General features: G+C 46.1%; 1 long non-coding RNA gene across 1 annotated transcript; it reads right to left on the bottom strand.

Annotated features, from left to right (window-relative positions):
- Window positions 1–30,791: 30,791 nt before the first annotated feature.
- LOC134902815 (uncharacterized) lies at window positions 30,792–48,169 on the bottom strand. The gene is made up of 3 exons (XR_010175741.1): window positions 48,110–48,169; window positions 47,197–47,323; window positions 30,792–31,774 (listed from the first exon to the last, which is right to left on the bottom strand). It is a non-coding gene; the product is annotated as an uncharacterized LOC134902815 (long non-coding RNA).
- Between the last annotated feature and the right edge of the window lie 23,920 nt (window positions 48,170–72,089).

Below are 72,089 nucleotides of genomic sequence, written 5' to 3'. Positions count from 1 at the left end.
GGTAAATTAGTGAGAGGTAATGAAGGGGGAGATAAAGTAGTGAGAGGTAAAGTAGTGAAAAGTGAAGGTAGGAAATGAATTACATTGAAACAAAACACACGATAGGGATGAAAGTAAATATGAAAATAAGTGTTAATATGTGTTGCTCCTGAGGCAAAATAGCCACAACAGTCCAGGGGGACCCACACCCCGGAAATGCACCCCCATCTGATAATCCAATATACATTTGTGCAGGACTCACCTTGCTCTGCATGCAGTCTAAGAAATGGATATGATGTATGCTGAAACGAATATGGCGTATGCTGAGACGAATAGGACGTATGCTGAAATGGATATGACGTATTCTGAGTAGAGATGAGCGCCTGAAATTTTTCGGGTTTTGTGTTTTGGTTTTGGGTTCGGTTCCGCGGCCGTGTTTTGGGTTCGAACGCGTTTTGGCAAAACCTCACCGAATTTTTTTTGTCGGATTCGGGTGTGTTTTGGATTCGGGTGTTTTTTTCCAAAAACACTAAAAAACAGCTTAAATCATAGAATTTGGGGGTCATTTTGATCCCAAAGTATTATTAACCTCAAAAACCATAATTTACACTCATTTTCAGTCTATTCTGAATACCTCACACCTCACAATATTATTTTTAGTCCTAAAATTTGCACCGAGGTCGCTGTGTGAGTAAGATAAGCGACCCTAGTGGCCGACACAAACACCGGGCCCATCTAGGAGTGGCACTGCAGTGTCACGCAGGATGTCCCTTCCAAAAAACCCTCCCCAAACAGCACATGACGCAAAGAAAAAAAGAGGCGCAATGAGGTAGCTGTGTGAGTAAGATTAGCGACCCTAGTGGCCGACACAAACACCGGGCCCATCTAGGAGTGGCACTGCAGTGTCACGCAGGATGGCCCTTCCAAAAAACCCTCCCCAAACAGCACATGACGCAAAGAAAAAAGAGGCGCAATGAGGTAGCTGTGTGAGTAAGATTAGCGACCCTAGTGGCCGACACAAACACCGGGCCCATCTAGGAGTGGCACTGCAGTGTCACGCAGGATGTCCCTTCCAAAAAACCCTCCCCAAACAGCACATGACGCAAAGAAAAAAAGAGGCGCAATGAGGTAGCTGTGTGAGTAAGATTAGCGACCCTAGTGGCCGACACAAACACCGGGCCCATCTAGGAGTGGCACTGCAGTGTCACGCAGGATGTCCCTTCCAAAAAACCCTCCCCAATCAGCACATGATGCAAAGAAAAAGAATAGAAAAAAGAGGTGCAAGATGGAATTGTCCTTGGGCCCTCCCACCCACCCTTATGTTGTATAAACAAAACAGGACATGCACACTTTAACCAACCCATCATTTCAGTGACAGGGTCTGCCACACGACTGTGACTGATATGACGGGTTGGTTTGGACCCCCCCCAAAAAAGAAGCAATTAATCTCTCCTTGCACAAACTGGCTCTACAGAGGCAAGATGTCCACCTCATCTTCACCCTCCGATATATCACCGTGTACATCCCCCTCCTCACAGATTATCAATTCGTCCCCACTGGAATCCACCATCTCAGCTCCCTGTGTACTTTGTGGAGGCAATTGCTGCTGGTCAATGTCTCCGCGGAGGAATTGATTATAATTCATTTTAATGAACATCATCTTCTCCACATTTTCTGGATGTAACCTCGTACGCCGATTGCTGACAAGGTGAGCGGCGGCACTAAACACTCTTTCGGAGTACACACTTGTGGGAGGGCAACTTAGGTAGAATAAAGCCAGTTTGTGCAAGGGCCTCCAAATTGCCTCTTTTTCCTGCCAGTATAAGTACGGACTGTGTGACGTGCCTACTTGGATGCGGTCACTCATATAATCCTCCACCATTCTATCAATGTTGAGAGAATCATATGCAGTGACAGTAGACGACATGTCCGTAATCGTTGTCAGGTCCTTCAGTCCGGACCAGATGTCAGCATCAGCAGTCGCTCCAGACTGCCCTGCATCACCGCCAGCGGGTGGGCTCGGAATTCTGAGCCTTTTCCTCGCACCCCCAGTTGCGGGAGAATGTGAAGGAGGAGATGTTGACAGGTCGCGTTCCGCTTGACTTGACAATTTTGTCACCAGCAGGTCTTTCAACCCCAGCAGACCTGTGTCTGCCGGAAAGAGAGATCCAAGGTAGGCTTTAAATCTAGGATCGAGCACGGTGGCCAAAATGTAGTGCTCTGATTTCAACAGATTGACCACCCGTGAATCCTTGTTAAGCGAATTAAGGGCTGCATCCACAAGTCCCACATGCCTAGCGGAATCGCTCCCTTTTAGCTCCTTCTTCAATGCCTCCAGCTTCTTCTGCAAAAGCCTGATGAGGGGAATGACCTGACTCAGGCTGGCAGTGTCTGAACTGACTTCACGTGTGGCAAGTTCAAAGGGCATCAGAACCTTGCACAACGTTGAAATCATTCTCCACTGCACTTGAGACAGGTGCATTCCACCTCCTATATCGTGCTCAATTGTATAGGCTTGAATGGCCTTTTGCTGCTCCTCCAACCTCTGAAGCATATAGAGGGTTGAATTCCACCTCGTTACCACTTCTTGCTTCAGATGATGGCAGGGCAGGTTCAGTAGTTTTTGGTGGTGCTCCAGTCTTCTGTACGTGGTGCCTGTACGCCGAAAGTGTCCCGCAATTTTTCTGGCCACCGACAGCATCTCTTGCACGCCCCTGTCGTTTTTTAAAAAATTCTGCACCACCAAATTCAAGGTATGTGCAAAACATGGGACGTGCTGGAATTTGCCCATATTTAATGCACACACAATATTGCTGGCGTTGTCCGATGCCACAAATCCACAGGAGAGTCCAATTGGGGTAAGCCATTCCGCGATGATCTTCCTCAGTTGCCGTAAGAGGTTTTCAGCTGTGTGCGTATTCTGGAAAGCGGTGATACAAAGCGTAGCCTGCCTAGGAAAGAGTTGGCGTTTGCGAGATGCTGCTACTGGTGCCGCCGCTGCTGTTCTTGCGGCGGGAGTCCATACATCTACCCAGTGGGCTGTCACAGTCATATAGTCCTGACCCTGCCCTGCTCCACTTGTCCACATGTCCGTGGTTAAGTGGACATTGGGTACAACTGCATTTTTTAGGACACTGGTGAGTCTTTTTCTGACGTCCGTGTACATTCTCGGTATCGCCTGCCTAGAGAAGTGGAACCTAGATGGTATTTGGTGACGGGGGCACACTGCCTCAATAAATTGTCTAGTTCCCTGTGAACTAACGGCGGATACCGGACGCACGTCTAACACCAACATAGTTGTCAAGGACTCAGTTATCCGCTTTGCAGTAGGATGACTGCTGTGATATTTCATCTTCCTCGCAAAGGACTGTTGAACAGTCAATTGCTTACTGGAAGTAGTACAAGTGGGCTTACGACTTCCCCTCTGGGATGACCATCGACTCCCAGCGGCAACAACAGCAGCGCCAGCAGCAGTAGGCGTTACACGCAAGGATGCATCGGAGGAATCCCAGGCAGGAGAGGACTCGTCAGAATTGCCAGTGACATGGCCTGCAGGACTATTGGCATTCCTGGGGAAGGAGGAAATTGACACTGAGGGAGTTGGTGGGGTGGTTTGCGTGAGCTTGGTTACAAGAGGAAGGGATTTACTGGTCAGTGGACTGCTTCTGCTGTCACCCAAAGTTTTTGAACTTGTCACTGACTTATTATGAATGCGCTGCAGGTGACGTATAAGGGAGGATGTTCCGAGGTGGTTAACGTCCTTACCCCTACTTATTACAGCTTGACAAAGGGAACACACGGCTTGACACCTGTTGTCCGCATTTCTGGTGAAATACCTCCACACCGAAGAGCTGATTTTTTTGGTATTTTCACCTGGCATGTCAACGGCCATATTCCTCCCACGGACAACAGGTGTCTCCCCGGGTGCCTGACTTAAACAAACCACCTCACCATCAGAATCCTCCTGGTCAATTTCCTCCCCAGCGCCAGCAACACCCATATCCTCCTCATCCTGGTGTACTTCAACACTGACATCTTCAATCTGACTATCAGGAACTGGACTGCGGGTGCTCCTTCCAGCACTTGCAGGGGGCGTGCAAATGGTGGAAGGCGCATGCTCTTCACGTCCAGTGTTGGGAAGGTCAGGCATCGCAACCGACACAATTGGACTCTCCTTGTGGATTTGGGATTTCGAAGAATGCACAGTTCTTTGCTGTGCTGCTTTTGCCAGCTTGAGTCTTTTCATTTTTCTAGCGAGAGGCTGAGTGCTTCCATCCTCATGTGAAGCTGAACCACTAGCCATGAACATAGGCCAGGGCCTCAGCCGTTCATTGCCACTCCGTGTGGTAAATGGCATATTGGCAAGTTTACGCTTCTCCTCCGACAATTTTATTTTAGGTTTTGGAGTCCTTTTTTTACTGATATTTGGTGTTTTGGATTTGACATGCTCTGTACTATGACATTGGGCATCGGCCTTGGCAGACGACGTTGCTGGCATTTCATCGTCTCGGCCATGACTAGTGGCAGCAGCTTCAGCACGAGGTGGAAGTGGATCTTGATCTTTCCCTAATTTTGGAACCTCAACATTTTTGTTCTCCATATTTTAATAGGCACAACTAAAAGGCACCTCAGGTAAACAATGGAGATGGATGGATTGGATACTAGTATACAATTATGGACGGGCTGCCGAGTGCCGACACAGAGGTAGCCACAGCCGTGAACTACCGCACTGTACTGTGTCTGCTGCTAATATATAGACTGGTTGATAAAGAGATAGTATACTCGTAACTAGTATGTATGTATAAAGAAAGAAAAAAAAAACACGGTTAGGTGGTATATACAATTATGGACGGGCTGCCGAGTGCCGACACAGAGGTAGCCACAGCCGTGAACTACCGCACTGTACTGTGTCTGCTGCTAATATAGACTGGTTGATAAAGAGATAGTATACTCGTAACTAGTATGTATGTATAAAGAAAGAAAGAAAAACCACGGTTAGGTGGTATATACAATTATGGACGGGCTGCCGAGTGCCGACACAGAGGTAGCCACCGCCGTGAACTACCGCACTGTACTGTGTCTGCTGCTAATATATAGACTGGTTGATAAAGAGATAGTATACTCGTAACTAGTATGTATGTATAAAGAAAGAAAAAAAAACCACGGTTAGGTGGTATATACAATTATGGACGGGCTGCCGAGTGCCGACACAGAGGTAGCCACAGCCGTGAACTACCGCACTGTACTGTGTCTGCTGCTAATATATAGACTGGTTGATAAAGAGCTAGTATACTCGTAACTAATATGTATGTATAAAGAAAGAAAGAAAAACCACGGTTAGGTGGTATATACAATTATGGACGGGCTGCCGAGTGCCGACACAGAGGTAGCCACAGCCGTGAACTACCGCACTGTACTGTGTCTGCTGCTAATATATAGACTGGTTGATAAAGAGATAGTATACTCGTAACTAGTATGTATGTATAAAGAAAGAAAAAAAAACCACGGTTAGGTGGTATATACAATTATGGACGGGCTGCCGAGTGCCGACACAGAGGTAGCCACAGCCGTGAACTACCGCACTGTACTGTGTCTGCTGCTAATATAGACTGGTTGATAAAGAGATAGTATACTACTAATATTATATATACTGGTGGTCAGGTCACTGGTCACTAGTCACACTGGCAGTGGCACTCCTGCAGCAAAAGTGTGCACTGTTTAATTTTAATATAATATTATGTACTCCTGGCTCCTGCTATAACCTATAACTGGCACTGCAGTAGTGCTCCCCAGTCTCCCCCTCAATTATAAGCTGTGTGAGCTGAGCAGTCAGACAGATATCTAATATATATAGATGATGCAGCACACTGGCCTGAGCCTGAGCAGTGCACACAGATATGGTATGTGACTGACTGAGTCACTGTGTGTATCGCTTTTTTCAGGCAGAGAACGGATATATTAAATAAACTGCACTGTGTGTCTGGTGGTCACTCACTATATAATATATTATGTACTCCTGGCTCCTGCTATAACCTATAACTGGCACTGCAGTAGTGCTCCCCAGTCTCCCCCACAATTATAAGCTGTGTGAGCTGAGCAGTCAGACAGATATATATAATATTATATATAGATAATAGATGATGCAGCACACTGGCCTGAGCCTGAGCAGTGCACACAGATATGGTATGTGACTGAGTCACTGTGTGCTGTGTATCGCTTTTTTCAGGCAGAGAACGGATTATAAAGTAAACTGCACTGTCCTCACTAGTAAACTCTCTCCACTCAGTCTCTACACTTCTACAGTAACAGTACTCCTCCTAGTCAGCTCCAGTAAATCTCTCTCAGTCTCTTATAATCTAAATGGAGAGGACGCCAGCCACGTCCTCTCCCTATCAATCTCAATGCACGTGTGAAAATGGCGGCGACGCGCGGCTCCTTATATAGAATCCGAGTCTCGCGATAGAATCCGAGCCTCGCGAGAATCCGACAGCGTCATGATGACGTTCGGGCGCGCTCGGGTTAACCGAGCAAGGCGGGAAGATCCGAGTCGCTCGGACCCGTGAAAAAAAACATGAAGTTCTGGCGGGTTCGGATTCAGAGAAACCGAACCCGCTCATCTCTAATTCTGAGATGGATATGACGTGTGCTGAGATGGATTTGACGTATGCTGAGACGGATATGACGTATGCTGAGATAGATATGACATATGCTGTGATAGATATGACATATGCTGAGATGGATATGACGTATGCTGAGACAAATATGGCGTATGTTGAGATGGATATGATGTATGCTGAGACGAATATGGCGTATGCTGAAATGGATATGACATATGCTGAGATGGATATGACGTATGCTGAGATGGATATGACGTATGCTGAGATGGATATGACATATGCTGAGATGGATATGATGTATGTTGAGACAAATATGACATATGCTGAGATGGATATGATGTATGCTAAGATGAATTCGACATATGCTGAGATGGATATGATGTATGCTGAGACGAATATGACGTATGCTGAGATGGATATGATGTATGCTGAGATGGATATGATGTATGCTGAGATGGATATGATGTATGCTGAGACGAATATGGCGTATGCTGAGATGGATATGACGTATGCTGAGATGAATATGACGTATGCTGAGATGGATATGACGTATGCTGAAATGGATATGATGTATGCTGAGACGAATATGGCGTATGCTGAGATGGATATGACGTATGCTGAGACGAATATGGCGTATGCTGAGATGGATATGACGTATGCTGAGACGAATATGACGTATGGTGAAATGGATATGACGTATGCTGAGATGGATATGACATATGCTGAGATGGATATGACGTATGCTGAGATGGATATCACGTTTGCTGAGACGGATATGACATATGCTGAGACGAATATGATGTATGCTAAGACCAATATGATGTTTGCTGGAATGGATATGGAGTATGCTGAGATGGATATGACGTATTGTATGCTGAGATGGATATGATGTGTGCTGAGAAGGATTAGACGTATGCTGAGATGAATATGACGTATGCTGAGTCGGATATGACGTATGCTGAGATGGATATGACGTAAGCTGGAATGGATATGGAGTATGCTGAGATGGATATGAATTATGCTGAGATGGGTATCCGGTCTCTCGGTCAACCACATTTAGGTCGACAGTTATTAGGTCGACCACTATTGGTTGACATGCATTAGGTCGACAGGGTTTGTAGATTGACATGGTCACTAGGTTAACATATTCTAGGTCGACATGACAAAAGGTCAACATGAGTTTTTCACATTTTTTTTTATTTTTTTAACTTTTTCATACTTAACGATCCACGTGGACTACAATTGGGAACGGTAACCTGTTCCGAGCGCAGAAGTAGTGGAGCGAGGCACCTTGACCAAAGCATGGTGAGCGGGGGATTAGGGTTAGGCACCACTGGGAGCGGTTAGGGTTAGGCTGCAGGGGGGGGGCATTAAGATTAGGCTGCGGGTAGGGTGTGTTAGGGGGTTAAAGATGAAGGTTAGCTTGGGGTTTAGGGCCCTATCAGGATTTAACCTCCGGGATGCCGTTGTTGGTATTTGACAGCCGGCATCCCAGGCTCTGGGATATCTTATGTATTCCTACCAAATAGCAGGAATAGACATGTAATAACTGTGTGTACCCAGATGACACAGAAGACAATAGAAAAACACACAATGGAGGAGAGAGGTGTGAATCCAGGATACAGGTGGCAAAAATAGCTGAAAATACAAAGTGAAAGTAAAGTCCTGGCACTTACCATGTGATGTCATGTACCTTCTCTTGTGAGTGTAGGGGAGTCTTTAGATATTGTTGTTAAATGGTCATCTGGCCATAAGCTTGTCAATTATACATGGAAAACCATATGAACTAGTGATGAGCGGGTTCGGTTCCTCGGAATCCGAACCCCCCCGAACTTCAGCCTTTTTACGCGGATCCGAGGCAGACTCGGATCTTCCCGCCTTGCTCGGATAACCCGAGCACGCCCGAACGTCATCATCCCGCTGTCGGATTCTCGCGAGGCTCGTATTCTATCGCGAGACTCGGATTCTATATAAGGAGCCGCGCGTCGCCGCCATTTTCACACGTGCATTGAGATTCATAGGGAGAGGACGTGGCTGGCGTCCTCTCCATTTAGATTAGAAGAGAGAGAGTGAGAGTGAGACACTTGATTTACTGGAGCTTAGGAGTACTCAGAGAGTGCAGAGTTTACTAGTGACTGACCAGTGACCACCAGTGCAGTTTTTTTATTATATTATTATTTAATATAATCCGTTCTCTGCCTGAAAAAAAAACGATACACAGTGACACAGTAACAGTATACCATATCTGTGCTCAGCCTCAGTGTGCTGCATCATCTATGTATATCTGACTGTGCTGAGTGCTCAGTGCTCACACAGCTTAATTGTGGGGGAGACTGGGGAGCAGTAGCAGGAGTACATATTACTTAACAGTGCACACTTTTGCTGCCAGAGTGCCACTGCCAGTGTGACTGACCAGTGACCACTGTCTGACCACCAGTATATTGTGATTGTCTGCCTGAAAAAGTTAAATACTCGTCGTGTGGTGTTTTTATTCTATAAACGCATTCTGCTGACAGTGTCCAGCAGGTCCGTCATTAATTATATAATATATACCTGTCCGGCTGCAGTAGTGATATATATATATTTTTTATATCATTATCATCCAGTCTATATTAGCAGCAGACGCAGTACGGTAGTCCACGGCTGTAGCTACCTCTGTGTCGGCAGTCGCTCGTCCATCCATAATTGTATACCACCTACCTGTGGTGTTTTTTTTTTTTCTATCTTCTTGATACTACTAGTAGCTTACTTTAGGAGTCTGCAGTGCTGCTGACAGTGTCCAGCAGGTCCGTCATTATATAATATATACCTGTCCGGCTGCAGTAGTGATATATATATATATTTTTTATATCATTATCATCCAGTCTATATTAGCAGCAGACGCAGTACGGTAGTCCACGGCTGTAGCTACCTCTGTGTCGGCAGTCGCTCGTCCATCCATAAGTATACTAGTATCCATCCATCTCCATTGTTTACCTGAGGTGCCTTTTAGTTGTGCCTATTAAAATATGGAGAACAAAAATGTTGAGGTTCCAAAAATAGGGAAAGATCAAGATCGACTTCCACCTCGTGCTGAAGCTGCTGCCACTAGTCATGGCCGAGACGATGAAATGCCAGCAATGTCGTCTGCCAAGGCCGATGCCCAATGTCATAGTACAGAACATGTAAAATCCAAAACACCAAATATCAGTAAAAAAAGGACTCAAAAATCTAAAATAAAATTGTCAGAGGAGAAGCGTAAACTTGCCAATATGCCATTTACCACACGGAGTGGCAAGGAACGGCTGAGGCCCTGGCCTATGTTCATGGCTAGTGGTTCAGCTTCACATGAGGATGGAAGCACTCAGCCTCTCGCTAGAAAAATGAAAAGACTCAAGCTGGCAAAAGCACAGCAAAGAACTGTGCGTTCTTCGAAATCCCAAATCCACAAGGAGAGTCCAATTGTGTCGTTTGCGATGCCTGACCTTCCCAACACTGGACGTGAAGAGCATGCGCCTTCCACCATTTGCACGCCCCCTGCAAGTGCTGGAAGGAGCACCCGCAGTCCAGTTCCTGATAGTCAGATTGAAGATGTCAGTGTTGAAGTACACCAGGATGAGGAGGATATGGGTGTTGCTGGCGCTGGGGAGGAAATTGACCAGGAGGATTCTGATGGTGAGGTGATTTGTTTAAGTCAGGCACCCGGGGAGACACCTGTTGTCCATGGGAGGAATAGGGCCATTGACATGCCTGGTGAAAATACCCAAAAAATCAGCTCTTCGGTGAGGAAGTATTTCAACAGAAATGCGGACAACATTTGTCAAGCCGTGTGTTGCCTTTGTCAAGCTGTAATAAGTAGGGGTAAGGACGTTAACCACCTCGGAACATCCTCCCTTATACGTCACCTGCAGCGCATTCATCATAAGTCAGTGACAAGTTCAAAAACTTTGGGCGACAGCGGAAGCAGTCCACTGACCAGTAAATCCCTTCCTCTTGTAACCAAGCTCACGCAAACCACCCCACCAACTCCCTCAGTGTCAATTTCCTCCTTCCCCAGGAATGCCAATAGTCCTGCAGGCCATGTCACTGCCACTGGCAATTCTGACGAGTCCTCTCCTGCCTGGGATTCCTCCGATGCATCCTTGCGTGTAACGCCTACTGCTGCTGGCGCGGCTGTTGTTGCTGCTGGGAGTCGATGGTCATCCCAGAGGGGAAGTCGTACTCGTAAGACCACTTTTACTACTTCCACCAAGCAATTGACTGTCCAACAGTCCTTTGCGAGGAAGATGAAATATCACAGCAGTCATCCTGCTGCAAAGCGGATAACTGAGGCCTTGGCATCCTGGGCGGTGAGAAACGTGGTTCCGGTATCCATCATTACTGCAGAGGCAACTAGAGACTTGTTGGAGGTACTGTGTCCCCGGTACCAAATACCATCTAGGTTCCATTTCTCTAGGCAGGCGATACCGAAAATGTACACAGACCTCAGAAAAAGACTCACCAGTGTCCTAAAAAATGCAGTTGTACCCAATGTCCACTTAACCACGGACATGTGGACAAGTGGAGCAGGGCAGGCTCAGGACTATATGACTGTGACAGCCCACTGGGTAGATGTATGGACTCCCGCCGCAAGAACAGCAGCGGCGGCACCAGTAGCAGCATCTCGCAAACGCCAACTCTTTCCTAGGCAGGCTACGCTTTGTATCACCGCTTTCCAGAATACGCACACAGCTAAAAACCTCTTACGGCAACTGAGGAAGATCATCGCAGAATGGCTTACCCCAATTGGACTCTCCTGTGGATTTGTGGCATCGGACAACGCCAGCAATATTGTGTGTGCATTAAATATGGGCAAATTCCAGCACGTCCCATGTTTTGCACATACCTTGAATTTGGTGGTGCAGAATTATTTAAAAAACGAGAGGGGCGTGCAAGAGATGCTGTCGGTGGCCAGAAGAATTGCGGGACACTTTCGGCGTACAGGCACCACGTACAGAAGACTGGAGCACCACCAAAAACGCCTGAACCTGCCCTGCCATCATCTGAAGCAAGAAGTGGTAACGAGGTGGAATTCAACCCTCTATATGCTTCAGAGGTTGGAGGAGCAGCAAAAGGCCATTCAAGCCTATACAACTGAGCACGATATAGGAGGTGGAATGCACCTGTCTCAAGCGCAGTGGAGAATGATTTCAACGTTGTGCAAGGTTCTGCAACCTTTTGAACTTGCCACACGTGAAGTCAGTTCAGACACTGCCAGCCTGAGTCAGGTCATTCCCCTCATCAGGCTTTTGCAGAAGAAGCTGGAGACATTGAAGGAGGAGCTAACACAGAGCGATTCCGCAAGGCATGTGGGACTTGTGGATGGAGCCCTTAATTCGCTTAACAAGGACTCACGGGTGGTCAATCTGTTGAAATCAGAGCACTACATTTTGGCCACCGTGCTCGATCCTAGATTTAAAACCTACCTTGGATCTCTCTTTCCGGCAGACACAAGTCTGCTGGGGTTCAAAGAACTGCTGGTGACAAAATTGTCAAGTCAAGCGGAACGCGACCTGTCAACATCTCCTCCTTCACATTCTCCCGCAACTGTGGGTGCGAGGAAAAGGCTCAGAATTCCAAGCCCACCCGCTGGCGGTGATGCAGGGCAGTCTGGAGCGACTGCTGATGCTGACATCTGGTCCGGACTGAAGGACCTGACAACGATTACGGACATGTCGTCTACTGTCACTGCATATGATTCTCTCCCCATTGAAAGAATGGTGGAGGATTATATGAGTGACCGCATCCAAGTAGGCACGTCCGACAGTCCGTACTTATACTGGCAGGAAAAAGAGGCAATTTGGAGGCCCTTGCACAAACTGGCTTTATTCTACCTAAGTTGCCCTCCCACAAGTGTGTACTCCGAAAGAGTGTTTAGTGCCGCCGCTCACCTTGTCAGCAATCGGCGTACGAGGTTACATCCAGAAAATGTGGAGAAGATGATGTTCATTAAAATGAATTATAATCAATTCCTCCGTGGAGACATAGACCAGCAGCAATTGCCTCCACAAAGTACACAGGGAGCTGAGATGGTGGATTCCAGTGGGGACGAATTGATAATCTGTGAGGAGGGGGATGTACACGGTGATATATCGGAGGATGATGATGAGGTGGACATCTTGCCTCTGTAGAGCCAGTTTGTGCAAGGAGAGATTAATTGCTTCTTTTTTGGTGGGGGTCCAAACCAACCCGTCATTTCAGTCACAGTCGTGTGGCAGACCCTGTCACTGAAATGATGGGTTGGTTAAAGTGTGCATGTCCTGTTTATACAACATAAGGGTGGGTGGGAGGGCCCAAGGACAATTCCATCTTGCACCTCTTTTTTCTTTCATTTTTCTTTGCGTCATGTGCTGTTTGGGGGGTGTTTTTTGGAAGGGCCATCCTGCGTGACACTGCAGTGCCACTCCTAGATGGGCCAGGTGTTTGTGTCGGCCACTAGGGTCGCTTAGCTTACTCACACAGCTACCTCATTGCGCCTCTTTTTTTCTTTGCGTCATGTGCTGTTTGGGGAGTGTTTTTTGGAAGGGCCATCCTGCGTGACACTGCAGTGCCACCCCTAGATGGGCCAGGTGTTTGTGTCGGCCACTAGGGTCGCTTAGCTTACTCACACAGCTACCTCATTGCGCCTCTTTTTTTCTTTGCGTCATGTGCTGTTTGGGGAGTGTTTTTTGGAAGGGCCATCCTGCGTGACACTGCAGTGCCACTCCTAGATGGGCCAGGTGTTTGTGTCGGCCACTAGGGTCGCTTAGCTTACTCACACAGCTACCTCATTGCGCCTCTTTTTTTCTTTGCGTCATGTGCTGTTTGGGGAGTGTTTTTTGGAAGGGCCATCCTGCGTGACACTGCAGTGCCACTCCTAGATGGGCCAGGTGTTTGTGTCGGCCACTAGGGTCGCTTAGCTTACTCACACAGCTACCTCATTGCGCCTCTTTTTTTCTTTGCGTCATGTGCTGTTTGGGGAGTGTTTTTTGGAAGGGCCATCCTGCGTGGCACTGCAGTGCCACTCCTAGATGGGCCAGGTGTTTGTGTCGGCCACTAGGGTCGCTTAGCTTACTCACACAGCTACCTCATTGCGCCTCTTTTTTTTCTTCTTTGCGTCATGTGCTGCTGTTTGGGGAGTGTTTTTTGGATGGGCCATCCTGCGTGACACTGCAGTGCCACTCCTAGATGGGCCAGGTGTTTGTGTCGGCCACTAGGGTCGCTTAGCTTACTCACACAGCTACCTCATTGCGCCTCTTTTTTTCTTTGCGTCATGTGCTGTTTGGGGAGTGTTTTTTGGAAGGGCCATCCTGCGTGACACTGCAGTGCCACTCCTAGATGGGCCAGGTGTTTGTGTCGGCCACTAGGGTCGCTTAGCTTACTCACACAGCTACCTCATTGCGCCTCTTTTTTTTATTCTTTGCGTCATGTGCTGCTGTTTGGGGAGTGTTTTTTGGAAGGGCCATCCTGCGTGACACTGCAGTGCCACTCCTAGATGGGCCAGGTGTTTGTGTCGGCCACTAGGGTCGCTTAGCTTACTCACACAGCTACCTCATTGCGCCTCTTTTTTTCTTTGCGTCATGTGCTGTTTGGGGAGTGTTTTTTGGAAGGGCCATCCTGCGTGACACTACAGTGCCACTCCTAGATGGGCCAGGTGTTTGTGTCGGCCACTAGGGTCGCTTAGCTTACTCACACAGCTACCTCATTGCGCCTCTTTTTTTTCTTCTTTGCGTCATGTGCTGCTGTTTGGGGAGTGTTTTTTGGAAGGGCCATCCTGCGTGACACTGCAGTGCCACTCCTAGATGGGCCAGGTGTTTGTGTCGGCCACTAGGGTCGCTTAGCTTACTCACACAGCTACGTCATTGCGCCTCTTTTTTTCTTTGCGTCATGTGCTGTTTGGGGAGTGTTTTTTGGAAGGGCCATCCTGCGTGACACTGCAGTGCCACTCCTAGATGGGCCAGGTGTTTGTGTCGGCCACTAGGGTCGCTTAGCTTACTCACACAGCTACCTCATTGCGCCTCTTTTTTTCTTTGCGTCATGTGCTGTTTGGGGAGTGTTTTTTGGAAGGGCCATCCTGCGTGACACTGCAGTGCCACTCCTAGATGGGCCAGGTGTTTGTGTCGGCCACTTGGGTCGCTTAGCTTAGCCATCCAGCGACCTCGGTGCAAATTTTAGGACTAAAAATAATATTGTGAGGTGTGAGGTGTTCAGAATAGACTGAAAATGAGTGGAAATTATGGTTATTGAGGTTAATAATACTTTGGGATCAAAATGAACCCCAAATTCTATGATTTAAGCTGTTTTTTAGGGTTTTCTGAAAAAAACACCCGAATCCAAAACACACCCGAATCCGACAAAAAAAAATTCGGTGAGGTTTTGCCAAAACGCGTTCGAACCCAAAACACGGCCGCGGAACCGAACCCAAAACCAAAACACAAAACCCGAAAAATTTCCGGTGCTCATCACTAATATGAACCGCACTGCTGCGCTTCCATCTGCACTCCCTGCTCTTTACCAGTGCCAGGACCAGCAGCTGAACTGTGTGACATGTGGCTAGGGTTTAGGAGGGCTTCCTGAACTCAGTGACTATACTGCAGCAGCGGCAGGTGATCTCCGCTCCACACACAGGTGCTGGCTGGATAGTTTCCCTGTATGTGGCCAGTTACACAGCAGGGGCACTATCACTACAGTGGTCATTGTAGAAGGGGCACTACTGCTGTGGGCATTATGTGTATTAGGGGCACTACTACTGTGGGCATTCTGTAAAAGGGGCACTACTGTGTGTCATAATATGAATAAGGGACACTAGTATATGGTACAAAATGAATAACATTTTGCTACTGTGTGGTGTAATTTGATTTGGGGATGCTATTGCATGACCAAAGCCCCTTTCTTTTTTAGACCATGTCCCCTTTTTGTGATGGGGTGTCCAGTCCCTTTATTACATAGGCACAGATCTGGGGTGGGGTGAGTTCGACTACTTCTCTGGGACCACTTTAAGCACTGATTATATATTCAGCACTTTCACCAATGAGTATCATTGAATGCCAGTTTTTGATGTGTTTTGCACACACCTATCTGTTTAGTGGTATACATTGCAGTGTCTTTCACCTAAGTGTGTGCTTAACTCTGCATATCTATAGTTAGATTGGGTATCTGCTACTCCTTTATTGTGTCCTTTAAAGTATTACAGGAATTCAGGGGTTGCTGGGGGAAGGAGATTCATTTTTAAATCTACAGTTGTAATTTAGGTACCAGCTCCAGCCATAAACGGCAATCCCATGGTCCATTGTTCTCCAGACTGCTTCCATTAAAAATCATCTTTTCCCTAAAGATTGTAAGTTTGCAAGCAGGGCCGCACTATTTATGACTATATGTTCTTAGTAGAGATGTTCGGCGGGCACTTTTCATGTTTTGTGTTTTGGTTTTGGTTCTGATTTCATGCTCGTGTTTTGGTTTTGGTTTTGGATCTGGATGATTTTTTTGGGGGGAAACATAAAAACAGCTAAAATCAGATAATTTTGGGGTAATTTTGATCCTATGGTATTATTGACCTCATTAACATTCACTTCCACTCATTTCCAGTCTATTTTGAATACCTCACACCTCACAATATTGTTTTAGACAAAAAGGTTGCACCGAGGTAACTGGATGACTTTGCTAAGCGACATAAGTGTGTGGCACAAACACCTGGCCTATCTAGGAGTGGCACTGCAGTGTCAGACAGGATGGCAGATTTAAAAAATAGGACCCAAACAGCACATGATGCAAAGAAGAAAAAGAGGTGCACCAAGGTTGCTGTATGACTAAGCTAAGCGACACAAGTGTGCGGCACAAACACCTGGCCCATCTAGGAGTGGCACTGCAATGGCAGACTGGGTGGCACTTAAAAAAACTAGGCCCAAACAGCACATCATGCAAAGAAGAAAAAAAGGCGCAATGAGGTAGCTGTTAGTGATGAGCACCGGAAATTTTTCGGGTTTTGTGTTTTGGTTTTGGGTTCGGTTCCGCGGCCATGTTTTGGGTTCGAACGCGTTTTGGCAAAACCTCACCGAATTTTTTTTGTAGGATTCGGGTGTGTTTTGGATTCGGGTGTTTTTTTCAAAAAACCCTAAAAAACAGCTTAAATCATAGAATTTGGGGTTCATTTTGATCCCAAAGTATTATTAACCTCAATAACCATAATTTCCTGTCATTTTCAGTCTATTCTGAACACCTCACACCTCACAATATTATTTTTAGTCCTAAAATTTGCACCGAGGTCGCTGGATGGCTAAGCTAAGCGACCCAAGTGGCCGACACAAACACCTGGCCCATCTAGGAGTGGCACTGCAGTGTCACGCAGGATGGCCCTTCCAAAAAACACTCCCCAAACAGCACATGACGCAAAGAAAAAAAGAGGCGCAATGAGGTAGCTGTGTGAGTAAGCTAAGCGACCCTAGTGGCCGACACAAACACCTGGCCCATCTAGGAGTGGCACTGCAGTGTCACGCAGGATGGCCCTTCCAAAAAACACTCCCCAAACAGCACATGACGCAAAGAAAAAAAGAGGCGCAATGAGGTAGCTGTGTGAGTAAGCTAAGCGACCCTAGTGGCCGACACAAACACCTGGCCCATCTAGGAGTGGCACTGCAGTGTCACGCAGGATGGCCCTTCCAAAAAACACTCCCCAAACAGCACATGACGCAAAGAAAAAAAGAGGCGCAATGAGGTAGCTGTGTGAGTAAGCTAAGCAACCCTAGTGGCCGACACAAACACCTGGCCCATCTAGGAGTGGCACTGCAGTGTCACGCAGGATGGCCCTTCCAAAAAACACTCCCCAAACAGCAGCACATGACGCAAAGAAGAAAAAAAAGAGGCGCAATGAGGTAGCTGTGTGAGTAAGCTAAGCGACCCTAGTGGCCGACACAAACACCTGGCCCATCTAGGAGTGGCACTGCAGTGTCACGCAGGATGGCCCTTCCAAAAAACACCCCCCAAACAGCACATGACGCAAAGAAAAATGAAAGAAAAAAGAGGTGCAAGATGGAATTGTCCTTGCGCCCTCCCACCCACCCTTATGTTGTATAAACAGGACATGCACACTTTAACCAACCCATCATTTCAGTGACAGGGTCTGCCACACGACTGTAACTGAAATGACGGGTTGGTTTGGACCCCCACCAAAAAAGAAGCAATTAATCTCTCCTTGCACAAACTGGCTCTACAGAGGCAAGATGTCCACCTCATCATCATCCTCTGATATATCACCGTGTACATCCCCCTCCTCACAGATTATCAATTCGTCCCCACTGGAATCCACCATCTCAGCTCCCTGTGTACTTTGTGGAGGCAATTGCTGCTGGTCAATGTCTCCACGGAGGAATTGATTATAATTCATTTTAATGAACATCATCTTCTCCACATTTTCTGGATGTAACCTCGTACGCCGATTGCTGAAAAGGTGAGCGGCGGCACTAAACACTCTTTCGGAGTACACACTTGTGGGAGGGCAACTTAGGTAGAATAAAGCCAGTTTGTGCAAGGGCCTCCAAATTGCCTCTTTTTCCTGCCAGTATAAGTACGGACTGTCTGACGTGCCTACTTGGATGCGGTCACTCATATAATCCTCCACCATTCTTTCAATGGGGAGAGAATCATATGCAGTGACAGTAGACGACATGTCCGTAATCGTTGTCAGGTCCTTCAGTCCGGACCAGATGTCAGCATCAGCAGTCGCTCCAGACTGCCCTGCATCACCACCAGCGGGTGGGCTCGGAATTCTGAGCCTTTTCCTCGCACCCACTGTTGCGGGAGAATATGAAGGAGGAGATGTTGACAGGTCGCGTTCCGCTTGACTTGACAATTTTGTCACCAGCAGTTCTTTGAACCCCAGCAGACTTGTGTCTGCCGGAAAGAGAGATCCAAGGTAGGTTTTAAATCTAGGATCGAGCACGGTGTCCAAAATGTAGTGCTCTGATTTCAACAGATTGACCACCCGTGAATCCTTGTTAAACAAATTAAGGGCTCCATCCACAAGTCCCACATGCCTAGCGGAATCGCTCTGTGTTAGCTCCTCCTTCAATGTCTCCAGCTTCTTCTGCAAAAGCCTGATGAGGGGTATGACCTGACTCAGGCTGGCAGTGTCTGAACTGACTTCACGTGTGGCAAGTTCAAAAGGTTGCAGAACCTTGCACAACATTGAAATCATTCTCCACTGCGCTTGAGACAGGTGCATTCCACCTCCTATATCGTGCTCAGTTGTATAGGCTTGAATGGGCTTTTGCTGCTCCTCCAACCTCTGAAGCATATAGAGGGTTGAATTTCACCTCGTTACCACTTCTTGCTTCAGATGATGGCAGGGCAGGTTCAGGCGTTTTTGGTGGTGCTCCAGTCTTCTGTACGTGGTGCCTGTACGCCGAAAGTGTCCCGCAATTCTTCTGGCCACCGACAGCATCTCTTGCACGCCCCTCTCGTTTTTTAAATAATTCTGCACCACCAAATTCAAGGTATGTGCAAAACATGGGACGTGCTGGAATTTGCCCATATTTAATGCACACACAATATTGCTGGCGTTGTCCGATGCCACAAATCCACAGGAGAGTCCAATTGGGGTAAGCCATTCTGCGATGATCTTCCTCAGTTGCCGTAAGAGGTTTTTAGCTGTGTGCGTATTCTGGAAAGCGGTGATACAAAGCGTAGCCTGCCTAGGAAAGAGTTGGCGTTTGCGAGATGCTGCTACTGGTGCCGCCGCTGCTGTTCTTGCGGCGGGAGTCCATACATCTACCCAGTGGGCTGTCACAGTCATATAGTCCTGAGCCTGCCCTGCTCCACTTGTCCACATGTCCGTGGTTAAGTGGACATTGGGTACAACTGCATTTTTTAGGACACTGGTGAGTCTTTTTCTGAGGTCTGTGTACATTTTCGGTATCGCCTGCCTAGAGAAATGGAACCTAGATGGTATTTGGTACCGGGGACACAGTACCTCCAACAAGTCTCTAGTTGCCTCTGCAGTAATGATGGATACCGGAACCACGTTTCTCACCGCCCAGGATGCCAAGGCCTCAGTTATCCGCTTTGCAGCAGGATGACTGCTGTGATATTTCATCTTCCTCGCAAAGGACTGTTGGACAGTCAATTGCTTGGTGGAAGTAGTAAAAGTGGTCTTACGAGTACGACTTCCCCTCTGGGATGACCATCGACTCCCAGCAGCAACAACAGCAGCGCCAGCAGCAGTAGGCGTTACACGCAAGGATGCATCGGAGGAATCCCAGGCAGGAGAGGACTCGTCAGAATTGCCAGTGACACTGGCCTGCAGGACTATTGGCATTCCTGGGGAAGGAGGAAATTGACACTGAGGGAGTTGGTGGGGTGGTTTGCGTGAGCTTGGTTACAAGAGGAAGGGATTTACTGGTCAGTGGACTGCTTCCGCTGTCGCCCAAAGTTTTTGAACTTGTCACTGACTTATGATGAATGCGCTGCAGGTGACGTATAAGGGAGGATGTTCCGAGGTGGTTAACGTCCTTACCCCTACTTATTACAGCTTGACAAAGGCAACACACGGCTTGACAAATGTTGTCCGCATTTCTGTTGAAATACTTCCACACCGAAGAGCTGATTTTTTTGGTATTTTCACCAGGCATGTCAATGGCCCTATTCCTCCCACGGACAACAGGTGTCTCCCCGGGTGCCTGATTTAAACAAACCACCTCACCATCAGAATCCTCCTAGTCAATTTCCTCCCCAGCGCCAGCAACACCCATATCCTCCTCATCCTGGTGTACTTCAACACTGACATCTTCAATCTGACTATCAGGAACTGGACTGCGGGTGCTCCTTCCAGCACTTGCAGGGGGCGTGCAAATGGTGGAAGGCGCATGCTCTTCACGTCCAGTGTTGGGAAGGTCAGGCATCGCAAACGACACAATTGGACTCTCCTTGTGGATTTGTGATTTTGAAGAACGCACAGTTCTTTGCTGTGCTTTTGCCAGCTTGAGTCTTTTCATTTTTCTAGCGAGAGGCTGAGTGCTTCCATCCTCATGTGAAGCTGAACCACTAGCCATGAACATAGGCCAGGGCCTCAGCCGTTCCTTGCCACTCCGTGTGGTAAATGGCATATTGGCAAGTTTACGCTTCTCCTCTGACAATTTTATTTTAGATTTTTGAGTCCTTTTTTTACTGATATTTGGTGTTTTGGATTTTACATGCTCTGTACTATGACATTGGGCATCGGCCTTGGCAGACGACGTTGCTGGCATTTCATCGTCTCGGCCATGACTAGTGGCAGCAGCTTCAGCACGAGGTGGAAGTCGATCTTGATCTTTCCCTATTTTTGGAACCTCAACATTTTTGTTCTCCATATTTTAATAGGCACAACTAAAAGGCACCTCAGGTAAACAATGGAGATGGATGGATACTAGTATACTTATGGATGGACGAGCCACTGCCGACACAGAGGTAGCTACAGCCGTGGACTACCGTACTGCGTCTGCTGCTAATATAGACTAGATGATAATGATATAAAAAATATATATATATATCACTACTGCAGCCGGACAGGTATATATTATATAATGACGGACCTGCTGGACACTGTCAGCAGCACTGCAGACTCCTAAAGTAAGCTACTAGTAGTATCAAGAAGATAGAAAAAAAAAACACCACAGGTAGGTGGTATACAATTATGGATGGACGAGCGACTGCCGACACAGAGGTAGCTACAGCCGTGGACTACCGTACTGCGTCTGCTGCTAATATAGACTGGATGATAATGATATAAAAAATATATATATATATCACTACTGCAGCCGGACAGGTATATATTATATAATGACGGACCTGCTGGACACTGTCAGCAGCACTGCAGACTCCTAAAGTAAGCTACTAGTAGTATCAAGAAGATAGAAAAAAAAAAAAACACCACAGGTAGGTGGTATACAATTATGGATGGACGAGCGACTGCCGACACAGAGGTAGCTACAGCCGTGGACTACCGTACTGCGTCTGCTGCTAATATAGACTGGATGATAATGATATAAAAAATATATATATATATCACTACTGCAGCCGGACAGGTATATATTATATAATGACGGACCTGCTGGACACTGTCAGCAGCACTGCAGACTCCTAAAGTAAGCTACTAGTAGTATCAAGAAGATAGAAAAAAAAAACACCACAGGTAGGTGGTATACAATTATGGATGGACGAGCGACTGCCGACACAGAGGTAGCTACAGCCGTGGACTACCGTACTGCGTCTGCTGCTAATATAGACTGGATGATAATGATATAAAAAATATATATATCACTACTGCAGCCGGACAGGTATATATTATATAATTAATGACGGACCTGCTGGACACTGTCAGCAGAATGCGTTTATAGAATAAAAACACCACACGACGAGTGTTTAACTTTTTCAGGCAGACAATCACAATATACTGGTGGTCAGACAGTGGTCACTGGTCAGTCACACTGGCAGTGGCACTCTGGCAGCAAAAGTGTGCACTGTTAAATAATATGTACTCCTGCTACTGCTCCCCAGTCTCCCCCACAATTAAGCTGTGTGAGCACTGAGCACTCAGCACAGTCAGATATACATAGATGATGCAGCACACTGAGGCTGAGCACAGATATGGTATACTGTTACTGTGTCACTGTGTATCGTTTTTTTTCAGGCAGAGAACGGATTATATTAAATAATAATATAATAAAAAAACTGCACTGGTGGTCACTGGTCAGTCACTAGTAAACTCTGCACTCTCTGAGTACTCCTAAGCTCCAGTAAATCAAGTGTCTCACTCTCACTCTCTCTCTTCTAATCTAAATGGAGAGGACGCCAGCCACGTCCTCTCCCTATGAATCTCAATGCACGTGTGAAAATGGCGGCAACGCGCGGCTCCTTATATAGAATCCGAGTCTCGCGATAGAATACGAGCCTCGCGAGAATCCGACAGCGGGATGATGACGTTCGGGCGCGCTCGGGTTAGCCGAGCAAGGCGGGAAGATCCGAGTCTGCCTCGGATCCGTGTAAAAAGGCTGAAGTTCGGGGGGGTTCGGATTCCGAGGAACCGAACCCGCTCATCACTAGTAGCTGTATGACTAAGCTAAGCGACACAAGTGTGCGGCACAAACACCTGGCCTATCTAGGAGTGGCACTGCAGTTGCAGACAGGATGGCACTTAAAAAAACTAGGCCCCAAACAGCACATCACGCAAAGAAGAAAAAGAGGTGCAATGAGGTAGATGTATGACTAAGCTAAGCGACAAAAGTGTGCGGCACAAACAACATGGGACGTGCTGGAATTTGCCCAGATGTAATACATGCACAATATTCGTGGCACAGGAGAGCGTACCCCTAAACCACACACACACGGCAAAGCCTGTAAAATTAATTTGGATAATAATAACCCTTTTAGTTGGAGCTATTATAATAATATGCAGCACAGGCGAGCATACCCCTACACCACACAGGGCAAACCCTGTAAAAAGTATATGGATAATAATATAAGTAATGTATATAACCCTTTTATTTGGAGTAAATAATATATAGCACAGGACACCACCATTGGACTTATGGCAGCACAAGACACCACTACTGGACTGATCCAGCACAAGACAGCATCACTGGACTGGACTTATACAGCAGTACCCCTGGACTTATACGGCAGTACCCCTGGACTTGTATGGCAGTGTCAGACAGGATGGAACTTTAAAAAACTAATCTCCAAACAGCACATGATGCAAAGAAGAAAAAGAGGTGCTAGATGAAATTGTCTTTCGCCCCTCCCACCCACCCTTATGTTGTATAAAGAGGACATGCACACTTTAACAAACCAATCATTTCAGCGACAGGGTCTGCCACACGACTGTGGCTGAAATGACTGGTTTGTTTGGGCCCCCACCAAAAAAGAAGCAATCAATCTCTCCTTGCACAAACTGGCTCTACAGAGGCAAGATGTCGACCTCATCCTCATCCTCCAATTCCTCACCCCTTTCACTGTGTACATCCTCCTCCTCACAGAGTATTAATTTGTCCCCACTGAAATCCACCATCACAGGTCCCTGTGTACTTTCTGGAGGCAATTGCTGGAAAAAGGTCTTCCCGGAGGAATTTATAATTCATTTTGATGAACATCATCTTCTCCACATTTTGTGGAAGTAACCTCCTACGCCGATCGCTGACAATGTTACCGGCTGCACTAAATACTCTTTCGGAGTACACACTGGAGGGGGGGGGGGGGGGGGCTACTTAGGTAAAATAAAGCCAGTTTGTGCAAGGGCATACTAATTGTCTCTTTTTCCTGCCAGTATACAAACGGACTGTCTGACATGCCTACTTGGATGCTGTCACTCATATAATCCTCCACCATTCTTTCAATGGTGACAGAATCATATGCAGTGAAAGTAGACATGTCAGTAAACATTGGCAAGTCCTTCAGTCCGGACCAGATGTCAGCACTCACTCCTGACTGCCCTGCATCACCGCCAGTTGGTGGGCCAGGAAATCTTATTATTTTCCCCGCAGCCCCACTTGCGGGAGAAAATAAAGGAGGAGCTGTTGACGGGTCATGTTCCACTAGAGTTGACAATTTCTCACCATCAGGTCTTTGAACCTCTGCAGACTTGTGTCTGCCAGAAACAGAGATACAATGTAGGCTTTAAACCTATGATCGAGCACGGTGGCCAAAATGTAGTGCTCTGATTTCAACAGATTGAGCACCCTTGAATCCTGGCAAAGTGAATGAAGGGCTCCATCCACAAGTTGCACATACTTAGCGGAATCGCTCCGTCTTAGCTTCTGCAAAAGCCTGATGAGCGGAATGACCTGAATCAGGCTGGCAGTGTCTGAACTGACTTCACGTGTGGAAAGTTCGAAGGGTTGGAGAACCTTGCTCAAGACGGAAATCATTCTTCACTGCGCTTGAGTCAGGTGCATTCTCCCTCCTTTGCCTATATCGTAGGCAGATGTATAGGCTTGAATGGCCTTTTGCTGTTCCTCCATCCTCTGAAGCATGTAGAGTGTTGAATTCCACCTTGTTACCACCTCTTGGTTCAGGTGATGGCAGGGCAGGTTCAGAAGTGTTTGCTGGCGCTCCAGTCTTCAGCACGCAGTGGCTGCATGTCGAAAGTGGCCCGCAATTTTTCGGGCCACCGACAACATATCCTGCACGTGCCTGTCATTTAAAAAAAAAATCTGCACCACCAAATTAATTGTATGTGCAATTGTATGTGCAAAACAAGGGATGTGCTGGAATTTGCCCAGGTGTAATGCACACACAATATGGGTGGCGTTGTCCGATATCACAAATCCCCAGGAGAGTCTAATTGGGGTAAATAATTGTGCAATGATGTCCCTCAGTTTCCGTAAGAGGTTGTCAGCTGTGTGCCTCTTACGGAAAGTGGTGATACATAGTGTAGCCTGCCTAGGAACGAGTTGGCGTTTGCGAGATGCTGATACTGGTGCCACTGCTGTTGTTCTTGCGGGAGGCAATACATCTACCCAGTGGGCTGTCACAGTCATATCGTCCTTAGTCTGCCCTGTTCCACTTGTCTACATGTCCGTGGTTAAGTCGACAGTGGGTACAACTGCATTTTTTAGGACACTGAGGACACTTTTTCTGACGTCTCTGTACAGTCTTGGTATCGCCTGTCTAGTGAAGTGAAACCTAGATGGGATTTGGTACCAGTGACACACTACCTCCATCAATTCTCTAAATCCCACTGAACTAATGGAGGATACCAGGTGCACGTCTAACACCAACATAGCTGTCAAGGCCTCAGTTATCCGCTTTGCAACAGGATGATTGCTGTCATATTTCATCTTTCTCACAAAGGACTGTTGGACAGTCAATTGCTTACTGGAAGTAGTACAAGTGGTCTTCCAACTTCCCCTCTGGGATGACAATCGATTCCCAGCATGCAATAACAGCAGCGGCAGCAACAGCAACAGTAGGCGTACCACTCAAGGATCCTTCCGAGGAATCCCGGTTAGGAGAGGACACCTCAGTCTTGCCAGTGACATGGCCTGCAGGACTACTGACGTTCCTGACTGAGGAGGAAGTTGACGTTGAGGGAGTTGGTGGTGTGGCTTGCATGAGCTTGGGTACAAGAGGAAGAAGGGATTTAGGTGTCAGTGGACTGCTTACACTCTTACCCAAAGTTTCACAACTTGAGACTGACTTCTGATGAATGCGCAGCAGGTGATGTATAAGGGAGGATGTTCCTAGGTGGTTAACGTCCTTACCCCTACTTATTACAGATTGACAGAGGCAACACACGGCTTGACACCTGTTGTCCGGATCTGTGGAGAAATAATTCCACACCGAAGAGGTGGCTTTTTTGGTATTTTGCCCAGGCATCACAATGGGCTTATTCATCCCACGGACAACAGGTGTCTCCCCCGGTGCCTGATTTAAACAAACCACATCACCATCAGAATCCTCATCATCAACTTCCTCCTCAGCACCAGCAACACCCATATATCCTCATCCTGGTGTACTTCTACAGTGACATCTTCAATTTGAATATCAGAAACTGGACTGTGGGTGCTACTTCCAGCACTTACAGAGGGCATGCAAATGGTGGAAGGAGCCACCTCTTCCCATCCAGTGTTGGGAAGGTCAGGCATCGCAACCGCCGACACACTTGGACTCTCCTTGGGGATTTGTGATACCATCTTAGAACGCACAGTTCTTTGCTGTACTTTTGCCAGCTTAGCTCTTTTCATTTTTATAGCGGAAGGATGAGGGCTTCCATCGTCATGTGAAGCTGAACCACTAGTCATGAACATAGGCCAGGACCTTAGCAGTTCCTTGCCACTCTGTGTCGTAAATGGCATATTGGCAAGTTTACATTTCTCCTCAGACCATTTAAATTTATTTTTTGGGGTCTTTTTACTGAACTTCGGCTTTTTGGAGTTTACATGCCCTCTACTATCACATTGGGCATCGGCCTTGGCAGACGACGTTGATGGCATTTTATCATCTATGTCATGACTAATGGCAGCAGCTTCAGCACTAGGAGGAAGTGGTTCTTGATCTTTCCCTATTTTATCCTCCAAATTTTTGTTCTCCATTATTTTTCTGGAGTTATATAACAATATGCAGTACAGGAGAGTGTACCTCTACACCACACAGGGCAAACCCTGTGAAAATTATTTGGATTAAATATTAATAACCCCTTTATTTGGAGTAAATAGCATACAGCACAGGACAGCACCACTGAACTTATACAGCAGCACCACTGGACTGGACTTATACAGCAGTACCACTGGACTTATACACCAATATCACTGGAATTATATGGCAGTATCACTGGATTTAATCAGCAGTATCACTGGATTTATACGGCAGTACCACTGGACATATACGGCAGTATTACTGGACATATACGGCAGTATCACTGGACATATATAGCAGCACAGGGACACCACCACTGGACTGATGCAGGACAACACAGCCCCACTGCAATGGACTGGACTTACACAGCAGCACTGGACATATGGCAGCAGAGGACTCCACCACTGTGACTGGACTGATGCAGCACAAGATACTACCACTGTACTGATACAGGACAACACAGCACTACTGCAATGGACTGGACTTATACAGCAGCACTGGACATATGGCAGTAGAGGACACCATCACTGTGACTGGACTGATGCAGCACAATACACCACCACTGAACTGATGCAGCACAACACAGCACCACTGGACTGGACTTAAACAGCAGCACCACCACTATGACTGGACTGATGCAGCACAAGACACTGCCACTGTACTGATGTAGGACACTGAGGACGGAGACACGTCCTCTCGCTACACTCTCCAGTGCTGGAGTGAAAATGTTGGCGACGCGCGCTCCTTATTTGGAATCCAAACCCCGCGAGAATCCGACACCGGGATGATGACACTTTGCCTCGTTCTGGTTTCCGATCCAGTCAGGAAAACCCGAGCCTGACTCGGATCCTGGCCCGGGTAGAGAAGTCCGGTAGAGTTCGGTTCTTAGGGAACCAAACCCGTTCATCTCTAGTTCTTAGCCATTTTCTATCCATTCTGTTTCCATTTGTAAAGTGCATCGTATTTTCTTGTGCTATATAATAATCTGTTCAGAGCCGGCCCTAACCAATATGATGCCCTAGGCAAGATTTTGGCTGGTGCCCCCTAGCACCACCGCTGGTTCTGCCTCTGACCTTGCACCTCTTTCCCAGCACCATCACCCCTCACCCATAGCAGTCCTTGTACCCCCTATATTTTAAATAGGAAAAGTTTGCACATTTGACGCACAGCCCAAAAAGGGGCATCTTCTTGCTGGGAAGGGGCATGGCCACACAATAGTAACCCCAATTCCAATTACGCCACACAGTACTGCAACTTTATTCACATTTTATCTTGCGATAGTGTCCATAATTCATATTACATCCCACAGTAGTATCACTTTACCTTATAAACGTTACTCCTCACAGTAGAGCCCCTTATTCACATTACATCACACTGAATTGCTCCTTATTCACATTATACCACACCTTATTGCTCTTTATTCACATTAGACGACACAGTAGTGCCCTTTCTATATGCAACGCCACATAGTAGAGCACCTTATACACATAATGCCACACATTAGTAATGCATTTATTCACAATTCCACACAGTAATGCCCCTTACACATATGAGACACATTAATGTCCTTATAAACATAATGCACCTTACACATTATGACAACCTTTATTAATGCCCTTTTACACATAATGTCCCTTACACATATGCCGCACATTATTAATGCCCTTATACACATAATGACACACATAGTGCCCCCTACACATTTGCTGCACATTATTAGTGCCCCTATACACGTAATGACACACATGCAGTAGTACCCTGTTACACATATGCCGCACATTATTAATGCCCTTATACACATAATGACACACATAATGCCCCCTACACATTTGCTGCACATTTTAGTGCCCCTATACACATAATGACACACATACAGTAGTACCCTGTTACACATATGCCGCACATTATTAATGCCCTTATACACATGATGACACACATAGTGGTCCTTTACACACATGTTGCACATTATTAATGCATTTTTACATGACACACATAATGCTCCTTACACATATTCTGAACACTACTGCACAACCAACCCACTCACATGCAGACAGCACTCACACTTCCACTAACACTGTGACCTCTGCCTCTGCTTGGATACAGATGTGTCCTCACAAATCTTGCATCATTGCTAACGTCGGGCACCTTTTTTTTTAATGAAAATGCATCTTATTTGCATTGCTATGTGGCTAGGATGCACAAGCAGCTTCTGCTGATTAAAATGATATGCAGCATGCTCATATACTGTGTGAGACTGTGGCTGTATCTGTATATGAAATGCTACACACAATATAGGCATGCCGCATATCATTTTAATCAGCAGAAGCTGATGATGCCCCTAGGCATATCAAATGCCCTAGGCAATTGCCTAGTTTGCCTATGCCTATGGCCGGCTCTGAACCTGTTAATAATTAAATAAACATATAATTAAACTGCATTCTTTCTTGTTCATTAAACTTTATATTTGCATTATTATTTATTTATTAAACCAGAGATTGTTTAACAAAAATAATTTATAATGCTTGGTGGGGAGCCCAGTAGTTAGGGAATGTGAGAGCCATATGGACATTTTTAGGGGTGGATTATCATTAGCAGTTTTGAGTTTTGTCCTGCAGTATGTTTTCAGCACACAGGGTCTTTAACATGGTAATAATGACTGTGGAGATTACACATCTCCAGCCGCTATGGGTTGAGCATTGGTGGTCATTCCGAGTTGATCGCTCGCTGCCGATTTTCGCAGTGCAGCGATTAAGTAAAAAAACTGCAAAAATGCGCGCATGCGCTAAGTACTTTCACACAAAACTTTGTAGATTTACACAAGCTCGAGCGACGTTTTTTCATCGCTCGAGTGATCATAGTGTGATTGACAGGAAGTGGGTGTTTCTGGGCGGAAACTGTCCGTTTTCAGGGAGTGTGCTAAAAAACGCAGGCGTGCCAGGTAAAAACGCAGGAGTGGCTGGAGAAACGGGGGAGTGACTGGCCGAACGCAGGGCGTATTTGTGACGTCAAAGCAGGAACCGAACGGACTGAGGTGATCGCAGTCTAGGAGTAGGTCTGGAGCTACTCAGAAACTGCAGCAAATTATTTAGTAGCAGTTCTGCTAATCTTTCATTCGCTATTCTGCTAAGCTAAGATACACTCCCAGAGGGCGGCGGCCTAGCGTTTGCAATGCTGCTAAAAGCAGCTAGCGAGTGAACAACTCGGAATGAAGGCCATAGTTCCTTATCTGGACAACATCAGAATCAAGACTCCTTAGTTATAAAATATTTTGATTCCGGTTTTCATGACGCACCTGGTTCTCAACAACCAATACTGGATTGTTTACTTCAAGATATCTTGGTAATGTACATTTATGGGTATATTTACTAAAGTGCGTATTTTTAGAAACTGAGATGTTGCCCATAGCAACCGCTCATATTCCAGGTATTATCTTCTAGAAGGTGTTAAATGTTAAGTAGAATCTGGTTGATATGGGCAACATCTCCAATTCTAAAATAAAACTCACACTTCAGTAAATGTCCCCCTTAGCCCCCATGTTTTGTTAATATTAACGCTACATTGATCTCACTGTGTGCATGGAACCCACCCAGAGCATATTATATCTATTCCAGATGTTTTTCAAACTCAGGTGAACGGTGTATTCACAACTGTCACAATTTAAAAATCCATAGGTGATTTGAAAAAATATAACTGTGTGAGGTCCAAGTCAAAGAAGCTGTGATCTATTCCCTGATAATGGTCAAGTGTGCCACTCAAACATCTTCGTGTGCTAAGGAATGCCAAGTCATGCTTTAGTTATAGCGTTATAGAAATTAATTTCTCACATGGTTATATATTATCTTATCATAAACAAATTGAAGCACCCCGTAAACATAAAATTCCTGCTTTAAATTTTTTTTAATACTCATCAATTTTTTGTAATTGTAACACAAACATCATTAACATCACAAACAGCAGAATTGACTTGTATGACATGCTGTGAGAGAAATTGTAATGATCAAAATGATATATTAAAATTGTATTTGAATAATATAAAGAGAAGAGTCATTTTAAAGGATTTTAAATATCCACATGGATTCTTTACGTAATATACATTGATAATGTTTTAAACAATGCTTTGCGATCACAAATACAATTTTCACACTTTTAAATTCCAAATCCCAACTAGAGTGCAAAACACGTTCTAAAAAACATGAGATCAAAATAGATCAAGTCTTGAAGAGTGATAAATTGCACGGTGATAAAGTACCAACCAATCAGCTTCTTTTATTTTTCAAACACAGCCTGTAACATGGCAGTTAGGAGGTGGTTGATACTTTGTCACCGTTTAATGTATCAATCTCCAAGGCTTGATAAATCTAGCACTTTAGTATTATCATCACCTCTGCTGTGCACTCAAAATTGAAAATGTTGGCTGTAGCCAATGATCTGTGAGAGGATCATAGGCGTTTCTATTATGGGTGCAATGTGTGCCGCGCACACAGGCCCCTGGGTCTAGGGAGGGCCCACACTGCATACATTGCACCCATATTTTAATACTCACCTCTCCAGAGTCCAGCGTCGGACACTGCAGCAGCAGCCCTTGCGGCAAAAAATCACTTAAAAAATGGTCGCTGCGCATGTGCAAATTTTGTCTCCGGAACATGGCGGTCACCATGTTTCTGGAGACCGGCGCATGCACAGTAGACTCCGACACAATGCCGGAGCCTATGGCGCCGTGGAGAGGAAGGGGCCCACCCGGAGCCTGCACACGGGGTCCCTCCTCTCTTAAGACACCCCTGGAGAGGATCATCAATGCTGGGAAGTTACTAACAACCGGATTGGCACACAATTTCCCCAGACTAATCACGCATGAACAGCCAAGTCTTGACTCTGTTGGTTATGAAAATGTGCCAGACCATGCCAAGAAGCTGCACTGATACTTAAGAGAGTGGATGGGCAGCTGTCGTGGACAAGTGCGGAAAGAAAACTGCAGTTTAAAGGGTGTTCCGTATAGTGAGGTCCCGGGCTCAAACAATTAGCAGACTCGTTTGGTGCCTCACCCATTTGAAGGAAGTCCATGGAAATCTGGCTTCACGTCACTGAAAGAAACATATAATTTGATGGCAGATAAGAACCATGTAGGTCATCACAAACCCCCCCCCCCCCTCCCCTTCCTGCAGTCAGTGTATGTCACCGCGCACAACCCCGGGAAGAATATTTCAGCATACACCCCCCCCCCCCCCATGTTCAGTGTATGTCACCGTACACTTATCCCCCCCCCCCTCCACACACATACCTGGCATTGTATTTCAGCCACATGCACCCCCAACATGGTCAGTGTATGTCACCGCGCACTCCCACCCCCCCCAGCAGGCAGTAAATGTAAGCATAAAACTCCCCCGAGTCCCACCATGGTCAGTGTATTTCGCTGAGCACCCACACCCTATCCCCCACCAAGCAGTATATTTCAGCATTAAACCCCCCATGGTCAGTGTATGTCAATGCACACACCCCATCTCCCCCACCAGGTAGTGTATGTCAGTATCCACCCTCTCTGTTTCCCCGGCAGTGTTTGTGACCAGACATTGCCCCCTGCACTCACCCCAATGTATACAGTACCTAGAAAGGGGACAGGCAGCCTGAGGCTGGAGATGAGCGGCTCTGCAATGTGCCTCAATAGCACTGCACTGCTGCTGACAATGGTGCCTAGGCAGAGCTCACAGCATCCTAGATTGCCTACAGCGCATGTCAGATAACTGATAGCGCATACTCATAAAGGAGGATGGAACTAATCAGCAAATGTGTTTGTCAGCACCTCACTCACACCTTCCATCTCCCCTGCACCTTGCTCCCACCTTGCATCTCTCACACCTGCACTCCACTCCCACCTTCCATCTCCCCTGCACTTCACTCCCACCTTTCCATCACTCACACCTGTACCTCACTCCCACCTTCCATCTCCCCTGCACCTCACTCCCACCTTCCATCTCCCACACCTGTACCTCACTCCCACCTTCCATCTCCCCTGCACCTCACTCCCACCTTCCATCTCTTACACCTGTACCTCACTCCCACCTTCCATCTCTCACACCTGCACCTCACTCCCACCTTTCATCTCTCACATCTGCCTCTCACTCCCACCTTCCATCTCTCACACCTGCACCTCACTCCCACCTTTCATCTCTCACATCTGCCTCTCACTCCCACCTTCCATCTCTCACACCTGTACCTCGCTCCCACCTTCCATCTCTCACACCTATACCTCACTCCCACCTTCCACCTCCCCTGCACCTCACTCCCACCTTCCATCTCTTACACCTGTACCTCACTCTCACCTTCCATCTCTCACCCCTGTACCTCGCTCCCACCTTCCATCTCTCACACCTATACCTCACTCTCACCTTCCACCTCCCCTGCACCTCACTCCCACCTTCCATCTCTTACACCTGTACCTCACTCCCACCTTCCATCTCTCACCCCTGTACCTTGCTCCCACCTTCCATCTCTCACACCTGCCTCTCACTCCCAACTTCCATCTCTCACACCTGCCTCTCACTCCCACCTTCCATCTCTCACACCTGTACCTCGCTCCCACCTTCCATCTCTCACACCTGTACCTCCCTCCCACCTTCCACCTCCCCTGCACCACACTCCCACCTTCCATCTCTTACACCTGTACCTCACTCCCACCTTCCATCTCTCACCCCTGTACCTCGCTCCCACCTTCCATCTCTCACACTCGTACCTCACTCCCACCTTCCATCCCTCACACCTGTACCTCGCTCCCACCTTCCATCTCCCACACCTGCACCTCACTCCCACCATCCATCCCTCACACCTGTACCTCGCTCCTACCTTCCATCTCTCACACCTGTACCTCACTCCCACCTTCCATCTCCCACACCTGCACCTCACTCCCTCCTCCATCTCCCCTGCACCTCACTCCCTCCATCTTTCATTCCTATACTGTAAAATGCTGGTGTGGATCATAGGGTCAACAACACTTAGGTCGACAGTGTCTAGGTCGACCAGTATTGGTCGACAGTAACTAGGTCGACCCCCAAAATAGGTCGACACAAGCATTAGGTCGACTTGAATAAGGTCGACATGACAAAAGGTCGACTTGAGTTTTTAGGGGGGGTGGGTTGTTTTCTCTGTACAGTGACCGGGAACCCCAATTAGTGCACCATGCCCCTTCGCATGGCTCACTTCGCTCTCCATGCTTCGGGCAAGGTGCCTCACTCCACTACCGCTGCACTCGCCAGAGGTTACAGTTCCCAATTGTAGTCCATGTGGATTATAAATTATGAAACGTTCAAATAAATGGAAAAAAAAAGTGAAAACCTCATGTCGACCTTCTGTCATGTCGGCCTAGAACATGTCAGTGGATGTAGTGCAATCAGTGAAGGGGGAAAGTAATATACTGTCATAGAATATAAGAAGGGAAAACAAAAAATAATTTAAGCGCCATACTGTATATCGGGATTGAATATATTATGCTATGGATTGTTTGAGAGTGGCAAGATTGGTATCTTACTTAGGACCCCATGAGGTCTAAATTCACCTCTGGTGGCAGGTTAGGAATCACTCACAGCAGTAGTGTTACAATGGGGGCTGAGCTAAGAAGGCACCCGCACAGTGCGACTGCGTAGTGTGTAGTATGCGGAATTGATCAGCTACTGGCCAGGGCTGGTTCAACTTTCTGTGCAGTGTCTGACCAGGCATGAGGGGGTGCCTGACATTAGGATGTGCCTGTGCACACAAGGCAGCCCCGTGCACATGTTTATGCCCCCTCCTCCTCATAACAGTGCTATTAGCCACCACTCCCCATGTATCTCCCCCTTTCCCCATATCACTTTAAATGTGTCTCTGATCTCCTCCATAATAGCAGAGTAATCAGCTCCCATACCCCAATAAGTAACATAGTTTCTGAGGTTGAAAAAAGACAATTTGTCCGTTCTATTTGTGGTCTCCTACGCTGTATTATTTTTAGGACCAATTTTGTCTGTTGCTAATGTCGATCATTGTGTTTATTCCTTACTATTTTTATAAAATCAACAATACTAATAACAAACACAGTGCAACATCCAACCATCATCTACAAGACCAGGTTACTCTAATGGGCCCTACACATTGGCTGATCCGCCGCCGAGCTGCCCGACGGCGGATACGGCTGACGGGCGACCCGGCGGCGGGGGGGCAGTTAAGTTTCTTCACTCCCCCCGTCACCCGGCTCCGTAGCAGTGCAGGCAAATATGGACGAGATCGTCCATATTGGTCTGCATGTACAGCCGACGGGGCACCAGCGATGAACGAGCGTGGGGCCGCGCATCGTTCATCGCTGGTGCCTCCACACTCAAAGATATGAATGGTATCTCATTCATTAATGAACGAGATCGTTCATATCTTTGAGTGATGTCGGCCAGTGTGTAGGGCCTGTAAGCCAGGCATTCCCAACCACGGTCCTCAAGGCACACCAACAGTGCAGGTTTTAGTGATATCCAGGCTTCAGCACAGGTGACTTAATTAGTAGCTCAGTTATTTTGATTTAACCATCTGTGCTGAAGCCTGGATATCACTAAAACCTGCACTGTTGGTGTGCCTTGAGGACCGTGGTTGGGAATGCCTGCTCTAAGCCATGTGGAAGCATTCTCAAGGTACTCAATGAGCCACCACATGGCCAAGCATGTTATGAGATTGTTACCAATATCAATTGGAAAAAGACATGTACTATAAACAGAGGTTGAACCAAGGATTCAAACCAGTGACATTGACATCACTGTGGGCAGGACACTTAACCACTAGGCTACGAGGCCTGCATGTGTTATTGAGACTTTTCTCAATGTGTATTCTGTATATTTAGTGTTGATGATGCACTTTAATAGAATCAATAATACTAATAACAAACACAGTGCAACATCCAACTGAGGACCATCATCCACAAGCCCAGGGTACTCTAAGCCATGTGGACGCATTCTCAAGGTACTCACTGAGTCACCACATGGCCAAGCATGTTCTGAGACTGTCACCAATATAAATATCAGGTGGAAAATGACCAATAATAAAAATACAGGTCAAACACAGGATTCAAACGAGTGACCCTAACATCACTGCCTGCATGAAACGTCACTGTGGGCAGGACACTTAATTACTATGCTACAGAGAATGCTTGTATTTCTGCACAGCAGAGAGACTTTTCTCAATGTATTTTCTGTGTATTTACTAATGATGTTACGCTTTAATAAAATAATAAAATCAATATTAATAATAATAATAATTATAACAACAACAACAACAACAAACACAGTGCAACATCCAACTGAGGACCATCACCCACAAGCCCATGGTAATCTAAGCCATGTGGAAGCATTCTCAAGGTACTCACTGAGCCACCACATGGCCAAGGTGTATTCTGTGTATTTATTGTTGATGTTGCACTTTAATAAAATCAATAATAATAATAATAACAACAAACACAGTGCATCATCCAACTGAGGATACAACCATTATCCACAAGCCCAGGGTACTCTGAGACATGTTAAAACATTTCCAAGGTACTCACTGAGGCACCACATGGCCATGCATGTTCTGAGTCTGTTACCAGCATCAATATCAAGCAGAAAATGACTGATACTATAAACACAAGTTTCTAACCAGTGACCCTGGCATCACTCTCTGCATGGTACATTACTGTGGGCAGGACACTTAACCATTAGGCTACAAAGCCTGCCCGCGTTTCAGCACAGCAGAGTGACTTTTATCAAGGAGTATTCTATGTATTTATTGTTGATGTTGAACTTTAATAAAATCAATAATAATAAAAACAAACAGTGCAACATCCAACTGAGGATACAACCATCATCCACAAGCCTAGGGTGCTATAAGCCATGTGGAAGCATTCTCAAGGTACTCACTAAACAAGCATGTTCTGAGACTTACCAATTTCAATATCAGATGGAAAGTTACCAATGATATAGACACAGGTAAAACATTGGATTTGAACCGGTGACCCTGACATCACTCTCAGCATAATACATCACTATGGGCAGGAAACTTTACCAATAGGCTATGGAGCCTGCCTAGGTTTTTGTACAGCAGACAGACTTTTCTCAAGGTTTATTCTGTGTATTTAGTGTTGATGTTGATCTTTAACAAAATTAATAATATTAATAATAATAATAATAATAACAAACACAGTGCAACATCCAACCGAGGACCATCATCAACCAGCCCAGGGTACTGTAAGCCACGTGGAAGCATTCTAAAGGTACGCACTGAGCCACCACATGGCCAAGCATGTTCTGAAACTGTTACCAATATTAATATAAAGCTGAAAATGACCAATAATATAACGACATGTCAAACACAGGATTCGAACCAGTGACACCGACATCATTGTCAGCAGGATACATTACTGTGGGCAGGACACTTAACCACTTTGCTACAGAGCCTGCTTGTGCGTCTGCACAGCAGAAAACCTTTTCTCAATATGTATTCTGTGTATTTAGTGTTGATGTTGAACATTAATAAAATCAATAATAATAATAATAATAATAAAAAACACACAGTGCAACATCCAACTGAGGACCATCATGAACCAGCCCAGGTTACTCTTAGTCATGTGGAAGCATTCTAAAGGTACTCACTGAGCCACCACATGGCCAAGCATGTTATGAAACTGTTACCAATTTCAACAACTGGAGGAAAATCACCAATAATATAAACACAGGTTTTGAACATAACTTTCTCCATGGTTCATCACTGTGAGCAGGAAACTTAACCATTAGGCTACAGCGCCTAACCACTTTTTTTACACAGCGACAGACTTTTCTCAAGGTTTATTCTGTGTATTTAGTGTTGATGTTGAACTTTAATAAAATTAATAATAATAATCATAAAGACAGTGCAACATCCAGCTGAGGACCATCATCCACCAGCCCAGGGATCTTTAAGCCATGTGGAAGCATTCTCAAGGTACTCACTGAGCCACCACATGGCCAAGCATGTTTTGAAGCTGTTACCAATATTAATATCAGGCAGAAGATGACCAATAACATAAACACAGGTTGAACCCAGGATATGAACCAGTGACCCTGAAATTACTGTGGGAATACTACATTACTGCTGATAGGACACTTGACCACTAGGCCATGGAGTCTGCACATGTTTTTATGCAGCAGAGAGACTTTTCTCAATGTGTATTCTGTGTATTTAGTGTTGGTGTTGAACTTTGACAAAATCAATAATAATAATAACAAACACAGTGCGACATCCAACTGAGGACCATCATCCACAATCCCAGGGTACTCTAAACCATGTGGAAGCATTTCCAAGGTACTCACTGAGCCACCACATGGCCAAGTATGTTCTGAGACTGTTACCAATATCAATATCAGGCAGAAAATGACTAATACTACAAAGCCAGACTGAATTTGGGATTTGAACCAGTGATCCTGAAATTACTGGCTGCATGGCACATTGCTGTGGGCAGGAAATATAACCATTAGGTTACGGAACCTGCACATGGTTTTGCGCAGCAGAGAGACTTATCTCAAGGTTATTCTGTGTATTTAGTGTTGATGTTGAACTTTAATAAAATCAATAATAGTAAAAACAAACACAGTACAACATCCAACTGAGGATACAACCATCATCCACAAGCCTAGGGTACTCTAAGCCATGTGTAAGTATTCTCAAGGTACTCACTGAACAACATGGCCAAGCATGTTGTCAGACTGTTACCAATATCAATATCACGTGGAAGATGACCAATACTGAAAAGGTCCTTACATCACTATCTACATGGTACATTACTGAGGGCAGAACACTTAACTACTAGGCTATGGAGCCTGCTTAAATTTTCACACTGCAGAGAGATTCTGTGTATTTAGTGTTGATGTTGAACTTTAATAAAAAGGACTAATAATAATAATAATAATAATAATAATAACAAACACAGTGCAACATCCAACTGAGGATACAACCATTATCCACAAGCCCAGGGTACTCTAAAACCTGTGGAAGCATTTCCGAGGTACTCACTGCGCCATCACATGGCCAAGCATGTTGTGAGACTGTTACCAATATCAATATCAGGGTGAAAATGATCAATACTATAAACACAGGTTGAACCCGGGATTCAAATGAATGACCTGGCTGCATGGTACATCACTGTGGGCAGGAAACTTAACCATTAGGCTTCGTAGCCTGCCCATCTTTTAGCACAGCAGAGAGACTTTTTGATGTTGAACTTTAATAAAATCAATAATAATAATAACAAACACAGTGCAATATCCAACTGAGGATTCAACAATCATTCACAAGCTCAGGGTACTCTAAGCCATGTGGAAGGATTTCCAAAGTACTCACTGAGCCACTACATGGCCAATCATGTTCTGAGACTGTTACCAATGCTAATTTCAGGTGGAAAATCACCAATAATATAAACATAGGTCAAACCCAGAATTTGAACCAGTGACCCTGACATCACTGTGTGCATGGTACATGACTGTGGGCAAGACACTTAACCACTATGGTATGAAGCCTGCAAATATTTTTTTTTTTTTGCAAATAATTTTATTGGTTCAAATTCTGCTTCACAAAAGACATGTCATACAGCAATAACACAAACAGAATATCTCATGTAGAGAAACCTGCAATATTTGAGCACAGCCGAGAGACTTTTCTCAAGGTGTATTTTGTGTATTAAGTGTTGATGTTGCACTTTAATAAAATCAATAATAAAAAAAAAATTATAATAATAACACACACAGTGCAACATCAACTGAGGACCATCATCCACCAGCCCAAGGTACTGTAAGCCATGTGGAAGCATTATCAAGGTACTCACTCAGCAACCACATGGCCAAGCATGTTCTTAGACTGTTACCAATATCAATATCAGGGTGAAAATGACCAATACTAAACACAGTTTAAACCCTGGATTCGAACTCGTAACGCTGACATCACAGTCTGCATGGTATATCACTGTGGGCAGCAAACTTAACCATAAGGCTGCCGAGCCTGCTCATATGTTAGCACAGCAGAGAGACGTTTCTTAAGGTTTAATCTGTATATTTAGTGTTGATGTTGAACTTTAATAAAATTAAATAATAATAACAAACACAGTGCAACATCCAACTGAGGATACAACCATCATCCACCATCTCAGGGTACTCTGAGTCATGTGGAAGCATTTCCAAGGTACTCACTGAGCCACCACATGGCCAAGCATGTTCTGAGACTGTTACCAATTTCAATAACAGGAGGAAAATCACCAATAATGTAAACACAGGTCAACCCTGGAATTTGAACCAGTGACCCTGACTTCACTGTCGTCATAATACATCCCTATGGGCTGGACACTTAACCACTATGCTACAAAGCCTACAGAAGTTTCATTACAGATAAGAGACTTTTCTCAAGTTGTATTCTGTGTATTTAGTGTTCATGTTGCACTATAATAAAATTATTATTAATAATAATAATAATATTAATAATAATAATAACAATAACAACAACAAACACAGTGCAACATCCAACTGAGGACCATCATCAACCAGCCCAGGGTACTCTAAGCCATGTGGAAGCATTATCAAGGTATTTACTGAGCAACCACATGGTGAAGCATGTTCTGAGACTGTTACCAATATCAATATTTAGGCGGAAAAGGAACAATACTATAAACACAGGTTTTGAACCATTGACCCTGACATCACTGTCTGCATGGTGCATCATTATAGGTTGGAAACTTAACCATTAGGCTACAGAGCCTGCCCATGTTTTTGCACAGCAGAGAGACTTTCTCAAGGTTTATTCTGTGTATTTAGTGTTGATGTTGAACTTTAATAAAATCAATAAAAATAATAATAACACAGTTCAACATCCAGGATGAGGATACAACCATCATCCACCAGCCCAGGGCACTCAAGGCCATGTGGAAGCATTTCCAAGGTACTCACTGAGCCACCACATTGTCCAAGCATGTTGCGAGACTGTTACCAGTATCAATATCAGGTATAAAATGACCAATATGATAAACACAGATCAAACCAGGAATTCAAACCAGTGACCCTGACATCACTGTCTGTAGGGCACATCACAGGGTGGCAAGCCCCTTAACCACTAGGATATGGAGCCTGCCAATGCTTTATACTGCAGAGAGACTTTTCTCAATGTGTAATCTGTGTATTTAGTGTTGATGTTGCACTTTAAGAAAATCAATAAGAATAATAACAAACACAGTGCAACATCCAATTGAGGACCGTAATCCACAAGCCCAAGGTACTCTAAGCCATGTAGAAGCATTCTCAAGGTACTCACTGAGCCACCACATGGCCAAGCATGTTCTGAGATTGTTACCAATATCAATATCAGGCAGAAAATGACCAATAATATAAACACAAGTTAACCCCACAATTCGAACCAGTGTCCCTGATGTCACTATCTGCATGGTACAAAACTGGGGACAGGATACCTAATCATTAGGCTACGTAGCCTACCCATATGTTTACACAGCAGATAAACTTTTCTCAATGTGTATTCTGTGTATTTAGAGTTGATGTTGAACTTTAATAAAATCAATAATAATAATAACAAACACAGTGCAACATCCAACCATCATCCATAAGCCCAGGGTACTCTAGGCTATGTGGATGCATTTCCAAGGTACTCACTCACTGAGCCACCACATGGCCAAGCATGTTCTGAGAGTGTTACCAATATTAATATCAGTCAGAAAATGACCAATACTACGAACACTGATCAAATCCGGGATTCGAACCAGTTACCTTAACATCACTATCTGCATGGTACATCACTGGGGGAAGGAAACTTTACCATTATGCTGCGGAGCCTGGGCATATTTTTGCACAGCAGAGAGACTTTTCTCAAGGTGTATTCTGTGTATTTAATGTTGATGTTGCACTTTAATAAAATCAATATAAATAATAACATACACAGTGCAATATCCAACTGAGGATACAACCATCATCCACAAGCCCAGGGTACTGTAAGCCATGTGGAAGCAATCTTAAGGTACTCACTGCGCCATCACATGGCCAAGCAAGTTACCAATAGCAATATCAGGTGGAAAATAACCAATACTATAAACACAGGTCAAAGTCGGGATTCAAACATCACTGTGGGCAAGATATTTAACCACTATGCTACAGAGCCTGTCCATGTTGCTAAACAGCAGAGAGACTTTTCTCAATAAGTTTTCTGTGTATTTAGTGTTGATGTTGCACTTTAATAAAATTAATAATAATGATAATAATAATAATAATAATAATAATAATAACAACAAACACAGTGCAACATCCAACTAAGGACCATCATCCACAAACCCAGGGTACACTAAGTCATGTGGAAGCATTTCCAAGGTACTCACTGAGCCACCACATGGCAAAACATGTTCTGAGACTGTTACCAACAACAATATCAGGTGGAAAATGATCAATACAGGTCAAACCTGGGATACGAACCAGGGACCCTAAGATCACTGTCTGTGGGGTATATCACTGTAGGTAGGAAACTTAACCACTAGGCTACAGAGCCCACCCATATTCTAATACAGCAGATAGACTTTTCTCAATGTGTTTTCTGTGTATTTAATGTTGATGTTGCACTTTAATACAATCAATAATAATAATAATAATAATAATAACAACAAACACAGTGAAACATCCAACTGAAGATACAACCATCATCCACAAGCCCAGTGTACTCTAAGCCATGTGGAAGCATTTCCAAGATACTCACTCACTGAGCCACCACATGGCCAAGCATGTTCTGAGACAGTTACCAAGATCAATATCAGGCGGAAAATGACCAATACTATAAACACAGGTCGAACCCGGGATTCAAACCAGTGACCCTGACATCACTGTCTGCATGGTACATCATAATCCTCCCCCCTGCCAGCATCACTGCTTACATAGGAGAGCTTTGATTGGCTGGATTGGCTGGCTGTGTCATGTGCTTTTCAGTGTATGTCATATCCATCTCACCATACTCCATATCCATCTCAGCATAATTCATATCCATCTCAGCATACTGCATATCCATCTCAGCATACATCATATTTGTCTCAGCATATATCATATCTATCTTGGTATTCGTCATATTCGTCTCTTTATACGTTATATCCATCTCAGCATACGTCATATTCATCTCAGCATATGTCATATCCATATCAGCATACGTAATATCCATCTCAACATACATCATATCTATCTTAGCATACATCATATCCAACTCAGCATATGTCATATCCATCTCTGCATACGTCATATCCATCTCTGCATACGTCATATCCATGTCAGCATACGTCGTATCCATCTCAGCATACGTCATATTCATCTCAGAATACGTCATATCCATCTCAGCATACGTCATATTCGTCTCGGCATACTCTATATCCATCTCAGCATACGACATATCCATCCCAGCATACATCATATCCATCTCAGCATACTGCATATCCATCTCAGCATGCATCATATCCATCTCAGCATACGTCATATCCAACTCAGCATACGTCATATCCAACTCAGCATACGTCATATCCATCTCAGCATACGTCATATTCGTCTCAGCATACGTCATATCCATCTCAGCATACGTCATATCCAACTCAGCATATGTCATATTCATCTCGGCATACGTCATATCCATCTCGGCATACGTCATATCCATCTCAGCATATGTCATATTCGTCTCTGTATATGTCATATCCATCTCAGCATATGTCATATCCATCTCAGCATACATCATATTTGTCTCAGCATACGTCATATTCATCTCAGCATACGTCATATTCGTCTCGGCATACTCTATATCCATCTCAGCATACGACATATCCATCTCAGCATACATCATATCCATCTCAGCATACATCATATTCGTCTCAGCATAATTCATATCCATCTCAGCATACTGCATATCCATCTCAGCATACATCATATCCATCTCAGCATACGTCATATCCAACTCAGCATGTCATATCCATCTCAGCATACGTCATATCCATCTCAGCATACGTCATATTCGTCTCCGTATATATCATATCCATCTCAGCATACGTCATATTCGTCTCAGCATACGTCATATCCATCTCAGCATACGTCATATCCATCTCAGCATACGTCATATTCGTCTCAGCATATGTCATATCCATCTCAGGATACGTCATATCCATCTCAGCATATGTCATATTCGTCTCTGTATATGTCATATCCATCTCAGCATATGTCATATCCATCTCAGCAAACATCATATTTGTCTCAGCATACGTCATATCCATCTCAGTATACGTCATATTCATCTCAGCATACATAATATACAAAAGCCAAAAATTAACTCTCTCTGCACGTTATATCTGCTCCCGCCCCCCTGCAGTGCACATGGTTTTGCCCAACTGCTAACAAATTTACTGCTGCAATCAACTCTGAATTACCCTCTCAGTCTTTCTTGTATTAGGCCATAACCATCTTTCCTTCTGCCGCAACTTGCCTCCCACACTTAAATATACAGTATGTGCACACAGCAACATGTTAATGTCCTAGAGTAGATCCTTTTCTTTGCCTCATATGCACTACCCTTTTTTCTTATAATTCCTTGCCCTGTCCTGATTTGACCATCTATTTCTATAAAAAGTCCTGCCCCTGCTATGATAACCATGATAACCACCTCTCACTCCTTCCTCCAAGACTTCTCTTGTGCTGCACTCATACTTGCCTACTCTCGTGGAATGGCTCGGTGCTCCCAAGAATCGGACGGTGATCCCGGCCTCGCAGAAGAGTGTGCAAGTCTCTTGGCCAGACGCCCCCCACCTGTGTCCCCAGAAGTCCCCTGCAGTACCCCGCAGTTGTCACAGTCTGGCAGGAGCCCGATGACGCGATTCACTCTGAATCGCTCCCCCCCTCCTTCTCTCACAATGACGGTAATCTCGACATTGTGTAGCAAGGGTGGGGCCACGATGATGTGATGCTGCTGTTACACCCCAGCCCCGCCACCCCCCATACCATACTTCCTCATGTCGCGCCATGCCCCCCACTTTGCCAACCTGGTTGCCTTCTCCCGGAAGGGGAAGCCAGAATGTTGGCATGTATGATCCAACTGTCTACAAGCCTTATCAGACTCTTTCCCAAACTATGATCTTAAGTGCCCAAAAACTCCCCACCACCACCTGATACTGTTTTACCTGGAAATACTACCTGGGAATACTACCAGCTAAAGTACCAATCTGTACTGCACATTCCTCTAGCTTTTAATTCCCAAGCCTCACATGCAGGACTCCCTGTTCCCTTCCTCTGTAACCCCATAGCTACTTGTTCTGTGTTTAGGTATTATTTTTACCATATGTTCAGTGTTATGAAAGTTTGTGTAGCCTTAATCAGTTATGATAAAGGTGATGACAAAGTAGAGTACCGTACCATTGAGACTTGCCACCAGTGTCGTACTGGGGAATAAAGGGCCCACTGGGGGAATGCTGTTGTAGGGGCCCATGCTTAAGAGTGTGGCCAGTCACAAAAGAGGTTTGGCTAACCATAGGCAAACACAGGGGGGGGGGGGGGGTCCGGTCACCTGGAAACCCCCAACTCTTGGAAAGTGGATCAAATTATCATAGATTGCTGTGTGTACTGATAGTTTGCTGAGTCCTCAATCAGTGCACTGGACAAGGGACAAGCTGCCAGGAAGAACAGACAGAAGCCTTACCACGAGGAGGGAGAATGTGTGCTTAGAAAGTGCAGTATTTGTTCTAATATATTTGTGTATTTATTTATTTATTTATTATGGTATGTTTAACATTTTCCTAACCACTTATTTATATTATTTCAGTGTTTGATACAATCTATACTATATACCATCTATAGTTTTAAAAATTCATACTGTATTCCATACAGTATCCAGTGCATTAAATGACCAATGTTTACATTAATGTCCAGGGTCATTACTAGGTTCTTCTGCCCCAGACTCCCGCACTTGCTCCAATATTCTGCAGAGTGGAATGTTGTGGACTGTATGTGGAAACCCCCCTCTAGAAATCCTGCGTTTGCCACTGCTAACCATTACAGAGTACATGTTCTGTGCCCCTTGGTAAATATATAATAAACCATGTTCTTATGAAGCATAATGTAACATATGTATAATGCATAATTCATATGCACTAGTATAGAGACTGGAACCTGATCCCTAGAGGAGGAAAAGGCCCACAGGTAGTGGGGCCTACCAGTGGTTTCCCTTGTTCCCCTGTGGGCCAATCCGACTCTGAGTGCTACTTTAGGTTAATGCAGTAGTTCTTTATCATTAGCCTTTTTTTTTTTTTTTTTACTGGACTCAACCACACACTAAGGGGGTTATTCAGGTTTGTTAGCAAACCAAAAAAGCACACTAATGGGCACAACCATGTGCATTGCAGGTGGGCCAGATGTAACATGTGTAGAGGGATTTAGATTTGGGTGGGTTATATTGATTCTGTGCAGGGTAAATACTGGCTGCTTTCTTTTTACACTATAATTTAGATTTCAGTTTGAACACACCACACCCAAATCTAACTCTCTCTGCATATGTTACATCTCCCTACCTGCAGAGCAACATGGTTGTGCCCATTAGTGTGCTTTTTTGATTTGCTAACAGACCTGAATAAGGCCCAACGTTTGTAATTTTAGGTGAAATGCTCATTAACGTAAGAATTTTGCTGTGGCCATTCTATAAACCTGTAGTTTTTTTATGTATATGGCAAATATGGCAAAATATGCATTTTCTATTAGCCTTCAATGAAATGTAAAACATCTGTCTACAATACCAGAGATACTACTCTCCATCTAAATTACAGTTAAAAAAAAAAAAAAAAAACTAATACAAGCACATATAATAAGAGTGATCACTGCAGAAAGCACCACTCACCACTCAGCATCAGTGGTGCACGCACAATGAGTCACTCATAAGCCGTTCGTTACTAGTGACTATCATCAGTGTGTATTTACACAAGCCCTCCAGCACCTGTAGATGATAAAGCTGGATAGTCTTGTCTGTATCTGTTCATAATAAATAAACACTTCATTATCACAGGGCAGTCTTAACAGCAGTGCAGGCCCCTGGGCAAAGCAAAGCACTGGGGCCTCTACCCATCCTCCAATGGTAGGGGTGGGGGGGTGATATCAGCAGAAGCTTTGATGTCCCACGTGGGTAGGGGGTGTTCTATCTTCCGCTTAGCATGTAGGACCTGGAGCAGGAATTTCTGCTAATTACTCCTTTACTGCACAGATGGTGGGAGGTGGGGCAGGAGGGTGAATACTAATCTGTAGACGGAGGCATTGGGCTGAATAAAGGGGCCCCAGTACATCACTTCCATGGTGGTAGGGGGTGTTAATACGCAGGGAAGAAGTGGATAGTGGAGAGGCTTATTTTTCATCCTTTTCCGGTTTGGAGGGCAGCTTGCCTGACTGCAGATATCTCCAGTTCCTGGAATTAGATTTCTTAGCTTTCAATTGGGTAAAAAACTAGAGAGTCTCACCTCAGGAGCTACTGGGGACTTGGGGATCAGAGTTCAGGAGCCAGCGCAATCCACCGACGAAAATATGAAACTGCATACCAGGTGTGTGGAGCTGGAGCAGGGACAGGCTGCTGGAACGTTGATATCTCTGGTAGGCACAGTAGAGACAAGCTGTCAGTGTCCACTGAAAGGAGCATACCCTCAGAAAAACTCTTAAGGTGGCCATACACTAGACGGATCAGAACTACAAATCGATCATAATAGTGCAGATCGTTCAGTGTCTGTGAACGATAACGATCACGATGCACGTTCCCGCTGGTCATTGGTCAGAGCTTCTGATCTTCCCTTTTGCAGGGAAGATCTGATGCTATCGTCAATAACAGCATGCTCCTGGATGTAGCCACTCCCAGATCTTAAGATATATCTTATGTGTATTGTACTACTGTATATCGTTTGCCCAGGACAGCCGGGGCAGTTCAAGGGAAATCATTAATGAGAATGCCTCATTTACTTGTCGTCTAGAGTATGAGCACCTTAAGTCAGACAGAACCCAAGATATCTGGCTGGGAAGAGCAATTAACAGGCTGGGATGGGGACCACTGCTTTGAAATCAGATATCTCTGGTTCCCCAGGGCCAATCTTCAAAAGTCTGATACCCCTGGAAAAAGAGGACCCTCAGCTATCAGCCTAGAGCCATTATAATCCTGGGACCCTTGGGCAACTACCCATTGACCCCAAATGAAAAGACGGCCATGCATTATCATACTTGCTCAATGCTAGTCTACCCCTGTCATCCCCTGTCCCACCTCTCCAGGTGCAAACAGCTATAAGTGTCATGTTCCCACAAATCTACATATGTGGGACCTGAAATGTGCATATTGTACATATTTACCCTACACAGACTGGTAATGGTACCATTCTGCCAAATACTTACATTCTGTAAGTTTTGCCTTTAGAAGTTGGTCTTTTTTTCAGGCTTCTTGCTAAAAAACAAATTAAGCGCCTAAGTTATTAATAATTTCTGTGTCCTTCTTTTCCCATTACTGTGGCCGTCCATACAATTGTTATTCAAATCAATAAACCACAATTAACATAAGAAAGATATGCTGGTAAATCATCTGCAAAATAGTTTTTTACATTATGTACAGCTAGATGTTGGATGGCAGGCACTTTTGGCGAGGTTGGGGGTTCCGGTGCCTAGCCATGCTGAGGCAGTGTACAGAGATGCTCTCATTCAAGCGAATGGGACGCATGCGCATCTATAACGTGCGTGCCCGAGATGTGCTGGCGCTCACGATCGCCCTGTCATGCCGGGGTGCAAATGTAGCAACATTGAGCGCGCCGCTCATGCCGAACCCTCTCCCCCCAACATACCTGTGTGCAGGCAGCCCTGGTCCCAGAACCCAAACTCCTCCTCCCCCTAGCAACACAGCCGGAGGTCCTTCTGGCTGCAGGGGGGAGGAAGAGGATCCTGGGAATCAAGTCTGCCAGCATGCCGGTGCCTGGGAAGTGCCAGACCCCAGGGAAGTGACGGAGACCCCCGAACAACCTTCTGACAGGTATCGCGGGGGGGAGGGGTCTCTGTCACCACATTGCGATGTTAATATATTTTAATACATCCCGCCCTATATGTATAATGTACCCCAGCCCACCTAGTTACCATCTGCAGGGGGTGGGGGTTTTGCAGCTTAGGGGGCACTAGGATGAAGTTTTGCCTAGGGTACAGTGAGACTTTGCACTGGCCCTGGTGATACTTGATGCAGTTTGCATGTTCCTTACATAATACAGTACAAGAAAACAACTGCCATTAGCTACTGCTAATGTTACGACTGCGCTTCCTGTATAATGCACGTACTGCACAAAATGATTGATGTTAGGCTTGACAGATAATAACGTTTAAACTGGTGGAACATTTGAACCAAACAAACATAACTTTTCCATGACCCCTTATGAGCTGTTTTTTTGTAAAGCATTTCAGACTTCTTTATTGGGAAGTTAAATATTTCCCATTAAAGCATACTTCATTTTAGCCAAGCACATCCTTTTTATAGGAACCTCTTTCTAAACAGCACGTCTCCACATTCCTAAAGTCCCTGAGAGTATCCCAAAATAGAGGAAGAAATGAGAATTAATCAGAAGCAACAATCGCTGCAATGGGCTGCCAGGAGTTATCCTCTAATTTGTTGCTGGATTGTGTAGCACATTGTTCCTAATATCTTTTAATACCTCTGAGGTTAATATTTACAGATCTGCTTAGGGAGATTTGGAAACAGGTGTGAGAGTGAGTGTAACTGCTACGCTTCCTCTTCCCTATGATGCAGCACGGGAGCATTTCTACATGTTAACACAATAGTTCATTTCCCAGCATAAAAGAAGAATAAAGGGAAAAACAAACGTAATTTGCTAATAAATTTGTACAGTGTAGAATTTAGATTCAGCATTTTTATAATGTAATATAGTTGAAAAAGTTGATTAGAAAGCTCAGATCTCCAACATGAAGACATAGGGGTGTATTCAATTGCAGTCGGAAACTGCCGTCTTGTCAGAAAGACGGTGGTTTCCGACTTTTTTAGGTCGGAAACTGTTCCAACCTATTCAATCTGGCTGCTTTTTTTCAGACAAGTCGGCAATTCCAAAAGGAATAACTATAACCAGTATAGGTTAAGACTCTGAGATGGTCAAGCACTCATATACAGGTAGTAGCAATTTTTGTATGTGCAATTAAAACGTAACCTTTATTCTTAAAAATAAAATAATTGTGAGGCGAAACTTCACTCCCCCCGTCACTGCCCCCCTGCCGCCGGGTCGCTCGTCGGCCGTATCCGCCGTCGGGCAGCTCGGCGGCGGATCGGCCAATGTGTAGGGCCCTTTAGAAAAACAGTAGAGTCAAAGATTAAGGAAACTGTTCATTTCTGCTTTTGACTGTTGATGAAGATCAATGCAGCCAATGAGAGAACTGCTGGGTAACCTATACTTTGACTGGAATGAAGGATTAAAAGATAATGCTTAATTTAGTGATATTTAATGTGTATACCAACACTGTAATACATTCATTAGCAGTAGCAGCCCAGTAATGATCACTATAAATACCAGAACATATTAACCAGCAATTATATTGTCACATAGTATTACACCGCAATTACGGTCAATAAAAGAGAGGGATATTATTAAGTCAGAAGGTAAAATTCCCTAACCTCTCTGAGAGCAGCATAAGTCAGTGTGAAATATTAATTAACAAAATTTCTCTTGATTTCAAATGACCTGTTGGTACCACATTGTTCGCTAGATCAAAGCAAAACACATCCATTCCTCCCAACATTACCCTCTCCAGGAGGGACAAAATGTTCTGTTACTGGACTTTCCTCGTAATTTATGAATGCCCTCACCTGTGCTGAAACACCTTTCTTATCCAGTAACCTGTTCCACACAGGTGATTGCAATCATACATTAACAGGAAAGTCCAGAAGCAGAGCATTTTCTCCCTCCTGGACAGGGTCATATTGGGGTGGGGGGGGGAGTCATGCATACCTCCCAACATGAACCTCTCCAGGAGGGACAGAATGATCTGCTCCTGGACTTCCCTATTAATTTAAGGTTGTGCTGAAACACCTTTCTTATCCAATAACCTGTTCAACACAGGTGCTGGCAATCATAAATTAAGAGGAATGTCCAGGAGCAGAGCATTGTGTCCCTCCTGGAGAGGGTCATATTGGGAGGTATGCACATCACATGTAACTTGTAAGAACGTTGCTTGAATAGTAATGGATAATATATGTGTCAGCGTTTTGACTAGCGGTTACAGTACACTTTAGTAAATTTGTTTAGCAATTTTAAACAGTAACATCTGATATAAAAAATTACAGATAAACTCCAAATCTCACAATTCATATGTAGCTTACAAGATAATATTTACTGGTCACGGCTTATAATGAGCCTAACACCAGATGTAATTGTGCTAAATCATACAGCAACTGTTTAGGGAATGATGATTAAGCTCTAGGCCAGGCATTCGCAACCACGGTCCTCAAGGCACACCAACAGTGCAGGTTTTAGTGATATCCAGGCTTCAGCACAGGTGACTTAATTAGTAGCTCAGTTATTTTGATTTAACCATCTGTGCTGCAGCCTGGATATCACTAAAAGCTGCACTGTTGGTGTGCCTTGAGGACCGTGGTTGGGAATGCCTGCTCTAGGCCATAGGTCTGCAAACTCGGTCCTCATTACTCTACACCAGAGGTTCTCAAACTCGGTCCTCAGGACCCCACACAGTGCATGTTTTGCAGGTCTCCTCACAGAATCACAAATGAAATAATTAGCTTTACCTGTGGATGTTTTAAAATGTGTCCGTTAATAATTAATACACCTGTGTGCCTGCTGGGTTACCTGCAAAACATGCACTGTGTGGGGTCCTGAGGATCGAGTTTGAGAACCTGTGCCCTACACAGTGCATGTTTTGCAGGTCTCCTCACAGAATCACAAGTGAAATAATTAACTCCACCTGCGGACCTTTTAAAATGTGTCTGTGAGTAATTAATACACCTGTGCACCTGCTGGGTTACCTGCAAAACATGCACTGTGTGGGGTCCTGAGGATCGAGTTTGAGAACCTGTGCCCTACACAGTGCATGTTTTGCAGGTCTCCTCACAGAATCACAAGTGAAATAATTAACTCCACCTGCGGACCTTTTAAAATGTGTCAGTGAGTAATTAATACACCTGTGCACCTGCTGGGTTACCTGCAAAACATGCACTGTGTGGGGGTAATGAGGACCGAGTTTGCAGACCTATGTTCTAGGCACTCATATTATTGGGTAGCATACAAAACCTGGACGTCGGGGTATCCCGCTATGCGCAAATCGCGGACATACCCTCTGGCTTTTCGCATTGTCGGAAAACACATGGATCAGCGGATTAGCCGTGGATTCACGTGTTTTGTCATATTCCGCGGCCAAACCCGACAGGTTTTTGCCCTGTTTCCGACAATGTCAATCCAAATTTCAAAAAATTTGGATTGGCACTGTAAAGTTTGATTATTTTACAAGGAAAAGCAATACCTAATCACATTGTGGTTCGGGCCGCTGCGGCCGTTAAACATAAGCAAATAACTGCTAAGTTATGTATGCACGTTGCATATTCACGCCGACATGCTATGCGCACAATGCAGCAACGCGTGTGGCTGAATACACCTTATCCTCAAACAAGAATGGAATGCGACACCAGTAGTTAAATGTAATGTTGTGGTCCAACGCATCAACAGTATTTACTCAAAAGAAACAAATAAAAGATACAACAATATTACAGAGAAGAGCTACAACCAATAGTACATATGTTTGTTCGCGAGTGCTCCCGGATCCAGGACTCAGTCAGTCTTAGCAAGATGACCTTCAGAGAATAGACTGAGCCTGGTCAGGAGGACTCTCTTTATACAGGTTGAGTATCCCATATCCAAATATTCCGAAATATTCCGAAATACAGAATTTTTGGAGTGAGAGTGAGATAGAGAAACCTTTGTTTTCTGATGGCTCAATATACACAAACTTTGTTTAAGTCACAAAGTTATTAAAAAAATTGTATTAAATGGCCTTCAGGCTGTGTATATAAGGTGTATATGAAACATAAATTAATTGTGTGAATGTACACACACTTTGTTTAATGCACAAAGTTATTAAAAATAGTGGCTAAAATGACCTTCAGGCTGTGTGTATAAGGTGTATATGAGACATAAATGCATTCTGTGCTTAGACTTGGGTCCAATCGCCATGATATCTCATTATGGTATGCAATTATTCCAAAATACGGAAGAATCCGATATCCAAAATACTTCTGGTACCAAGCATTTTGGATAAGGGATATTCAACCTATATAATGTGTCCAAACACAGTACAATGGGAAATGTAAGCTCTAGGTCAAGGGGCAGGTCATTTACAGTACATGTGGGGCTATAGGTTGGTATAAATGACTGGGCGATGCTTGGCTCAGGTGTACTTGCAGCTGTTCGCCACTGGGTTCCTGCAGAATATCAAGAGTACAGTATTTACAGTAGTTTATGAATATTACAATTATGCGTATATCTATGAGCAGAAACATGCGATAAACTGCACATAGCGACCGGAATGTGGCTCTCAAAATACTGCACATCTGGATACCAAACATTTAGTCCTAACTAGTGATGAGCGGGTTCGGTTCCTCGAGATCCAAACCCCCCCGAACTTCACCCATTTTACACGGTTCCGAGGCAGACTCTGATCTTCCCGCCTTGCTCGGTTAACCCGAGCGCGCCCGAACGTCATCATCCCGCTGTCGGATTCTCACGAGATTAGTATTCTATATAAGGAGCCGCGCATTGCCGCCATTTTCACTCGTGCTTTGGAGATGATAGCGAGAGGACGTGCAGCGTTCTCTCAGTTTCTGTGTTCACTGTGCTGCAAATATCTGTGCTCAGTGCGCTGCAAATATCTGTGCTCAGTGTGCTTGCAAATATCTGTGCTCAGTGTGCTGAAAATATCTACGTTCTCTGCCTGAAAAACGCTCCATATCTGTGCTGCATTGTAGTATATAGTAGGAGGACAGTGTAGAATTTTGCTGACCACCAGTATATATATAGCAGTACGGTACAGTAGTCCACTGCTCTACCTACCTCTGTGTCGTCAAGTATACTATCCATCCATATCGGTGCTGCATTTTAGTTGTGCGCAGTATGTATAGTAGGAGGACAGTGCAGAATTTTGCTGACCACCAGTATATATATATAGCAGTACGGTACAGTAGGCCACTGCTCTACCTACCTCTGTGTCATCAAGTATACTATCCATCCATATCTGTGCTGCATTTTAGTTGTGCGCAGTATATATAGTAGGAGGACAGTGCAGAATTTTGCTGACCACCAGTATATATATAGCAGTACGGTACAGTAGGCCACTGCTCTACCTACCTCTGTGTCATCAAGTATACTATCCATCCATACCTGTGCTGCATTTTAGTTGTGCGCAGTATATATAGTAGGAGGACAGTGCAGAATTTTGCTGACCACCAGTATATATATAGAAGTACGGTACAGTAGTCCACTGCTCTACCTACCTCTGTGTCGTCAAGTATACTATCCATCCATACCTGTGCTGCATTTTAGTTGTGCGCAGTATATATAGTAGGAGGACAGTGCAGAATTTTGCTGACCACCAGTATATATATAGCAGTACGGTACAGTAGTCCACTGCCCTTCCTACCTCTGTGTCGTCAAGTATACTATCCATCCATACCTGTGCTGCATTTTAGTTGTGCGCAGTATATATAGTAGGAGGACAGTGCAGAATTTTGCTGACCACCAGTATATATATAGCAGTACGGTACAGTAGTCCACTGCTCTACCTACCTCTGTGTCGTCAAGTATACTATCCATCCATACCTGTGCTGCATTTTAGTTGTGCGCAGTATATAGTAGGAGGACAGTGCAGAATTTTACTGACCACCAGTATATAATATATAGCAGTACGGTACAGTAGTCCACAGCTCTACCTCTGTGTCGTCAAGTGTACTATCCATCCATACCTGTGCTGCATTTTAGTTGTGCGCAGTATATAGTAGGAGGATAGTGCAGAATTTTGCTGACCACCAGTATATATATAGCAGTACGGTACAGTAGTCCACTGCTCTACCTCTGTGTCGTCAAGTATACTATCCATCCATACCTGTGCTGCATTTTAGTTGTGCACAGTATATAGTAGGAGGACAGTGCAGAATTTTGCTGACCACCAGTATATATATAGCAGTACGGTACAGTAGTCCACTGCTCTACCTCTGTGTCGTCAACTATACTACAAAAGTTCAGTAAAATGACCCAAAAATCAAAATTAAAAGCGTCTGATGAGAAGCGTAAACTTGCCAATATGCTATTTACGACACGGAGTGGCAAGGAACGGCTGAGGCCCTGGCCTATGTTCATGGCTAGTGGTTCAGATTCACATGAGGATGGAAGCACTCATCCTCTCGCTAGAAAACTGCAGTGCCACTCCTAGATGGGCCAGGTGTTTGTGTCGGCCACTTGGGTCGCTTAGCTTAGCCATCCAGCTACCTCATTGCACCTCTTTTTTTCTTTGCATCATGTGCTGTTTGGGGACTATTTTTTAAATCTGCCATCCTGTCTGACACTGCAGTGCCACTCCTAGATGGGCCAGGTGTTTGTGTCGGCCACTTGGGTCGCTTAGCTTAGTCACACAGCTACCTCATTGCACCTCTTTTTTTCTTTGCATCATGTGCTGTTTGGGGACTATTTTTTTAAATCTACCATCCTGTATGACACTGCAGTGCCACTCCTAGATGGGCCAGGTGTTTGTGTCTGCCACTTGGGTCGCTTAGCTTAGTCACACAGCTACCTCATTGCACCTCTTTTTTTCTTTGCATCATGTGCTGTTTGGGGCCTATTTTTTAAATCTGCCATCCTGTCTGACACTGCAGTGCCACTCCTAGATGGGACAGGTGTTTGTGTCGGCCACTTGGGTCGCTTAGCTTAGTCACACAGCTACCTCATTGCACCTCTTTTTTTCTTTGCATCATGTGCTGTATGGGGACTATTTTTTAAATCTGCCATCCTGTCTGACACTGCAGTGCCACTCCTAGATGGACCAGGTGTTTGTGTCGGCCACTTGGGTCACTTAGCTTAGTCACACAGCAACCTCATTGCACCTCTTTTTTTCTTTGCATCATGTGCTGTTTGTGGACTATTTTTTAAATCTACCATCCTGTATGACGCTGCAGTGCCACTCCTAGATGGGCCAGGTGTTTGTGTCGGCCACTTGGGTCGGTTAGCTTAGTCACACAGCTACCTCATTGCACCTCTTTTTTTCTTTGCATCATGTGCTGTTTGGGGACTATTTTTTAAATCTGCCATCCTGTCTGACACTGCAGTGCCACTCCTAGATGGGCCAGGTGTTTGTGTCGGCCACTTGGGTCGCTTAACTTAGTCACACAGCTACCTCATTGCACCTCTTTTTTTCTTTGTATCATGTGCTGTTTGGGGACTATTTTTTAAATCTGCCATCCTGTCTGACACTGCAGTGCCACTCCTAGATGGGCCAGGTGTTTGTGTTGGCCACTTGGGTCACTTAGCTTAGTCACACAGCTACCTCATTGCACCTCTTTTTTTATTTGCATCATGTGCTGTTTGGGGACTATTTTTTAAATCTGCCATCCTGTCTGACACTGCAGTGCCACTCCTAGATGGGCCAGGTGTTTGTGTCGGTCACTTGGGTCACTTAGCTTAGTCACACAGCTACCTCATTGCACCTCTTTTTTTCTTTGCATCATGTGGTGTTTGGGGACTATTTTTTTAAATCTGCCATCCTGTCTGACACTGCAGTCCCACTCCTAGATGGGCCAGGTGTTTGTGTCGGCCACTTGGGTCGCTTAGCTTAGTTACACAACTACCTCATTGCACCTCTTTTTTTCTTTGCATCATGTGCTGTTTGGGGCCTATTTTTTAAATCTGCCATCCTGTCTGACACTGCAGTGCCACTCCTAGATGGGCCAGGTGTTTGTGTCGGCCACTTGGGTCGCTTAGCTTAGCCATCCAGCAACCTCGTGCAAATTTTAGGACTAAAAATAATATTGTGAGGTGTGAGGTGTTCAGAATAGACTGGAAATGAGTGGAAATTATGGTTATTGAGGTTAATAATACTATGGGATCAAAATGACCCCCAAATTCTATGATTTAAGCTGTTTTTGAGGGGTTTTTGTAAAAAAAACACCCGAATCCAAAACACACCCGAATCCAACAAAAAAATTTCAGGGAGGTTTTGCCAAAACGCGTCCGAATCCAAAACATGGCCGCGGAACCGAATCCAAACACAAAACTCGAAAAATTTCTGGTGCACATCACTAGTCCTAATCTTGCTCCATCCCCTCACATCCTGTAACCCTGAATAACTCTGTTGTTCTATCTTTTGAGTATATGTAACTTGCTGGAAAAGTGTGTGGAGACTATGTGTAAATTATGCACTATATAAATAGAATATTGAATATGACTTTGTGGCTTTTCTGTGCGAATGCGTATGCTACCGTATTTACTTATACCACGCGCCAATACGCAAGGCTCTTGAACCAGTGTACGTAGCATGCGTGTATGCATACGCACGTCGAAAACGCGCACGCACAGAGGCCACTCTGTTTGGTGTTTGCATGTGGTGTGTATGTAATATTTTCGACTTCGACAGCATTGTCGGGAACGTCCAAATCCGTCATCTCATTGAATACTGCATTGTCGGATACTTTCCGTCGGAAAGGATCCGACAAGCATTTAATACCCCCCTTAATGGAAGTTCCGTGAATACTAGACATTTTAATTGGGCGTTAATAAAATACACTATGGAAAGGGTGCACTAGTTAAATTCCAACCTTGCTCATGTCTTATTACACATAACAGCCATTGCAGAACTACTAATAAACATATATGCTGATGGATTCTTAATGTATCTGTCCAGTGTTATGATATATATATATATATATATACCGCCAGCAAACAGGGAGGGCTAAGAGGTAATATAGATAACAATGGACAGATATATTATGAATCCATCAGCCTCGATGATTTGGAGCGCGTAGCCCCGTTGTTAGTACTTGGCAACACTCCAGAAATATTGCAGAGCTGTGTAAAAACGCATTTATGATTGAATTTAGATTTAAAAAAACAAAACCATTAACACCTACCACAGACACAATTCCGGCACTGGTCAAGACGCAGCACTGACTGAAATGGCGCCTCCTCATGAATAGACGGCGTCCGGAAATAGTGCGCATGTCAGGACTCTGGGAGGCTACAGGGGACGCTGGAACAGCACAGAGACAGCCTGTTATTGCGAGGGATTGAGGACTGGGAGGGTTCTTCTGCATACAGGCAAAGAGGAAGAAAGTTGCGCTGCGAGTACAGGCGTATAAAAGATGATTAACGCGGCGATTATTAATGCATCCCGCCCTTGGTCTTTTAAATATAATTTTTATTAATGTATTACAAATATAAAGTGTTGACATTAAACATCCTTTACAAAAATATTTTTATTGAACCATTAATAAAAACATTTGTAAATCAGCTAATTTAAACTGAGTTTTGCTCCTCTTAAGGTGCATACACACTAGGCGATAATAGTGAACAATGTTGCTCATTTTGCCCATCCTGAGCGATGTCGTTTACTATATTAGCCAGTGTGCATGCCGTCGACAACGAGCGATCCCGGGGATCATTAACGACCCTCGCTGTCGGCCATAAATGCAGCTCAATTTTGACTGCCATCCAAAAGCTGCATGCATGGCCCGGCCGCCGACCGCCCCGGCAGGGAACACATTAGGTGATGCTGCTCATAGAGCACATCACCTAGTGTGTACCCACCATTAGACACCCCTTGTCCAACTTAGACACCGCAATACATCTACAAAAGGATACATATAACCCAGGATAACGCATTTTGACCAAGACGGCATTGCTTTATATGTCTATAAGAGCTGGAGTGATCACTACACATAAGCCCATTCATGTTTGATAACAAGATTCCTTAAAGCCTGAGCTGCTTGGAAATTAAATGATGAAAAGCACAATGAAAGAACTTAATTTTCACATAGCTGAGCTTAGAGAGCACAGTTGACTTGGAAAACATAAAACGTGGTCTTCATGTGTGTGCTGTGGCTGAGCTTTTAGAGAACCAAATGGTAGAAAGTGTATGTCAGGACCAGGTGGCCTCCTTGCTCAGACTTTCAGTGGAATGCACTGGCACACCTATGGGCACCTGTAATCTGCGTATCACATTTAGGGTGGTATTTATCAAAGCTTTGCAAGAGATAAAGTTGTGAGAGATAAAGTACCAATAAGCTCCTGTCATTTTTCAGACACAGCCTGTAAAAGCAAATTAGAAGCTGATTGGTTAGTACTTTATCTCTGACAATTTTATCTCTTGCCAAGCATTACTAAATACCCCCCTTAGAAAGCAAAATCAGTCCTAACTCATCACTGTTGCCCAATACCACTGACCTGTCACATAGATATAAAAAATGTGTCTAAAACACAACATTGTACAGTTGGTTAGCAAACAATCTTCTTACAGCTTTACAGATGGACAGATGACAGCTTTTGTTGTCAGCATGAACATGCACTCTTGGTAATTGGTAGGTCAAGTAAGTTCATTGTTTCATTTTGTGCACTTTCTATTAAATTATATTGCACTCTATAGGTGCATACTGGGGGTAATTCCAAGTTGATCGCAGCAGGAATTTTGTTAGCACATGTTATATCTGCCCCCCCTGCAGTGCACATGGTTTTGCCCAACTGCTAACAAAATTCCTGCTGCGATCAACTTGGAATTACCCCCACTGTTTGTTATTTCTCCATGTTCTCCTGCTTATCTGCGAAAGGTGGTTGCAGCCAAAATTGAAATTTTGTTCGGGGTGGCATACTCACTACATCACTACAGTGCATCAGTCTAGAAACTGGGGTGTGTGGGACATACCCCCCTCCCCCAACACATACTGACCTGATCTTCCCATCCTCTGCAGGGCTCCCCTGCATGTCAGGGCACTCTGATGTCTCCATGATGAAAATGCTGCTATGCTTGCTCCATCAGGCACTGCTGCAGAAATAACCTCTTTTGTTCACAGCTGGTGAGAGGTGCAGGTGGCGAGAGAGGCAGAAACACACAGGTGGGGAAGGGAGCAGAGCCACAGGTGTGGAGGGAGGCAGAGATATATTTGGTGAGGTAGACGGAAGTGTAGATTGAGAGAAGGCAGAGCCACAGGTGTGGAGGAAGGCAGAGATATATTAGGAGAGGTAGATGGAAGTGTAGATTGAGAGAAGGCAGAGCCACAGGTGTTGAGGGAGGCAGAGATATATTTGGAGAGGTAGACGGAAGTGTAGATTGAGAGAAGGCAGAGCCACAGGTGTGGAGGGAGGCAGAGGTATATTTGGAGAGGTAGACAGAAGTGTAGATTGAGAGAAGGCAGAGCCACAGGTGTGGAGGGAGGCAGAGATATATTTGGAGAGGTAGACGGAAGAGTAGATTGAGAGAAGGCAGAGCCACAGGTGTGGAGGGAGGCCGAGATATATTTGGAGAGGTAAACGGAAGAGTAGCTTGAGAGAAGGCAGAGCCACAGGTGGGGATGGAGGCAGAGATATATTTGGAGAGGTAGACGGAAGTGTAGATTGAGAGAAGGCAGAGCCACAGGTGGAGAGGGGGCAGAGATATATTTGGAGAGGTAGACGGAAGTGTAGATTGAGAGAAGGCAGAGCCACAGGTGGGGATGGAGGCAGAGATATATTTGGAGAGGTAGACAGAAGTGTAGATTGAGAGAAGGCAGAGCCACAGGTGGGGATGGAGGCAGAGATATATTTGGAGAGGTAGACGGAAGTGTAGATTGAGAGAAGGCAGAGCCACAGGTGGAGAGGGGGCAGAGATATATTTGGAGAGGTAGACGGAAGTGTAGATTGAGAGAAGGCAGAGCCATAGGTGGAGATGGAGGCAGAGATATATTTGGAGAGGTAGACAGAAGTGTAGATTGAGAGAAGGTAGAGCCACAGGTGGGGATGGAGGCAGAGATATATTTGGAGAGGTAGACAGAAGTGTAGATTGAGAGAAGGCAGAGCCACAGGTGGAGAGGGGGTAGAGATATATTTGGAGAGGTAGACAGAAGTGTAGATTGAGAGAAGGCAGAGCCACAGGTGGGGATGGAGGCAGAGATATATTTGGAGAGGTAGACAGAAGTGTAGATTGAGAGAAGGCAGAGCCACAGGTGTGGAGGGAGGCAGAGATATATTTGGAGAGGTAGACGGAAGAGTAGATTGAGAGAAGGCAGAGCCACAGGTGGAAAGGGGGCAGAGACACAGGAGGAAAAGGAGGCAGAAGCACAGGTGGTGAAGGAGGAAGAGACACAGGTGGGGAAGAAGGCAGAGATACATATGGAGATGGAGGCAGAGACACAGGTGTGAAGGGGCAATGATAGAATTGGGGAACGAGGCAGAGGCACAAGACACAGGTGGCAAGAGGGGCTGACACACCGTTAGTTTAGGTGGCAGAGACACAAGTAAAGATGGAAGCGGAAGCACAGGTAGGGAGAAGGGGCAGAGGAACAAGTGAGGAGGGAGGCGGAGGCACAGAGGGTAACAGAAGCAGTACCACAAGTGTGACAGGTACTAAAATGGTGAAGTGGGACATATCCTAAGGTGCAGTGGCTTGAATGATGTGGTCGTCCCTTTACAGCTGCAGCCACAGCTGATGTCCCAGGCCATTTAGGAGAAAACGTGATAGCACACATCCTCACCCACCACCCAGCCCAGTGCTTCTCTGAGTGGTACCCAGGAAGAGAGCATTAGGTGGGGAGAAGAGCAGCAGATGACAGGGGGAGGAGCAGCAGTGGGGTCAGGGGGTGCAGCATGTACACAGGAAGATCTGCCACCCCTGTGGTAAGTAACAGCTGCATTGTAAACCTCCTGAATGCTCTATCACTTATGCCTTATGTCCCCACTACCTCCAGCCCTGCTGCCGAAGCAGCTGGTTAAAGAGAAGCTTCAGAAGTTCTTACAGTATGCAGGTGCAGCTTTAGACGGGTCCTGGAGGAGGGGCATCAGACAGTCCGGGAGATGGAGCTTCAGACTGCCTGGGAGGCAGAGCTTCGGAATTCCCGGGAGGCGGAGCTTCAAGCAATCTGGGAGGCGGGGCTCTGGCTGACGCAGGAGGCGGAGCTTCGCATGGAGCTGGGAGGTGGCATTCCTGACAACACGGGTCGGAGCTTCTAACAAGCATGTTGGAGGTGCGGCTTTGGTTGTGTCCAGGAGCTGTGCTTTGGCTGGCTGAATCTGAAAAAGGAGGGGCTTCTATCGGCTGGCTGGGGGCACAGGTAATCAGGTGGTGTTTGGTTCGGTGGGAGGGGAATGAGCTGGGCTTTGGTATTGACAGGAAAAACCTTTTTCTGTCACCACTTGCTGCAATGCCTGGGATGCAGTGGGCCTATTTTCAATGTAGGCCTGGAGCTGCAGCTCCATCCGCCCCATTGTTAATCCGGCCCTGGTGTTGCCTATTCTGTATAAGTCCAGGGGTGCTGCCTTTCTGCTGTATAAGTCCAGTGGCGCTGCCATATAGTTCCAGGGGTGCTGCTGTACTTGACCGTAGGTTTAAATTAATGCCTAGAACAGAATATAAAAACAAGTTTAAACATCACAACCAGATTTGTGGAAATATATAGCAGCAAAGGTGGAAATGGAAATTCCAAGTTTGACAAAGTGTTTTCCAATAAAGTGGGGAGAGACCACATTTCTGGCTAAAGTCAGTCAGACTCAGAAGAGACAGAATCATAATCCAGCGGAACATGACATGCCAACATCTACAACTTCATTTTCACTGGCAACTGACCAAATACCTGTTAGGGTCTCCTGCTCTGTGCTGCCACGTCGTCATGGCAACCGGGAGACAAGTGCTAGCGGAGTAACCTGAGCGTAGCTGATACTCCGGTTCGGGTCTTTTGCTGTGCAGTGGTTACAGGCTCTGTGCACGGCAGGGGATCCGGTGCTGGTTTTTGTGCTCACAGTCTGTGAGGTCTGAGTGGGGCGTGGACAGCACCTGCTATATAAACCCTCTTCTCAGGTTAGGCAGATGCTGCTGAATCTTTGTTGGTTAGTCAGTTCCTGAAAGCTAGCTAGTACTGTGTAAACTTTGTATTTGTTTGTTGCTTACTGCAAATAGGCCTTGGGATTTGGTATTACACTCTGCCAATCCAGACCTAGCAGTAAGACTGGAGTCAGTCGTTTAACCTGCTGGGGTTCTTTTGCTACTCTGTGAACCTAGCAAGTTTGCGGCTGTATTCTCAGACTTGCCTGCCAAAATCCTTTCTCACTGTGCAAGGTGTTCAGGTGTCAGTTTAGTGGCAGTAAGCTGAACCAGTGCACTGCAAGTGAAGATTAGGATTGTGGAGACTCTCCTTGTGTCTATTATTCCATCTCTGACCAAGGAGTTTACTGCCACACCCGTTGGTAGCCCTTAGCAACAGCATTTCGGGTTCTCTACGTATTAAATCACAACATCTCGCTTCTTTCCATCTGAGCATTCCTAATACTAGTGAGACACCCAGTTTCTTAGCCTTTGGGCTTCTCTGTTCACTTTGTGTTTATTTTGTTACCCTATCACCTTCTGTGTATGTAATGTCATATTCCCCAGTCTGTCTGTGAGTTCATTTGTGTTGCATCCCTCTCCGTTCAGACACCAGTACATTCCTGCTGGCACTGGTGTGCATAACATATTCAGCAGCCCAATACTCCTGTTGAAATTTTGTGAAAATATGGAGCATACCCCTCAAAATACTTTGCAACAGGTGGTCGATCAGGTGCAGGTCCTGACTCGACAATTTAATGATTTGTCCATTAAAATGCACACCTCGCAGGCCGCTGGCGGAGCTCCCGCAGCAGCAGTACCTTCAGGGGTTAAGGAGCCGAAAGTAAATCTCCCGGATCGTTTTTCTGGAGATCGCTCGCAGTTCTTTTGTTTCAAGGAGAGCTGCAAGCTATATTTCCAGCTTAGGCCTCAGTCTTCTGGGTCGGAGATTCAGCGGGTGGGCATAGTGATTTCCTTGCTACAAGGAGACCCACAGGTCTGGGCATATGGGTTGCAGCCTGACTGTCCGTCGCTTAAAAGTGTTGATGCTTTTTTTTACGGCACTGGGCATGTTGTATGATGACCCTGACAAGACGGCCTCAGCCGAGGCTCAGATTTCGATCCTTAAGCAAGGGCGAAGGCCAGTTGAGGTTTATTGTACGGAGTTTCGGAGGTTGGCCCATGATACCCAGTGGAATGACCCAGCCCTGAGACACCAGTACCGAAGAGGTCTTTCTAACCAGTTAAAAGACCAACTGGTACAATATCCCTTGCCTGATAGCTTGGATCAGCTCATGCAGTTATCCATTCGGGTGGATAGACGGCTGAGAGAGCGCAGGCTTGAAAGGGAGACCGAGATTTCCTTCTTTCCCAAGGGAACCTCAAACTCTGAGGAATTTTCCGAGGAGCCTATGCAGATTGGGGCTACCCGCCTCTCCTCGCGTGAGAAGACGCGAAGGAGACAGCAGGGGTTATGTTTGTACTGTGGGAATAAAGGTCATGTGGTAGTATCATGCCCAGAAAAGCCGGAAAACTTCAGGGCCTGAGGGTGATGGGAAATATCCTGTCAGGCCAGAAGTCAGAATTTCCCAAGAAGACTTTTATCATTCCGGTGACCTTGAAGATCCTCGGTCAAACTGTCAAGACTGAGGCCTTTGTGGACAGTGGGGCCGACGGGGTTTTTATGGACCGCCAATTCGCCCTGAAACACTCTGTTCCCTTTAGTACCCTTGGCATCGGAAATTGAGATTTGTGGGTTAAACGGGGAACCATTATCCCAGGGTAAAATTACCTCTTGCACTAGCCGGATTTCTTTGTTTATTGGAGCCACACACTCTGAAAAATTGTCCTTTTATGTGACTGTCTGTACTTTTGCCCCATTGGTGTTGGGGTTACCCTGGTTAAGGGCCCACAATCCTCAATTTGACTGGGTCTCTGGGAGATTCTTAGTTGGGGTACTGATTGTTTCAGGAGTTGCTTGAGCCTTCCAGTCAGGCTTTCGCAGCTAAGTTTGCCAGGATTGCCAGGATGTTATGCAGATTTTGCAGACGTGTTCTCCAAAAGAGTTGCAGAGGTACTACCTCCCCATCGCCCCTATGACTGTGCCATTAATTTGTTGCCGAATGCTAAGATTCCCAAAAGCAGGTTGTACTCCCTGTCACGTCCTGAGACTCAGGCTATGGCAGAGTACATTCAGGAGAACTTGGCTAAGGGATTTATCAGACCTTCACAGTCTCCAGTTGGGTCGGGGTTCTTCTTCGTGGGTAAAAAGGACGGTTCGTTGCGACCCTGCATCGACTTCAGGGAATTGAACCGTATCACGATTAAAAACTCATACCCACTACCTCTCATTTCGGTCTTGTTTGACCAGCTTCGTACGGCCACCATTTTTTCTAAGATTGACCTACGCGGTGCGTACAATCTAATCCGAATAAGAGAGGGGGATGAATGGAAGACTGCCTTTAATACCCACTCAGGGCACTATGAATATTTGGTGATGCCTTTTGGGCTCTGTAATGCCCCGGCAGTCTTCCAGGACTTCATGAACGATGTGCTCAGGGAATATTTGGATAGATTCTTAGTTGTATACTTAGATGACATCCTAATCTTCTCCCATTCCCTGGAGGAACATCGGAAGCATGTACGCTTAGTCCTCCAGAAACTCAGAGACCACCGGCTTGGGGCGAAGCTGGAGAAGTGCGAATTTGAAGTTCAGCAAATCGCATTTCTAGGATATATTATCTCTCCAGAAGGTTTCCAAATGGAGGGTTCCAAGGTACAGGCAGTCCTGGATTGGGTGCAGCCCACTAGTTTGAAGGCGCTTCAGCGTTTTCTGGGCTTTGCAAATTTTTATAGACGATTTATCGCTGGATTTTCGTCTATAGTGGCGCCCTTGGTGGCACTCACTAAGAAAGGGGCGGATGTTGCTCACTGGTCTTGTGAGGCCAAAGCGGCTTTTGCCCGTCTCAAAAGGGCATTTGTCTCGGCCAAGGTGCTGCGACACCCAGATCCAGAGCGTCCTTTTGTGGTGGAGGTGGATGCCTCTGAGATGGGTATTGGGGCAGTGCTCTCTCTGATGGGGGTGTCTGATAATCGCCTTCATCCCTGTGCTTACTTTTCCCGTAAATTTTCACCTGCCGAGATGAATTATGACGTGGGTAACCGGGAATTGTTGGCTATTAAGGATGTACTCGAGGAGTGGAGACACTGGCTTGAGGGGGCTAAGTTTGTGGTCTCAATTCTCACCGACCATAAGAATTTGGCATATTTAGAGTCAGCGAAGCGCCTCAATGCCAGGCAGGCACGATGGGCTTTGTTTTTTGCTCGCTTTAATTTTTTGATAACATATCGCCCTGGGTCAAAAAACATCAAGGCTGATGCACTCTCGCGGAGTTTTGCTCCAATCCAGGAGACCACCGAGGAGCCATTGCCCATTGTGTCCCCATCATGTATTAAAGTGGGCATTACCCAGGACCTCTTGTCATTAGTCCTTAGAGCACAGGAGCAGGCTCCTCCAGACCTTCCGGTAGGTCTTTTGTTTGTGCCTCCTAGGTTAAGACAGCGAGTGTTCCTGGAATTCCATGCCAAGAAGTCGGCAGGTCACCCGGGTATTGCCAGAACTCGGGAGTTGCTATCTAGGGCGGTGTGGTGGCCCTCGGTGGCTAGGGATGTGGATCAGTGGGTTCGGGCATGTGACATCTGTGCCCGAAATAAGACTCCTAGAGGGGTTCCTGTTGGCCCATTACATCCACTCTCTATTCCATCTAAGCCATGGACCCACATTTCAATGGATTTTGTGGTGGACTTGCCCAAATCCTCGGGGATGACAGCCATCTGGGTTGTCGTTGACAGGTTTTCGAAGATGGCGCACTTCGTTCCATTGGTTGGGCTGCCATCGGCCAGACGCCTGTCTGAATTATTTATGCTGCATGTTGTGCGCCTCCACGGTTTGCCACTTGATGTGGTCTCTGACCGCGGATCTCAGTTTGTGGCCAAATTCTGGAGGGCATTTTGTTCGGATCTCCAGATTTCTGTCAGTTTGTCGTCAGGCTACCATCCGCAGTCTAATGGGCAGACTGAAAGGGTGAACCAATCCTTGGAGCAGTTCCTCAGGTGTTATGTCTCCAAGTGTCAGACTGACTGGGTTGCTCATCTGTCCATGGCGGAGTTTGCCTATAACAACGCGGCTCACTCTGCTACAGGGATCTCTCCCTTCCTTTGTGTGTATGGGCATCATCCTAAGGCCAATTCTTTTGACCCCCTGGACTCCACGCCTGGTGGTTCCTCTGTGGTTTCGGTCCTTAGAGGTATTTGGAGGAAAGTGAAGAAAGCCCTTGTGTCTGTGTCATTAGTGACCAAAAGGGTTTTTGATAAGCGGAAGAGACCCTGCAGCTTCAAATTAGGAGACTTCGTCTGGTTGTCTACCAAGCATTTGAAGTTGAGACAGCCATCTCATAAGTTAGGCCCCCGGTTCATCGGTCCTTATAAGATCACTAGGGTTATCAATCCGGTGGCATTTCAGTTAGATCTACCCCGTTCTTTGGGTATCAATAAAACATTTCATTTTTCCCTTTTAAAACGGGCGATTAGTAATCCTTCTTCCAGTGGAAGACCTTCCCCTCTTCTGATACGTGGCCAGAGGGAGTTTGTTGTTGAAAGGATTCTTGACTCCAAGATGGTTCGGGGTCGGCTGTCATTTTTGGTGCACTGGAAGGGGTATGGCCCGGAGGAGCGGTCGTGGGTGCGCAGTTGTGATCTTCATGCCCCCAGACTGTTACGCTCTTTCTTCTCGCAGTTCCCCGATAAACCCGGTGGTAGGGGTTCTTTGACCCCTCGTCAGAGGGGGGGTACTGTTAGGGTCTCCTGCTCTGTGCTGCCACGTCGTCATGGCAACCGGGAGACAAGTGCTAGCGGAGTAACCTGAGCGTAGCTGATACTCCGGTTCGGGTCTTTTGCTGTGCAGTGGTTACAGGCTCTGTGCACGGCAGGGGATCCGGTGCTGGTTTTTGTGCTCACAGTCTGTGAGGTCTGAGTGGGGCGTGGACAGCACCTGCTATATAAACCCTCTTCTCAGGTTAGGCAGATGCTGCTGAATCTTTGTTGGTTAGTCAGTTCCTGAAAGCTAGCTAGTACTGTGTAAACTTTGTATTTGTTTGTTGCTTACTGCAAATAGGCCTTGGGATTTGGTATTACACTCTGCCAATCCAGACCTAGCAGTAAGACTGGAGTCAGTCGTTTAACCTGCTGGGGTTCTTTTGCTACTCTGTGAACCTAGCAAGTTTGCGGCTGTATTCTCAGACTTGCCTGCCAAAATCCTTTCTCACTGTGCAAGGTGTTCAGGTGTCAGTTTAGTGGCAGTAAACTGAACCAGTGCACTGCAAGTGAAGATTAGGATTGTGGAGACTCTCCTTGTGTCTATTATTCCATCTCTGACCAAGGAGTTTACTGCCACACCCGTTGGTAACCCTTTAGGGTTTTGCTGTTGCCCTTAGCAACAGCATTTCGGGTTCTCTACGTATTAAATCACAACATCTCGCTTCTTTCCATCTGAGCATTCCTAATACTAGGGAGACACCCAGTTTCTTAGCCTTTGGGCTTCTCTGTTCACTTTGTGTTTATTTTGTTACCCTATCACCTTCTGTGTATGTAATGTCATATTCCTCAGTCTGTCTGTGAGTTCATTTGTGTTGCATCCCTCTCCGTTCAGACACCAGTACATTCCTGCTGGCACTGGTGTGCATAACAATACCTCTCCGCCATCTTCCCCGCCGGATGCGTCCTCCTCCTCCTTGTGGGTCCCGGATCCTGTGCTGGGGTTAGGAGGGCGGCCGTCTGAGGCCGGACACAGGATGCCATGCTGCGGAGGATGAGGCCACCTCCCGCCGTCGCTGCTGCGGCCACCACGGATGCCCGGATCCCCACTCCAGCCTCTCTGGGAGCCTCCGGGGGAGCACCCTGCACTTGTCACTGTCACTGCTCCTGCACCGCCGCCACCAACCCCAACTCAGACCCCCCCGCTCCGTCTCCCAGAAGCTCACTTCCCACATGTCCACCTCCCGACGCATTGGCCCCAGTCTTCCGCCCAACGTCCAGTCCAGCAGGGAACAATCTCACCCCTGTGCAGCCACGGTTATGTGAGGCCAATAGGCAGCTCTTAGTCTGCCACACTCTCACTCCCTCTCCCCTGTTGCTTATAGTGACACATGGCATGTGTGCGGGAGATGCTGCTGCTGCTTAGAGGATCATATGGAGAGAGATTAGCAGTATGCCTGCGAGCTGTTACAGCATACCCACCAACTACGCCTCCACACCCCTCCCCCATCCACCGCACCCACGGCACCCCCATGCCTCCCCCACCAGCAGCACCTTTGGACCCCTCCCCCATCTGCCACACCACCGCACCTGCCCCTCCACCAACCGCAAAACCCCCACCCCTCCCCCACACCCCACACCTCCGACCCCCCTACACCACCCGCAGCACACACGCACCTGCCCCTTCCCCACCTGCAGTGCCTCCAGAACCACTCCCCCATCCACCTCACACCTGCACCTGCCCCTCCCCCAACCGCAGCCTACCCAGTCCTTCCCCACCCGCAGCCCTTCCGGACCCCCTCCACCATCCGCCTCCCCCCCACACCTGCCAATCCCCCACATGTTGCACCTCAGGACCCCCTACACCACCCGTGGCTCACCCGCACCCGCCCCTCCCCCCACCACCCACGGACCCCCTTCCCCATTCGCAGCACCCCAGCAGCACCCCCTCCCCTGCAGCTTCCTATGGGGGTCATTCTGACCTGATCGCTCGCTGCAGTTCATCGCAGTGCAGCGATCAGGTCAGAACTGCGCATGCCACCGACGGCTGTCATTGCCTAGCAATCACCTCTGCCTCAGGCAGAGGAGGTCGCTGGGTGGGAGGGGGTGGCACGGCGGCGTTTGGCCGCTGTTTTGGGGGCACGGTCCGCCCAACGCAGGCGTGGTCAGACCATGAGGGGGCGGCCTGCAGCGGCTGCGTGAAATCACATGCAGCCGCTGCGACCAGGGCAGCGACCAGTAACTCCCGACCAGCCAAAGGAGCTGCACTGGCTGAGAGGTACTCTTCAAGTACAAAAGCATCACCGCTAGGGAGGCCAATCCCGGGCCGTTTTTTCAATCCCGGGATTCGGGATTGAAAAACGATCAATCCCGGGATTCCCGGGATCCCGGGATTGCAGTAGGGATCAGTGCAGAAGGGTGTAGGGAGCAGCGCTGGAGGGTAGGTAGCGGTGCGGGAGGGTTTAGGTAGCGGCGGGGAAGGGAGGGAGGTTGTAGGTAGCAGTGAAGGAGGGTGTAGGTAGCTGGGCGGGAGAGTGTAGGTAGTGGTGCGGAGGGTGTAGGTAGCTGGGCGGGAGGGTGTAGTTAGCGGTGCGGAGTTTGTAGGTAGCTGGGCTGGAGGGTGTAGGTAGCGGTGCGGAGGTTGTAGGTAGCTGGGCGGGAGGGTGTAGGTAGCTGGGCGGGAGGGTGTACAGTAGGTAGCAGGGAGGGTTGGTAGCGGCGCGGGAGGGAGGCTGGGTGTAAGTAATAACACTTACTATTAGGTGGGCGCCAGCCATGGACACACTGAACGCGCCGGCATTTCAAATGAAGCGCCGGCCGCCAGCCAACCTGAGCTGGCCGACCAGCAGCCAATCAGGGAAGCGGCCGTAGCAGTCGCTCCTGATTGGCTGCCGCGGCAGCTTCCCTGATTGGCTGGCGGCCGGCGCCACATTTGTTCGTCTATGGCTGCCGCCCGCCTAAGTGTAAGTAGTATTACTACTTACACACACTCCCTCTCGCACATGCGCAGTGCAATCCCGTGAATCCCGGGATTGGATGCTCCAATCCCGGGATTCAAATCCCGGCATTTTTGGGCCCAAATCCCGGGATCCCGCCGATCCCGGGATTGGCCTCCCTAATCACCGCCACCCGCGCCACCACCCCTCCCCCACCCACGACACAACTGGACCCCCTCCCCCATTCGCGTCTCTCCCGCACCCGCCACTCCCCCAACCACAGCACCTACTAGGTGATTCATCAGGCCCTGCGTGCGCTGTTCACGCCGTTGCAAGGGGCTTTGACCCCTTAACCATCGCATGCCCTTTGTCCGTGCAATATTTAACCACTCACACAATTATGATTGGAGGTAATACTCCATATAATACAAATATTGCATGCCACAAGGGTATGCATTGCAAGGGTTAAGGGGGCATAGCCCCTTACGACGGTGTGAAGAGCGCCCGTAGGGCGCGATGATTCACCTAGCATTGTTTGTATTGCTTCCTCACCAAGGATTTTTTTTATATTGATACTTTGATACATATAATATTAAACAGTAAAAAAAATTCAATTGTTAATTATATGCGCTCTCTTTAAAGGATACTGTCACATCTGTGTTTGTCTTTAGAACCGGAGTAGGGTTGTTGTCAGGAACGAGGTTATAGATGTTTGGACAGAAACTAGGAGGCTAGATATAGGGCCTAACTCAGACCTGACCGGAGGTCTGCTGCAGCACACAGATTCCCGATTATCGTGAATCTGCAGCTGCGCATGGTCCATTCTGTGATCTTCCTGCACTTCTCCTCTGCCACTGCCTGATTGACAGCAGCAGCGTTGAGGAGATTAGGAGGGGACGTGGGGAGGCTGGGAGCTGAGAGTCAGGGATCTTCACACAGATTTCTTGTGTAGCTTTCTCAGCTGGCTATCTGCATGGAACATCATGACCATCAGATCCCAGGTTGCGACATCAGTCACAGTACTGGGCTCGCAGCTACAGGCAGGAGCCGTCTCTTCTACTGAGACTTCTACTGAGACTACTCCTGGAGATCAGATGGAAATACATGCATTTTCGTCCATCTCTGAATCAGACTCATAGGGGATAGTTCGCTCGCTAGCTGTTTTTAGCAGCCGTGCAAACGCTATGCCGCCTTCCACTGGGAGTGTATATTAGCTTAGCAGAAGTGTGAATGAAAGGATAGCAGAGCGGCTACAAAAAAATATTGTGCAGTTTTAGAGTAGCTTCAGACCTACTCAGCGCTTGCGATCACTTCAGACTGTTCAGTTCCTGTTTTGACATCACGAACACGCCCTGCATTCGCCCAGCCACGCCTGCGTTTTTCCTGGCACGCCTGCGTTTTTTCGAACACTCCCTGAAAACGGTCAGTTGACACCCAGAAACGCCCACTTCATGTCAATCACTCTGCGGTCAGCAGAGCGACTGAAAAGCTTCGCTAGACCTTGTATTAAACTACATCTGCCGTTGTGAAAGTACGTCGCGCGTGCGCATTGCGCC

This window comes from Pseudophryne corroboree, chromosome 1 (assembly GCF_028390025.1).
Source record: "Pseudophryne corroboree isolate aPseCor3 chromosome 1, aPseCor3.hap2, whole genome shotgun sequence".
Lineage (NCBI taxonomy): Eukaryota > Metazoa > Chordata > Amphibia > Anura > Myobatrachidae > Pseudophryne > Pseudophryne corroboree.
This window is presented reverse-complemented; position numbering and strand designations above follow the sequence as displayed.